The 72,089-nt window shown below is 44.8% G+C and overlaps 1 protein-coding gene across 3 annotated transcripts; it reads right to left on the reverse strand.

Moving 5' to 3' along the window:
* Positions 1 to 8,522: 8,522 nt before the first annotated feature.
* LOC147432938 (sulfhydryl oxidase 1-like) lies at positions 8,523 to 59,335 on the reverse strand. 3 transcript variants are annotated; one of them, XM_086492681.1, is made up of 13 exons: positions 59,228 to 59,335; positions 40,458 to 40,482; positions 40,277 to 40,369; positions 40,002 to 40,171; positions 39,850 to 39,922; positions 39,678 to 39,746; positions 11,947 to 12,020; positions 11,693 to 11,870; positions 10,933 to 10,973; positions 9,965 to 10,111; positions 9,815 to 9,878; positions 9,354 to 9,742; positions 8,523 to 9,271 (listed from the first exon to the last, which is right to left on the reverse strand). In XM_086492681.1, exons 3-13 carry the CDS (start codon positions 40,301 to 40,303, stop codon positions 9,244 to 9,246), a joined length of 1,260 nt encoding a protein of 419 aa, XP_086348807.1. In that variant the 5' UTR covers positions 40,304 to 40,369; positions 40,458 to 40,482; positions 59,228 to 59,335; the 3' UTR covers positions 8,523 to 9,243. The 3 variants fall into 3 exon arrangements, with proteins under 3 accessions (XP_086348807.1, XP_086348810.1, XP_086348808.1); XM_086492684.1 differs by having other exon boundaries at positions 8,523 to 9,275; XM_086492682.1 differs by having other exon boundaries at positions 40,442 to 40,482; positions 59,228 to 59,315.
* Between the last annotated feature and the right edge of the window lie 12,754 nt (positions 59,336 to 72,089).

Consider the following 72,089-nt stretch of genomic DNA (forward strand, 5'->3'; position numbering starts at 1 on the left):
AAACCATGCACGATGTGGCGTGACATGAAACATAGCATCTGCGTCTAGCAACCACTGCGAAGGGAGTGCACTATCCACATGTATAGCATCTCGTACCTAGCTCGAGGTAAAAGTGACATCCCCGTCACTAGTATACTCCGACACTACATGTGCCTCAACTGTCAAAGCAACTGAGTCCATGGCATCACTACATACATCTCTGAGACTGCCATGTCTCCTATGATGTCACATACGACAAAAACAACGCCGTCTAACGTGTCCAGAATGACCACAATACCAACATGTCACCTGTCGGCGTGCTCGTGAATGTACATGTCTCACACGAGTCCATGATGACTCAGATCTATCATACATTTCATGTAATCTGCGCCAAAGTGCTCTCGAAGTAGTCTCATACATAACAAGAGCATATACAGATTCCGCAAGGTGCAAAGAGAGTGTAGATAGTGCCATCTCCTCTAGCTCCTGCCACTAATCGTCAGACATGTTTGAAGGTCTACCTGCATCACCACTCAATGGTCGATGCAACCCTCGCTGTGTCAATGCATCAAGCATACACTCTCTCCATGCTGCAAAGTCTGACCCATCAAACATGCACATTTCGGAGAGATCATAATCTGAGCGATCACCTGTCTCTGCCATGAGCACAATGTAGCAAACTAGATAGCAAAACCACCTCACCAACAACACCTAGAAACTGTCTACAAATATGGCCAGAAACACAATGTAAAACCTGTGAGACACACTCCAAAATAGAGCTCCCGCAATGTCAACCAAATCAGCCCTAAACTGGCTCGAATCGCATCAACAAAAGTCTGCAAATATGGCTGTAAAATATGGCTACAAATCAGCCCCAAAACAGCCCCAAAATTCAGCTCTTAAACAGCTGCATAAACAAGTCACAAACGTGTCCCAGATCAACTTACAACTGAGCCATACATGGACACCTGCAAAGAGGAAACAATGGCTGAAAATTCAGCGCCCAAATAAGCCCTCAAACCTGCCTGTAAACTTGTAAACCTGTAGTTGAATCCTGCTGAAAAACCTCAAGCCATTAGTGCTCGAATCCGGCTACCTAGCTCGTAGCCACACAAGCATACATCACAATACTCACTCTTGTGAGTGTGACAAGATAACTGTATGCCTGTCAAACCCGTGAGCTAATCACCAAGCCCACATTGTGCGGTATCGATGCATACACACGCATAAATCTCCCACCTGTAGAGAACACCGCACGCAAATGCTGAGTGCAACCCACAATCTCTACCTAGATCGCATAAAACTCCTGGGAAAATTTCGCCAGAGTTTTGTCAGTAAAATGGCCACAAAACCAGTAACCAAACTGACTACATGCTCAAAACCATGAGCAACCAAAGCGCATCAAACCGCACTCCAAATGCATGCACCAATCTCCACACTTTGCATACATCATTGCAAACACCTGCAAATCTAGTACACAAATATCTTCTCTACCTATGACTGTCAAAAAACATGCTCGAGGCATACATTACCGAGCTCAAAATGCAATCACATTAGTCTCCCTGAGCATCAAACCACATAAGGCATACATTGTATCCTCCCACCTGTGAGGAAACTTGCAGCAAATATCACTCTCACATCTGAGAGCAAACCATGTGTGGAATCCTCGACACACAATAAACAACTGCTGCTGCAGAAAATTCAGCGTTCAAAATTTTAAAATTCTGATATGACGAGCGCGTCCGGAGCGTGCCAAAACCCCAAGGTAGACTCCTGGATCACATGTATCCGAGTCCGGGTGTGAAAGCTATGCCAAAAAACCTCCGTTTCGACCCAAAAACGCAGCATAAACTGCCAAAAGAGGGCTGAAAAATGCAGCTCCTCAACCGTAGCTCGAATGAAGTTTTTGATGGCTCGAATGGCTTCAAAAGGGGAGTAAAACGTCAGGACACCTTCTGGAAACACTCTCGGAAAGCTGAATTTGCCGATGCCGAAGTCGAAACCCTGTTTGCACTCTTGAAAGTGCGCGCGCGCGCGGACGCAATTTTGGGAATGAAATTGGCTCTCCGCTGTCGTCGTGACTGTGCACACACGCGCTCCCTCCGCACCTACGCTCTGATACCAATTGAAGGGGATCGGGGAGCGCCACAAACAGAGAGTGAGAGGGAGAAGGAGACACACGACACACAGATATGGGTGGGGAGACTCAAAGAATGAGCAGCCCCCTATACACTTATGCTATGTATAAGGTATACAAATCAGTGGGCGCCCAGACTCTGGGCGGCCGGGCAAGGCACAGACGCCTATACCCCAACACTTTCAAGTCTTCTTATACTTAGCAGCCTGAGTTTACCGATGGTGTGATTCTTTTTTAGTCTTGAGTTCCATGTGATTTGGGTTTTGTTATTCAATTACAGAGGAAACAACTTTACTCCAAGTTGTCTCAGATTTCTTTTTGGTGGTACTTATTCTCTTTTCCCGTTCTTAGCAGTCTGAGTTTACCGATGGTGTGATTCTTTTTTAGTCTTGAGTTCCATGTGATTTGGGTTTTGTTATTCAATTGCAGAGGAAACAATTTTACTCCAAGTTGTCTCAGATTTCTTTTAAGTGGTACTTATTCTCTTTTCCCATTCTTAGCAGTTTGAGTTTACCGATGGTGTGATTCTTTTTTAGTCTTGAGTTCCATGTGATTTGGGTTTTTTTTATTCAATTACAGAGGAAACAATTTTACTCCAAGTTGTCTCAGATTTCTTTTTGGTGGTACTTATTCTTTTTCCCATGATTGAGCAGGAGGGGGACTTCCTCTTTTTGGGAGAGTTCTCAACTTTAGCTCTGGAGCTTTCAGTGAGAGTTTTTGATCTATTCCAACGTGGGGTTGAGATAGTTGTTACCTCATAGCATACTTTTGAGGATACTTCTCTTTTAGAGAGGGCTTCCAAGTTATTAACTTCAGTTGACTATCGGTGCTCCATTGAGCGGAGTACCATGCACGATGTCTTTCAATCCTTGGTTTCCCTTGCCCATTTCTTGCGACTTTGGATGGACATTCCAGTTATTATCTTGGCGGATGTTCTTCCTTAGCGATTTCAATGGTTGCCTTGTCTTTCGGATTTATGTTGTGACGGTTGCTCTTCCCAGTGCATCCGAGCAGTAATTCCTATGCCTTGTCTTCTAGACTGATCTCTAGAGACTATACTATACAAGACACAGCTACTTTCCTTATCGTTAGACTGGCATGTTATCTTGTACAGGTGGACAGTTAGTCCTTTCGGACTAGAAACCAAGCCATGGCATTCTTCGAAGAGGGGAGACAGTTTTCTTTGTTCTCCTAGATTTGGTTCCAAGGTCCACAAGTATTATTTTCCTTTCGGATTCACTTACCACAGGTGATCCAGTTACATAGGCAGATACTGTTGCAGAGATATGATAGTTATCCATGCTTCACGTGTTCTCCCTTCATAGGGGAATGTGGAGCCAGCTTGGGAGTAAGTTTGTGCACACTACTTCCATACAATTCTTGTGGTTCCTTGTGCAACGGACAGGTTTGATAAGTCTATTTAGTGGCTTTCAATAGCACCTTGTTCTTCTCTTGCAAAGCTTGGGTGCAGGGCCTTTTGATTCTTCCGTGCAAGCTACAGTCTCAGTATTGACGTGTGTTTCCTTTATACTGGATGTTTATTCCCGATTCACATTGAGAGTGGGGTGATATTCTATCGGGTGGTGTTCCAGGAAGATGAAGATCATTTACAGTTTCACTCTCGGTTCTCTTGAAGTTTCTACAGATACGGTTTGCAGTTCATCATTGTATATGATGGTTGGTGCACTCCTTTGGTTCTTCTTCATCGGACATATAGTTCTTTAGTAGCCTTGGTTGTCCCTTTCCATGGACTTCCCATAGCAACTTGGAGTTTCTAGCATGCGGTATATGATCGAAGGTGTAGATTTTTTACTCTTTCCTTGAGGGTGGAGCACTTTAGAGTTGGGAAATGATTTGAATACCATTCTTTTTATGCCTTTACCCTCAGTTTTGATACATACTCTTGGAGTGGCCAGTAGCAGTACCTTGTGCAGATGTTGGTTGTGTGACTTGTGAGTCAGTTGGCTTGAGGAGATTCTTGATAGGGCTTGATTTACTTACAACAAACAGCATAGTACTTCCCAGATGTCTTTTGGGGGTAGTGGTCGGATGATACTATGGTGGAGTTCAGCATCCTCGTCCACAAAACCCTCTCTTTACAGTCGCAGATTGCTCCTCCCACTTCATGGTCCAAGTTCCTTTCCGAGAGTTGAGAGGGGGTGCTAGAGTTCAGGCAACTCTCCATATCCGTCCACTCATTCCCAGATTTTCCTAGGGATGTGTGCTAGGGAGTGGGGGTTGTTTTGTGGTTGTGCCCGACCAGTGTGAGGTAGGTTTCACATGTCGAGTTGTGCCATGTTTAGCCTTGGGTTTTGGCTCCGTTCCATGGACATTAGGCTCTTGCAGGGTGGGAGTATTTTTCCCATCCCTACTAGCATTTTTCCTAGAGTCCACAGGTCTCATCTGCTACTCTTTTCCACCTATTTCCCCACCACCTCTAGTCATGCGTGCTGGCTGCTAACTAGCCAACTGGGTCTCTGACATGTACATAGGCAGGGCAAGGGCGTTAGGAGGAGGAGTATGCAGGCTTTGGGAGCACAGGGTGCCCCTAGGGGGTAGCCCTAGGAGGTGCAGAGGGTAGATGGTGCATGCAGCCCTAGCGTTTTTGCCCATGGAGCCCAACAATTTCTCTCCCTTCGACATAGGGCAGGACTCAACCCGTCTTCTTCCTTGAGCAGCAAATGTCTTTTGGGGGTAGTGGTCGGATGATACAATGGTGCCTGGTATTGTTCGACCTTGGAGTTCAGCATCCTCGTCCACAAAACCCTCTCTTTACAGTCGCAGATTGCTCACTCCCACTTTATGGTCAAAGTTCCTTTCCAAGAGTTGAGAGGGGGTGCTAGAGTTCAGGCATCTCTCCGGATTCGTCCACTCAGTCCAAGTTTTTCCTAGGGATGCGTGCTAGGGAGTGGGAGTTGTTTTGTGGTTGTACCCGACCAGTGTGAGGTAGGTTTCACATGTCGGGTTGTGTCTAGTCATGTTTAGCCTTGGGTTTTGGCTCAGTTCCATGGCCATTAGGCTCTTGCAGGGTGGGAGTAGTTTTTTCATCCCTACCGGCATTTTTCCTTGGAGCCCACAGGTCATCTGCTGCACTTTTCCACCTATTTCCCTATTTCTTCTGGTCGCGTGTTGGTTGTTGACTGGCCGACTTGGTCTCTGACAAGTACATAGGCAGGGCAAGGGCGCTAGAAGGAGGAGTGTGTATGCAGACTTTGGGAGCACAAGGTGCCCCTAGGGGGTAGCCCTAGGAGGTGCAGAGGGCAGATGGTGCATGCAGCCCTAGCGTTTTTGCCCATGCAGCCCAGCAATTTCTCTCCCTTCGATAGAGGGCAGCACTCAACCCGTCTTCCTTGGGTAGTAGGTGTCTTTTTAGGCAACTGGTTGGATGATACTATGGTGCCTAGTATTGTTCAACCTCGGAGTTCAGCATCCTCGTCCACAAAACCCTCTCTTCACAATCGTAGATTGCTCACTCCCACTTCATGGTCCAAGTTCCTTTCCAAGAGTTGAGAGGAAGTGCTAGAGTTCAGGCAACTCTCCATATTCGTCCACTCATTCCCAGCTTTTCCTAGGGATGCGTGCTAGGGAGTGGGGGTTGTTTTGTGGTTGTGCCCAACCAGTGTGAGGTAGGTTTCACATGTCGAGTTGTGTCTAGCCATGTTTAGCCTTGGGTTTTGGCTCACTTCCATGGCCATTGGGCTCTTGCAGGGTGGGAGTATTTTCCCCATCCCTGCTGGCATTTTAACTTGAAGCCCACAAGTCATCTGCTGCCTTTTTCCACCTATTTTCCCATTTCTTCTGGTCATGAGTGTTGGTTGTTGACTGGCCGACCTGGTCTGTGAGACAGGTACATGGGCAGGGCAAGGGCGCTGAGAGGAGGAGGGTGTATGCAAGCTTTGGGAGCACAGGGTGCCCCTAGGGGGTAGCCCTCGGAGGTGCTAAGGGAAGATGGTGCATGCAGCCCTAGCGTTTTTGCCCATGCAACCCAACAATTTCTCTCCCTTCGACAGAGGGCAGCACTCAACCCGTCTTCCTTGGGCACCAGGAGCAATGCTCAATGATCATCTCTACGGTCCAGTACCACCTCAGGGTAGCCCTTCACAGGTCGTGTGCCCATGCAGTAGTCAGTTTCCTCGACCGAGACCTGGATCCACACCTAGATTTAGCCAAGAGGAGATCCACTAGATCTATGCTCTCAGAGCATGTTGGAGGTGATGTCCATGTGGAGACCGTGTCAATGGTCTCGTATGTAGAATTAGTTGGCATGTCAATAGCAGTCACAGTTGTGTGTGCCTCGGGTCTATCCATTGGGCATGTCAATTCTATGTCAGACCACCCTTGGTCACTTGTATGAGCAGATTGTTACCAGCATGGAGAGCCTTTCCAAATCTCTCTCTCTCTTTCTCGCTCTCATTCTCAGATGTCCTATCTCTCTCTACCTCAATAATCTCTCTTCTCCACAGCTGTGTCTTGTTCATGTGTTTGGCATTGCAGATGTTCTAGATCAGAGTCGAGGTACCCACCGGATCACGAGCCAATTCTTGTCTTCATTGCATCTTCCGCTGTCACCTCTAATCGAGCGCACGGGGTGGGGGGGGTTGTTCTATTTTCTTCTTGCCCTTCCCATAGTTGCATGTGGCAAGAGATGTCAAGAAGATTGATAAACACAAGGAAGCGCATGAAAAACTTTAGAAAATACCACTTGGAAGAAAAACAAACAAAAAAAGAACACGAGGGGTGATGGAGAAAGAGGAGAGAATATAATAAATACACCTTTCAAACCACTTGAGATAATACACTATACGTTTTGTCTTAGTTCTTTTTAAAAAATTAACCCTAGATATAATTATATCTTCACTATACCTATTTGATAATTATCTAAAAAAAGCACAAAGGTCCAACAATGCTAAAGGTAACAAGCTTAAGAAAATACATAGGCAATAAAAAATACTCAAAAATTTTTCAACAAAGTGCTTGTTACACTTCTGTTACCTACAAATGACTTTGCAACAGAAGCACTGAAATAGAGTGGAACTTCAAAAAGAGAAAAGAGATTAAAAAAAATAGAAGTCAATTTGAGATCTAGAAGGTGAGAAAACCGACAAGAATTACAATTCATTCAACACTTACAACATGGAGTTGGGATGGATAGATTTGATATTAAAGAAAAGGGAAAATTACCAAAATACCCCTCTAATTTGTGAAAATTCCCAATATACCACTCAAATTTCAAAAATTCCCAAAATACCCTTGTATCTATTTTCGTTGGATCTTCAAGATTTCCAATATACCACTCAAATTTCAAAAATTCCCAAAATACCCTTGTATCTATTTTCGTTGGATCTTTATTCTTGTTTGACAATTGAGATCGGTTTTTGAGTGCTTAGCATGTAATTTTTTGCAAATTACCTCCCAAAAAAAGGCTATTATGTCTAGAAATAATGAAGGAATTCATCTCCAAATCCTACATAACCAACTCAAATTTTAGTTTTAGCATCCTCTTCTTATGAAAAGCTACAAATTTTTTTGTTTTTGCAGAAATTTACTCTCACAAACCAAGGGTATTTTGGGAATTTTGGAAAATTTGAAGGGCATTTTGGGAATTTAAGGCAAATTATGGGGGTACTTCGGGAATTTTTGAAATTTGAGGGGTATTTTAGGAATTTCCACAAATTAGAGGGGTATTTTGGTAATTTTCCCTAAAAAAAACAAAGTCTTGACAAGCCAATCCAAACAATTGAAAAGTCCTCTTTTTTACATGACAAATTTCTTTATTAATACCACCAAAAACATCCTCAACTCCAAAATTGAACAAATCACTGCTGGGTGTAGCTTGTGCGCTAGGGCTGAGCTCTCAAAGACTCCCAACAATTCAACAGACATCTATGTATCACGAGATCGAAATGCCATAAGGATATCAAATGCTTGTGTACTAAAGTTGAACTCTCAACACTCCAACAAGTAAATAGACATCTACATCGCAGGAACGAAATGTCATAACGATGTCAAAGGCTTAACAATTCATGAGAACCAGGGATCACGCCCAAAATGATTAATACAGGGTGCAACAGACACAAAAGACTTGAACAATGCGAAAGTGGGTTTTCTGAAGCACCTTCACATACTAAAATTGATTGATTATAGGAAGGACATATTCTTGTACATTCCATCAGACCATTAACTGTTGGTGATGAAATACTAGTGAAATACCACACTATATACCTTTACATGGGCGGTGAAAAATGCAACATCTACATCACCAAAACACCCATTATTCTCTTTGCACGTGTTGTGGGGTAAACAACACCTTTACTCACAATGACTTCAATCATAGCATTGGATGGATGACCAAAGATCTCTATCACAGAAACACCTTCCCCATTGGCACTAAGTAGTGACACTCTGATGCAAACAATACAGATCATAAAAAATCGATGCTCTACAGGTATGAATAAGTATCACTTTCGTATGCAAAGCTTGAGCCAGAAGTGTGAAGTACTAGCACTCAAGCTTGACAAATCAAGTAACAAGAAACCGTTGAATGATGCAGCGGTAGCAGCGTTCTTGCAATTCTTTGAATTCATAGCATGAATAACTAATTACAACTCCAATGTAAACTGTCAAAAATGTTTCATACATCGTGAGCAATTTCTGTGGACTTCATTGCAAAACATTAGTTTTGACCTCAGCACAAACTGGCCCCCCACAAGCCTGTCCATAAATAAAGATGAGGAGGTAGAAATGACCCAAAATTTAGGTTTGCTTTATCTGCAATTGGAACCCTTTTTCCATATGAAATGAATAAGTACAATGCCTCATTCAAAACTGCAATTATGCCAACTGACTTGGCCCATTGTCATAAGTGGTAACTATTAATTACCTTGGTATTTACTCTCATCCTTCAGCCCAGTAAAAAATCTCGGTGGGGCCCTTAAACAAAGGCAGCACTCCTGTTGCGTCCCCGGACATCAGGATGGGCACCTGAGCTATGTCGGGCCAAGAGTGAATACAAGGAGTGAGGTTTGAGCCTCATCTGTAGGATGATCAACAGTAGTATTGGTAGCCAACACTTCAGCTAGCATATAAGAACCGTTGGTGAAAGAAATTCCCTCACCCTACTGGGATAATCAAGACTTGCTATACGCGCCTCCGTACCTGCCTGTCACGAAGGTAACAAGCATTATAATAAGACTCACACAGAAACCTATGCAAATTTATCATTGAAAAACAAGCTCACTTTTTTTTCTTTTGGCGAGTGCGCCAAAAGCAAGCTACTGCTCCAAAGCCACAGCTTGCAAATGCTATAGCTAGCGCTGCACCAATCGGAACAGTCACCGCACTTGTACTGGTAGAATCTTGTACCTTTACTAGCCCACTACCAACCCCTCTGTCTCTCAATCTACTAATGGTCCGATTTGAAGGAGAAAGAGCATGGCCATAAAACTTCAATAGAAAACTGTACACTTCTGAAAGAGAAAACAAGTCCTGGGAAGCGCTATCAGCTTGTTGTACGACACTGTCATTCCAACAAGATTTGCATAGAAGTGATGGAGGCCAAAGCTGCTTCACAAATTTCGGATCGCCAGTACCTGAAGATGCTTCTTCATTCCCAACTCTAACATTTACCTGCAACAAGAGACCTCATGATACCTATATCACCAGTCTATGCATGACATGTCCAAAATCTAAGAAGGCTACCTCATTATGCACATTCCATAGCCACACCACTAGTTGCCGGCGTGAAAAAACCTTTATCTTGGCACTGCACATGTAGCACGAAGACTTATACTAACTGATCCACAGAACAACGCGAAATTTAATGACACGGCTAATTCCATCATAGCTTACCTGGAGCAGAATTCAAGAAAATGTTCTCTACATTCCTTGCAAGTAAAGAAATTATCAATAAAGCTACAAATTGTCCGAAACGTAGAAGACGCTAATCTGTCTTCTACTCTTACAGAAACCGCATGTAAGAGAAGCCATAGGCCACAGCTGTACAAGAATCAGCAAGGCATGAGTCAGTATCAAAAAATAGACTAAGAAACATAAGCACAAGCGAAATAACTGGAGGGCAGCACAGTAGGTAATTGTAAGGTTAGAATCCATTCACTCATCTCCACATTAGAACTAACTCATTAAGACTAATTGAAAATTATAAATGTCATGCCAGGAAAAGTAGTTCACAAATTAAAGCATGCATAACATACATTCCTCCCCCTTGCTTTGAAGGAGCTACCCGAGTTGTTCTTAGGGTGAGGTATCCCACAGCAGGAAATTTGACTTGTTTTATGTGTTGTAAACAACCAAAAAAGACTGTTACTTACGAATTACTTCTTAATTCTTAAGGTCACAGCTCACAAACACATGCCCACGGCTGTATGCACAGTCTTGAAAATCTGTATGCCAAGCATCCTCCTTCATACACCACCATTCCCTGACTCGTAAGCAATCAATTAATTGAAACAAACACACTGAACAGTGTGCATACACCAACACACCATACCACTTTTGCAGAAAGCAGATATAAAATATATGGGCGACAAACCAGAGGATAGTATTATACATTCATAAATGGATATCAGCATCCCATACACCATTGCTCTGAGCTACTTGAACTTTCTTTTCCACTGGGAATAGAGCACGAATCTGTACACACCCATATGCACTTCACCTCTAGGCTACTACTCTGGACTTTCATGCAGATGCAACAAAAAGTAGCATGTTTGCCATTGCAAGCCCCAAGATCTGATTTCGAATGCCCAGACTGTCCAAATTGGTAAACCAACATTGAGTACCACAATCCCACCTCATACCTGTAACCACGCGTTTCGTTTCGACTGCCACGGCAAAACATCTGCAAAGCCAGATTGTAAGCAAGTCAGAAAATGGAAACTTCCATGTGATAGGACCAAGTACCAAGAAGCCTCAGTAAAAGGATCCACAGAAGAGACAGGAAAAAGTCCATCCTCCAACCACCTCAACTTCCATAAAAGGACTCAGATTAAATATTTCGCACCAATGTTACTGAATACAGACAAAGAACATATCTGCCAGCTAACACGTTGCATGATGGAAAAAATGCAACTCAGTTTTGAGCTATGGATGAAAAACTGTACCAGGACAATTCATGCTTTTGAAGGAAAAGCACTCAGATCTTTGTTAATCGGGATGCATGCGCAACCAATGCAAGTGAATGGAAATTTACATGCAGAATGGTAGTGCAAGGGATAGCCATTGAAGGAGCACATACACGCATGTAAATTATTTACATGCATTCTCTAGCCTTGAGTCTTGATACTGAGTTTTGTTGCTGTGAAAGATAAGAAACTGTAAATGCTTTTGAGTGCATTTTGAACATTCGAACATACAAGCTAATTACATTCAACATGCCATGCATACAAACAAAGCCTCTGTTTTGGAGGATTGGAAAAATATACTTTTTGCATGGTAAAAACCAATGCCAAACCATACACTCATTCATATAAGAACACAATTTTCGACACACCAAGTTCCATAGACACCATAATGAAGGGACTCTCCATGCACTCCAATCCCTCATCATGAAGAACATACCCAGTATCCTCGGGGTATGTGATCACCGCAAATATGGTAGTTCTCAAGGGCATTGAAGTCAGGTTGTTGTATAACAGCATCATCATCTGTGTCCTTTGACTTGTTCTGTCCTTGTACAGACAAAGACGGCCACAAATCCTCTAAGTTCATTAAGAAGTCTGCACTGCCCTTTCGACAGCTGATGCAATAAGTAACGCCATTAGCTCCATAAGTTCAAACATTGACTGTAGCAATCCCTTAATGAGACAACTTACTTCCTTGACGGATGATGAACCACAAGGAGCTGCAAAAATTGTATAAATGAAGACCGTGTTTTTTTATTCAGGAGCTGTGTAAAAAAGCATGAAATGAGACCTCTCTCTCTCTCTCTCTCTCTCTCTCTCTCTCTCTCTCTCTCCCCCCCCCCCCCCCCGATCCATGCCCACACACATGTTTTTTTCACCGCTGAGATGGTGAGGAAGGCCATTGACAAGATGAGGACTGGGAGAGCATATGATCATGATGGCTTAGTGGCTGAGCATTTCATGCATGCCACAGATTTACTAGCAGAGCTTCTAGCAGTTATGTTTAACCGTGCCATGTGTGAGGGCTTGCCTGATACTTGGAGCCTATCTACTATTGTACCTATCTTCAAGTCGGGAGACCCTATGGAGCCTAAGAACTATCGCACTATCATGATTGGACACACATTGGCACGGTTGTACGCATCTATTCTTGAGCAGCAGCTGAGTAGCTGGGCAGAGAGGGAGGGGATACGCACAACCGGGCAGGCAGGTTTCAGGAGTGGTTTTTCTACTCTTGACCATATCTTGACACTCAGAGCCACCATTGAGGAGGGCAGATCGCGTGGGAGACGGATCTATTGCAGCTTTGTGGATTTCTGCAAAGCATTTGACACAGTGCCCAGAGCTAGATTGATGCGCAGATTACAGCAGATGAAAGTACCCACAGAGCTCATTTGGGGGGTCACGGCATTATACAGGTCAGTAGTGGGGCATGTACGCACCCCAGAGGGTCTATCCACACCGGTTTACTCCACTATTGGGGTGAAGCAGGGCTGCCCGCTCTCTCCTACTCTATTTGGTATGTATGTAGATGAGGTTTCTGACTACATTGAGAGAGATGGTGATAGAGGTGCACAGCTGGCAGGGACATGGATTCCACTATTGTTATATGCTGATGATATTGTTTTGATCTCTGAACTCTCCGGAGTCCGGAGGGGATGCAACGTCACCTAGATGCTTTGCATAAGTTTGCCCAAGAAAGTGGTTTGTCCGTCAACCTTGGTAAAACCAAGGTCATGGTATTTAATACCACCCCACAGTGGATCAAGAGGTCAGCGCCCACCTTCACATACGGCCAGGAGAAGGTGGAGTATACAGATGCTTACACTTACCTTGGAGTGATTTTTAGCGGGCCAGCATTTTCATTGAGGAGGGCAGCAGAGACTAGATTGACCAGAGCCCATGCAGCATTGGGTAAATTGGAAAGGATGTGTTCACAGGTTCAGTTTCAGGAGCTTCGGACGAAGCTCTGGCTCTTTGACACTTTGGTGGCTTCTGTATTGCTTTATGGAGCGGAGATTTGGGGACCTTCACTGGACCATCACGGGAGGACAGGCTGCAGTGATGGATGGGGGGACATGGAGAAGCCTCTGGTCTCTATGATCTCGCAGCTCATTAGGGCCAAGGCTTCAGTACCACGTGCTATTATACGAGCAGAGCTAGCTGCCCCCCCACTGGTGGTTGAGGCGCTCACCAGATCTGTCTCCTTCATACACCGTATGTGGGAACTTCCCAGAGACAGATATGCACGACTTGCACTTGAGTCCTCTCAACAGTTAGCCATGCAGGGATGCTGGTATGGGGAGATGACGTCATGGTTTCAGGCGCATGGGTTCAGCATAGACAGATTGCCTCCTTTCCAGTACTCATTGGATGCACCCTCTCTGACTCTTACACAGTCCGAGATCACCAGGCTCATTCGCCAGGACTTGACTCAGCTAGACACGAAGAGGACATGGATACAGCCAGTACAGGAGCTAGGCACGAAGATGGCTTTCTACAGAGAGCATCTCCTCCAGCTTACAGAGGATGGTTTTGTGACGAGGCCCAGATACATGGACACTCACCTGTCTCATGGGATACGATGTGCTATTGGCCAGATACGCACATCTTCACACCAGCTGCGGATTGAGACTGGGAGATACAACGGAGTACCAGCAAAGGCCAGGACATGCCCCCTGTGTGACATCGAGCTTGAGACAGAGTTGCACTACACATGCCACTGCCCCATCTACTACGAGATACGAGGCCGCTTCCATTGCTTGTTCAGAGAGGGCTTTGGACCATTCTCTAGAGTCATGCGGTACGAGGATCAAAGATGCCTAGGTTTGTTTTTGCTCGAGCTGCGCAGACACAGAGAGAGCCAGATGAGAGAGGAGACTAGCCAGTCTCAGAGACAGATCACAGACTTCTTTAGAGCTGCCACTGGACACTCAGAGGAGTTACTACCACAGCAAAGCTCGTCGCTTTACACCAGAGGCATACTGATCAACCGAGCGACTGAGCTGGGGAGATCCAAACGCCCACGACTGCGGAGGACTACACAGCATCGACAGAGGCTGCATCAAAGGATCCGGGTCACTTTGGCTCGACATGCACGACGCCCAGTCAGACTACTGACCATGGAGGAGATTGATGAGATCCGCCAGCGACCAATGCTGGATCTCCTGTGATCTAGCTATCCCAGCTAGCTGTTTTAGCTGCTTAGTCCACACCCAGCAGTCTAGGATTCCATAGTATTTTATTTTGTCATTTTGTCATGTTGTTACTTGTTACTCTGACTTTGTATCAAATCCACCACATTGTAACTTTCTGGTCTCATAGGTCATTTTGGCCTTTTGAAGACGTTAATACAACATTTCATTCCTCTCTCTCTCTCTCTCTCTCTCTCTCTCTCTCTCTCTCTCTCTCTCTCTCTCTCTCTCTCTCTCTCTCTCTCTCTCTCTCTCTAGATTGTAGTAGTAGTAGTAGTATTTTGTTCCACTTCTAGTTCTTTTCTAGTTCTTTTGTACCCAGACATGGTATTAGATTCACTATTTTGTAACTGATTGGTCTCATAGGTCATTTTGGCCTTTTTGAAGACGTTAATATAACATTTCATTTCATTTCATTTCATTTCTCTCTCTCTCTCTCTCTCTCTCTCTCTCTCTCTCTCTCTCTCTCTCTCTCTCTCTCTCTCTCTCTCTCTCTCTCTCTCTCTCTCTCTCTCTCTCTCTCTCTCTCTCTCTCTCTCTCTCTCTCTCTCTCTCTCAGCTATTCTCGAGTCAGGACTCGGGTGAGGCACGGTGACTCTTTCATGAGCACTTGCCACTCCCCCCCTCATGCCATTACTTCTACAGAGGACTGGGGCCAGTATGGCATATGCATCATCTCTATACATAGTTCCTGGACAACCGCCTCTTCCCGACCCCCCCGAGCCATGCCCACACACGTGCTTTTTTCACCGCTGAGATGGTGAAGAAGGCCATTGATAGGATGAGGACTGGGAGAGCATATGATCATGATGGCTTAGTGGCTAAGCATTTTATACATGCCAGGGATCTTCCCGCAGAGCTTCTAGCAGTGATGTTCAACCGTGCCATGTGTGAGGGTTTGCCTGGTACTTGGAGTTTATCTACTATTGTACCAATCTTCAAGTCAGGAGACCCTATGGAGCTTGGGAATTATCACACCATCATGATTGGACACACATTGGCATGGTTGTACGCATCCATTCTTGAGCAACAGCTGAGTAGATTGGCAAAGAGGGAGGTATACGCGCAACCGAGCAGGCAGGGTTCAAGAGAGATTTTTCTACTCTTGACCACATTCTGACACTCAGAGCCATTATTGAGGAGGGCAGATCACATGGGAGACAGATCTATTTTATCTTTGTGGACTTCCGCAAAGCATTTGACACAGTGCCCAGAGCTAGATTGATGCGCAGACTACAGGAGATGGGAGTACCCACAGAGCTGATTTGGGGGATTATGGCATTATACAAGTCAGTAGTGGGGCCTGTACACACTCCAGAGGGGTTATCTACATTAGTTCACTATCAGGGTGAAGCAAGGCTGCCGCTCTCTCCTACTCTATTTGGTAAGTATGTGGATGAGGTTTCTGACTACATTGAGAGAGAGGTGATAGAGGTGCAAAGCTGGCAGGGACATGGATTCCACTAATGTTATGCTGATGATGTTGTGTTGATCTCCGACTCTCCAGAGGGGATGCAACATCACTTGGATGCTTTGCATAGATTTGCCCCCGATAGTAGTCAACCTTGGTAAAACCAAGGTTATGGTGTTTAACACCACCCCACAAAGGACCAGGAGATCAACACCCGCATTCACATACGTCCATGAGGCAGTGGAGTATACAGATGCTTACAACTACCTTGGGGTGGTCTTTAGTGGACCAGCATTTTCATTGAGGAGAGCAGTAGACACTAGACTGACCAGAGCACATGCAGCATCAAGGTGGAAAGGTACGTAGTGTACGGCATGTTTTAGGTACGTACGGAACGTACTACCGTACTGAACCACCTCTCAGGTACGTAATAGGTACGTAAAACACCCATGTTTTAGTGAAAACCCCATAGTCTCTGTGCTACTGTCTGTGAAGTTCTCTGCAAAAACTTGCTCTCTGGAATCTGGAAATCGTTACGTGCAATAAGTTTTTAGTTGTAACTCTTGACTATAAGGCTTCCAGACCACCCAAAAGCCCCAAACGGCTCAGGTTTCACATGGAGTCTAAGACAGAGTTACACTACACATGCCACTACCCAATTTACTATGAGATACCAGAGGTTTCACTACCTGTACAGAGAGGGCTTTGGACCACTCTCTAGAGTCATGGGGAATGAGGACCAGAGATGTCTAGGTCAGTTTTTTCTCGAGCTGCGCAGACACAGCGAGAGCCTGATGAGAGGAGAGGATAGACAGTCTCAGGGACGGATCACAGGCTTCTTTAGAGAGAACACGGGGCAGCCGGAGGAGCAGCTACCACAGTAGAGCTCACATTCTCTTCACACTAGAGGCAGGTTGATAGGTCAAGCAACCGAGCTAGGGAGACCTAGACACCCACGACTGCGGAGGACTACATAGCAACGACAAAGGCTGCATCAAAAGATTCGGATCACTTTGGCCCGACATGCATGACGCTCGGTTAGACTACTGACCATGGAGGAGATTAATGAGATCCACCAACGACCGACGATGGATCTCTTGTGATTTAGCTCTTTTGAGGATTGTACATCCTACTCATCTTGTATCAACCTTTGTATCAGCTCTCACCCATTATATTCCCACATGCACACCCACATTGTGTTGTATTAGCCCCCAGCCACTACTTTCACCCCCCTACTCATATCCTACACAATTCCTTAACTGCTTAGTTCACATCTAACAGTTAAGATTTCAGTTTTTTCACTTTACTTCATTTTGTTTTTGTACCCAGACACTTTTATTAGATCCACCAAGATTGTATCAGTTTGGTCTCATAGGTCATTTTGGCCTTTTGAAGACGTCTAATATAACATTTCATTTCATCTCTCTCTTTCATTTCATTTCATTTTGGCCCAGAGAGAGGGTTACCACGGATACATGGTTTCCAATGGGAGTCTCTACATCGGGGATGTATGCGCCAGCACACCACTCGCGGTTCAGGAGGAGTGGCTATACTTTTTAGACAGGGGCTTCATAGCAGACTACAGATTGTTGCCCGGGACCCACAGGCCCGATACATGTGGATTCGCCTCGAGCTCTCACGAGACAGGATCGTCTACATTGCCCTTTGCTACTTTGCTCCCACAGGCTCCAGATTCGCCCCTATTGAGCAGGAGTCACCGTACGCATGCCTCACGGAGGAGATTATGGAGTACTCCACACTGGGTGAAGTCTTCCTTATGGGAGACTTCAATGCTCGTACGCGCAGTGAGCAGTGTGAGACATATGACCACGAGGACCCAGAGGCACTACACACTCTAGATGAGGAGGCTACTATGAGAGATACAGCAGACAGAGCTCCAGTCACAGCCTACGGACGACACCTACTTCGACTTGGCTCCCAGCACCGTCTCGTTATTTATAACGGGATGGCCCAGTGGCCCACCTCAGGGGGCCTGACTTGTATGCCACATGGAGTTACAGAGGGAGGGGGGAGTACAGTCGACTATATTATGGGACCCAGGGAGGCTACACACCTTATCACATCCTTCACCATTCCACCCATACCCATCGGAGCCGACCACACATACCTCTCTTTCTCCATCACCGGAGATACCATCCCACATAGCTCCACAGCACACACTCCACACACCACCATCCATTTCACACATGAGCTAGCCTCTCTTTACTCAGCCGAGGTCGAGCATGGCCTATGCCTCCTCCACCCATCCACACCACTCTCAGTTCTCACATCACATATCTCTTCCGTTCTCCACACTTCAGCTATTAGCTCTTTTCCACACACCACTCACACAGGACGCACTCCCCCCCCCGGGACTATGCCTCAGAACCGCTGGTATGATGATGAGTGCAGAGAGTTATACCGACGCCTCCGTGCACGGCGAGCCTTAGGAGAGATCACAGAGAGAGAGGCCAGACGAGATATGAAGACGCTGACACGCCAAAAGCGGCGAGCATTCGAAGAGGCACAGGAGCTTGAGCTATACCGCCTATTCATGAGCATAGATAGCGCGACGGCATGGCGCACCCTGCGCGAGCCACGTCCGACCACAGCTATTGAGGATCCACAGATATGGCATGATTATGCAGAGCGCCTCTATGAGGTGCCAGGGCAGCCTCCTATCCCACAGCCACATGAGCCACGCCCCACGTGCTCCTCCTTCTTTACAGCAGAGATGGTAGAGAGGGCCATACGCCGCATGCAGCACAGACGATCAGCTGACCACACTGGATTACAGAGTGAGCACATCATTTATGCGGCCTCCACTATAGCCCCGTTGATTGCACATGTCTTCAACCGGGCTATAGGGGAGGGCTTCCCAGAGGAGTGGACACAGCACACCATAGTGCCTATCCACAAATCTGGCGACACCCTGGACCCAGGGAACTACAGGACTATCATGATTGGCCACACGATGGCCAAACTATATGGAGCAGTACTTGAGGCACAGCTTAGCTGCTACGCAGAGACCGAGGGTTTACGAGCTCCAGGCCAGGCAGGTTTCAGACGAGCTTTCTGTTAGGGAATAAAGGCCTAAGTGCCTTGTACTTATTAACTTATAAGTTAAAAGACTTATAAGTGAGGGGGCCCAAGTGTGAATGGCCCCCTAGTCACTTACTCATATACTCAAATGTGAAGCCCAAAAGAAAAATAGCGTGGCTTTTCCCAAAAAATCCAACGAGCTCTCTCTCTCTCACGTTCCTTCTCTGCGTGTGCTCCTTCTGCGCCAATCTCCTCTTCTCCTTCACTCTCATTGCATAGAGCAGCAAGTGGGCTCTCTCTCCTGCTCCCCCACACATGGTATCAGAGCTTTAGGGTTTCCAAGAGAGCCATCTTCGCAACACAGATCAGAATTCTGTTCTTGCTCGCTGCGGGAAGGATATTCAACCGTTTTCGATCAACTCTGTCGCGAAGGGATCCTCTCACCGTGTAGAATCGACCTCCGGTGACAGTTTCCCCAAAATTAGGGTTTCAAAAACTGGCGAACAGCAGCCTATTTCTGCTGAAATTGACCAATTTCGGGGTCAATTTGATGCAATTTCATTAGGGCAAGTCTCACAGGTCAATCTTATAGGTGTTTCCACCAACGAGGTTCTGAAAATTCAGCAAAACAGGTGTTTACAGGTCTGATTTTTGCCCTAAAACAGGGAATTTCAGCAAGCAAATGATGTATACACCTTGTGGAAACCTTTGGTAAGGGTTTGGCAGTGAATGTATGCCGTTTTGGGGTGATTTCGCGTGAAATTTGCTCGCTGTTTTTCTGTAACAGCAAGCTGTTTTTTGCCCGATTGCGCACATTTGGGCGTGTTTAGGTCGGCAAAACAGGGTTTCAGTGTTTGCAATCACTCAGAATGGCTTCTAGCAGTGAAAGTGGCAATTTGTTGCACATTCGCAAGCTTGAAGGTGCCCATAACTTTGCTATATGGAAGAAGCAATGTTATAATGTGATGTTGCAGAAGAAACAGGCGAAACCTATTAAGTTACAGGGTGTGAAACCGGTTGATATGGAGGTTGAAGAATGGGAAGAAGTGGACGAGTTGGCTCGCTCCACGATCATGCTTTCGGTGTCTGACAATTTACTCTTCAATGTAGAGAATGAGCAGACAGCATGGGGCATGTGGAAGCGTTTAGACGAGTTGTATGCACAGCAGAGTGCTGCCAGTAAAGTGTATTGGCTTAAGAAGCTTATGGATCTCCGCATGAAAGAGGGCACGCACATGTCAGTGCACCTCAATGAATTCAATTCTATTTTCAGCCAACTGACAGAGCTGAAATTCACAATTGATGAGGAGTTCAAGGCTACTTTTCTGCTATGCACATTGCCCGAGAGTTGGGATGTATTCCGGACAGCTCTTAGTAACTCAAGTGCGTCACTTAAGTATGCAGATGTAGAGAGTTCTCTCTTGATGGAAGAGATGAACAGGAAGAACACCACAGGTGGGTCTTCTAATGCATTGCACTTGAGAGGCAGGTCTCAACAGAGGGAGAAATCTGATAGTAAGGACAGGGCACGCAGCAAATCTCGTAGGAAAGATGTTGTGTGTCATCATTGTGGAAAGAAAGGACATTATAAACGGGAATGCTATGAGTGGAAGAAAGAGAAGAACAAGGGTGCTGAAACTGATGCAAAGGACAAGGGAAATGCCAAGAAGAGCACTGTGTTGATTGAGGAAATCAATGTTGCTAGTAGTTGTGACAGTGACAGCAGCACTGATGTACTCAATGCCTCTTCTGTGGATGCACATACCCTTGCTATGGATTCTGATGTGGACATGCATACTTGGATTCTTGATTCAGGTGCCTCCTTTCATGTAACACCTCATAGGGATTGGTTTACACAGTACTCAGGTGAGGTGCAGGGCACTGTTTATTTGGGAGATAACTATGCATGTGACATTGCAGGTATTGGCAGTGTCCAGTTTTCCTTTGCTGATGGTATGACTTTTGTTTTGCACAAAGTGCGCCATGTGCCACAACTCAAGAAGAGTTTGATTAGTACAGGGCAGCTAGATGATGCAGGCTATCACACCACTTTTGGTGATAGCAAGTGGAAAATTTGTAAAGGGGCCCGGATTGTAGCCAAGGGTTGTAAATCGGACACTTTGTATCCTTTGCATGTATCTAGTGTGCGTGACCATGTTGTCGCCGTAACCGAGCAGCCAAGTGTTTCTTTGTGGCATGGCCGGTTGGGACACATGAGTAAAAGAGGAATGGAAACTCTGTCTCGTTGTGGTTATTTGCCGTGTTTGAGGTATGCTGATTTTTCTCATTGTGAGCACTGTATTTATGGTAAGCACAGTCAAACACCGCACAAAAGGTCTCGTTCTTTGAAGTCTAACAGGTTAGACTTAGTGCATTCCGATGTATGTGAAATGCCACAGTTGTCCTTAGGGGGAAAGAAATATTTTGTCTCGTTTATCGATGATGCTACACGTAAGGTGTGGGTGTATCCAATACGTGCTAAAAGCGATGTTTTGGATACTTTCAAGAAGTTTCTTGCGTTTGTTGAGAATCAAACTGACAAGAAGCTTAGGTCTTTGCGCTCGGACAATGGGGGGGAGTATGTATCAAAAGCATTTATTGACTTTTGTGCTACTAAAGGTATTAAAAGAGAGCTCACGGCTCCTTTTAATCCCTCTCAGAATGGAGTTGCAGAGAGGTTGAACCGGACTATCCAAGAGAAAGTTCGGAGTATGCTGTCACATGCTGCATTACCTCATGGTTTTTGGGCAAAAGCTGTGCAAACAGCTATTCACTTGATTAATCGCTCACCTAGCAAGGCTTTGGGTGGAAAGGTGCCTGAGGAGGTGTGGTCTGGCAAGCCACCCTCATATGCACATTTAAGAGTGTTTGGTTGTGAGGCCTATGTTCACATCCGGAGTGAACTGCGCACCAAACTAGAACCAAAGTCTCATAAATGCATTTTCCTAGGATATGGTGAGGATGGTGAAATGGGGTATAGATTATGGGATCCCGCATTACGAAAAATCATACGCAGCAATGATGTCATCTTCAATGAGAATTGCATGCACAAACAGCCCACAAAGGTCGAGGAAGTGCGCCGGGTTGTTTTTCGTGAAGATGTTACATATGGACAGCCAAGAAGGCCCAATGTTCAGCAGCCTTTACATGCTGAAAATGGTGCTGAAAATCAGCCATTAGCTGCTGAAAATCAGCCCCAACAAGTTGCCATTGATGCACCACAGGTAGGGGAACAGGTTGATGCTCCTAGACCGCCCGTTGTTGCGATGCAACCGGCTGAACAGCCTACTGTTTTTGATGGTTTACAGGCTGAAAATCCACCTGTTATGGATCATTGGGTGCGTAGGTCTACTCGGGTGACAAGGCCCCCCGATAGATATGAACCGTCTTTGGACTATGTCATGCTTACTGATTGTGGTGAGCCGTCTTGCTATAAAGAGGCTATGCAACGGGAAGACAGTAAGAAATGGTTCAAAGCAATGGTTTCGGAAATGCAGTCTTTGGAGGAAAACCATACATGGGACTTGGTTGATTTGCCTAAAGGGCATAAGGCTCTGCCATGTAAATGGGTTTACAAGACCAAGGTCACATCTGATGCTTCTTCTAAGTACAAGGCACGTTTGGTTGCTAAAGGGTACAAGCAAAAGCATGGTGTGGACTTTGATGAGATTTTTTCTCCTGTTGTAAAGCTTGCCACATTACGTCTTGTTTTAGGCCTGGTTGCTTCTGAAGATATGGAGTTAAAGCAAATGGACGTCAAAACAGCGTTTTTGCATGGCGATTTGCTTGAGATGATCTATATGATGCAGCCAGAAGGTTTTGTGTCAAAGGGGCAAGAGAAGAAAGTATGTAGACTCTTGAAGAGCTTGTATGGTTTGAAACAGTCTCCCCGTGCATGGTATCACAAGTTTGATACATTCATGAGGTCTCAAGGATACAAAAGAAGTAATTCTGATCACTGTTTGTATATCAAAACGGCAAGTGATGGATCTCTTCTATTGCTGATTTTGTATGTTGATGACATGCTTATTGCGGGTAAAAATGTCACGGAGTTGGATGCATTACAGCAAAGCTTAAAGAATCGCTTTGACATGAAGGATCCTGGTGATGCTAATCATATTTTGGGCATGCGTATCTCTCGAGATAGACCCAACAGGCGTCTGTATCTATCTCAACGAGATTATGTTAATAAGGTGCTACATCGTTTTCATATGGATGGGGGAAAGGCACTTGGTACTCCGCTGCCTCCATATGTAAAACTGACTGCACATGACTGCCCCAACACAGATGATATGCGGGCTGAAATGGCCAAGATTCCTTATGCATCAGCCGTTGGCAGTTTGATGTATGCTATGGTTGCTACACGTCCGGACATTGCATTTGCGGTGGGAGTGGTAAGCAGGTACATGAGCAATCCTGGCAAAAAGCATTGGGAAGCAGTGAAGTGTATCTTGAGATACTTGAAAGGCACTAAAGACTTGTACATTTGTTTTGGGAAGAGTGAGACATCTGTGCATGGCTTTACAGATGCAGATTTTGCTGGACATCCAGATTGCAGGAAGTCTACCTCTGGATATGTGTTTACATTCACAGGAGGTGCAGTTTCTTGGATTTCTAGACTGCAAAAATGTGTTGCTTTGTCTACCACTGAGGCTGAGTATGTGGCTGCCACTGAGGCATGCAAAGAAGCTTTGTGGCTCATGCGTTTGGTAGAAGAGCTTGGCATTAAGTCACCGGTTCCTGTGCTACACTGTGATAGTCAGAGTGCTATTATGCTTGCAAGGAATCCTGTTTTTCATGCCAAGACAAAGCACATAGAGGTGAAGTATCATTTTATCAGGAGTGTGCTTGATGACAAGAGCATTACACTTGTCAAGGTGCACACAGATGACAATCCTGCAGATCTTTTGACCAAGAGTCTTCCAGCAGAGCGGTTTGCATATTGCCGACAGATGATGGGTGTTGGATGAGTAAGTGAATGATCAGCTGATGTATCATAGTTAGTTGATTCTTTGATCTCCCAAGGTACATTGCCTTTAGGTGGGAGGTTGTTAGGGAATAAAGGCCTAAGTGCCTTGTACTTATTAACTTATAAGTTAAAAGACTTATAAGTGAGGGGGCCCAAGTGTGAATGGCCCCCTAGTCACTTACTCATATACTCAAATGTGAAGCCCAAAAGAAAAATAGCGTGGCTTTTCCCAAAAAATCCAACGAGCTCTCTCTCTCTCACGTTCCTTCTCTGCGTGTGCTCCTTCTGCGCCAATCTCCTCTTCTCCTTCACTCTCATTGCATAGAGCAGCAAGTGGGCTCTCTCTCCTGCTCCCCCACACTTTCTCCACCACTGACCACATCTTCGTTCTGCGCTGCCTCATTGATGGGGCAAAGGCGCGGAAGAAGAGGCTTTACTGCTGCTTTGTGGATTTCCGCAAGGCCTTTGACACAGTCCCACGCGAGCGACTCTTCCAGCGCCTTCACAGCATTGGGGTACCGACAGAGATGATTTGGGCCATATATACTCTCTACGAGAGGGTGACGGGTCGTGTTCGTTGCCCAGGCGGCTTTTCAGAGACCATTGCTAGCACCATTGGTGTTAAGCAAGGATGCCCACTCTCCCCGACACTCTTTGGGCTCTACATCGACGAGATCTCCGACTACATACTACGAGCAGGGGGAGAGGGGAGCGACTTGGCAGGTACTCCGGTCCACATCATGTTATATGCTAATGATATTGTGTTGATTTCAGAGTCACCCGAGGGCTTGCAACGCCATCTTGAGGCCTTGGACGAATTCAGCACACACAAGGGGTTGACTGTGAACCTTGGCAAAACCAAGGTCATGATCTTTCACACATCCAGTGCAGTGAGGAGCGCTGCCACCTTCACAGCAGCAGGAGGACAGGTTGATGTAGTCACCTCCTATGTCTATCTTGGCATCACATTCACCAGCCTACCAGGACCCTTCACTATGAGGCAGGCTGCTGCTGACAGGCTCACCCGAGGATATGCAGCTCTGACCATGCTAGAGCGGAGATGCCACCAGGCACACTTTCAGGAGCCCCGCACGAAGGGCTGGCTTTTTGACACCTTAGTCACCCCGGCCCTGATGTACTCGGCGGCAGTATGGGCACCAGGATTGACGGATGACCAGTGGACACAGCTTGAGAGGCCACAGGTATGTATGATCTCACGCTTGCTCCGCAGCAAGAAGACAGTGCCACATGACATTATTAGAGCCGAGCTCGCCACACCACCTATGGTTGTAGAGGCATTATTCCAGACAGTCTGCTTCATCCAGAGGATGAGAGAGCTACCTCCTGACAGACTTACTCGTAGAGCATTTGAGGCAGCTATACAGCTATCAGAGAGTGGGCATGCGAGAGCTTGGTACTCACAGGTCAGAGCATGGTTTGAGGGACACGGTCTTGACATGGAGAGCCTACCACCATTCCAGTACGACCCCCACTCACCATCTGTTCACCTCTCTCGCAGTGAGAGAAACTTGGTATTGAGACAGGATCTGTGGCAGCTATACACTAGGAGAGTCTGGGAGTCACCTGGCTTGGGGACGAGGATGTCAGATTACAGAGACCAGTTTCTCACCATATTGTCTGGGGGGTTCATACAGAGACCACGCTATATGGACACATATATGCCACATAGCTCACGGGTGGCGATTGGTCAGCTGAGAGTGGCTTCACACAGGTTAGAGATTGAGATCGGGAGACATACTGGTGTTCCCAGGGAGGAGCGAGTCTGCAGAGCCTGCACAGAGGAGGTGGAGAGTGAGGAGCACTTTGTATGTAGATGCAGAGCATACACTGAGATCAGAGGCAGGTATGAGGCCTTATTCAGAGGACAGCCCACTCTCCGAGAGATCATGGACTCTCGAGATCAGAGACAGCTCGGACGTTTCTTACTAGAGATACAGAGCCATCGGGACACACTACTACAGCCACGCACAGCTACACAGACAGAGGGGAGACAGTCGCAGCTCACAGACTTCTTTCAGAGGATTGCCACCCCTACCTCACCAGATACTCAGAGAGGAGTGACACTCCCACAAGCGGAGGTGAACCGAGCTAGACGACGACCACGAGTCACAGGCTACAGGGGCGTGAGCTCCCACCACCAACAGATCGAGGAGATCCGAGCCCGGGAGCGCCGTGCCACTGAGGAGCGAGTAGCTCAGATGAGGGCCGACCCGACAGCTTTCATCCGGGTAGCCTTGGCACCAGCCCCGCCCATGTACCACATCTTACATCCCCCCATTTGTACAAGATGGAGCTAGAGAGCTTGATGCATTCTCATGATTGTACTACCTTGAGCATATAGACATGCATATACCCCTAGAGATAGAACCCCATCCCTCCTCAGATACTCCATTACCTACATTCAGTTCAGTTTTGTATCAGTTTTGTTTCATTTGTCTTTCCGATAGACGGATGACATACACGCCATGTACATTTGATTTGTCTCATAGGCCGATTTCGGCCTGACATAGACGTTAAAAATCTTTCTTTCTTTTCTTTCTTTCTCTCTCTCTCTCTCTCTCTCTCTCTCTCTCTCTCTCTCTCTCTCTCACATACACACACACACACACACACACAAAGGATGGAAGAACTCCAAGTGCCAAGTGAGTATATGCTTGCGGTTTCTCGAGTCTATGAGAAGGTGATAAGTCAATTGCGCATGGAAAGAGGAATTTCAGAAAAAATTGTAAGCACTATTGGGGTTAACAAGGATGTCCGTTGTGACCAATTCTCTTTGGTCTATGTATCTATCAATTGGAACAAATGGTACTTGACTTTATGCAAGAAGAAGGCATCGAAGAGGTCACTATTTGCAATGCGGTAATCATGCTTTTGTTGTATATGGATAATGTAGTGCTTCTAGCACACACTTTAGAAGATGCACAAAAGCTTATGGTTGTCCTTGAGAACTTTTGCTTGCACAATAGGCTGATTGTGAATGAATCCAAAACAAAGGTTATGCTTGTGAAAACCAACCATAAGGAGAAGCCATGCATTGTGTACAACCATGAGACACTTGAAGTTGTTGAGAGCTTTAAGTACCTTGGCCTTGAGGTTCCGTCCAATCACAAGTGGCATGAATGTGCTATGCGTCGTTTGGAAGTGGGAAAAAGAGTGTATTATGTATTTGAGAACATGTGTAATGCGGGAAACATCTAGTGTTGGATTCTCAAGAAGTACCTTTTTGATGCATTGGTGACACCGGTTCTTCTTTATGGAGTAAAGTGTGGGACAAAAGCATCTCAAAGTCTACTTGGAAAGAGTTTGAGAATAACCAAAAGCGTTCTTACAATCCAAGTTAAGACATAAACACCATATATGCTCCTACTTCTTGAGTCGGGATCTCTTCCAATTGAGGTTATGAGCATCGTCAAAACCCCTCACATCGACTTCCTACAATTGCATGGAAAGCAAGCAAAAAAGTTCAAAAAAAGATGCATAAAAGCAAGATCTTGAGCACGGGATGGATGCAAGACATAAAGAAGTGGTTTGGGAGATGGGATGCATCACACTTGCTACATGATGCTTCAATTGACTCCCAAGTGAATGAAGCTTTTCTACAACGCCAATGTATTATGGCTTGGGAGATATCCGGTGAGTCACGCTTCATACATTACACCACCCATACTGCCCCCAACTATTGTAAGGATTCTAGGTACTAATCCATAATTAAGTACTTAAACTCATGATTAAGACTTAAGAAACTTGAACTAAACTCAGAAACAAGACTTAGAATACTTTGTGTTGATTGAATGTGTGATACAAGGGCTCCTTATATAGAAGACGAAGAGACACAAATGAAAAGACACGTCTCCTGGTGAAGAGACATGACTTTAGACGTAAAGACACATCCTTTCGGCGAAGAGCTGCAACCATTGGGCGAAGAGGCACACCCGTAGAGCGAAGGGGTGTGACCAGTCGTCGAAGGCGTGTGGCTTTTGGCGAAGAGGCACGTCTCTTGGGCGAAGGGGTATGACCATCCAAGCGCAGGGGTCCTCCTTGGTATGGCACTTCGCGTATTTGCAACTAGGAGTAAATGTAATACTGCAACATAGTCACAATCGTGACATTCCCTCCCATTTAAAATGAGAGCCCGTGTCAAAGAAGTGACTTCCGATGTTGATAGAACTCTGGAAAAGCATTGAATCTCCGAAAATCTTCAGTCTTTGAGTTATTTGAAACTTTTGTCTTCAACCTTTGCTTCTTGCGAAACCTTTTTGCTTTGACTGCTAAATCCCATGTCATTGCATTATTCAAAGACTTTCTAGAGGAATCTGGCATAATTAGGTTGACTGCAACAAGAGATTAATCTTCAAAATCCTTCATGCGATATAAGTTTTTTGGTTCAAAATCTTCCAGTAACTGCAAAACACAGGAAAAGGAAATCTTCTCAATGTACTCTTCAGATGGGGTAACTTCAACTTTATACATCATTGGAGAGGATTTTGGCTTGAGACTATAATCATCTTCCAATAATGAATCCCAAAATTCTTCACAATCATCTTCAGAAACTGCCACTTCATGACTTGCAATTGGCATATCATCATCCAACAAAGAATCAAAGAAAGCATAGTCGTCTTCAGACTCGGAATCCGCAACTATGTCCTTATCTCTGTTTGGTAACAAGTGTCACTTGCAAAAACTTCTTACTTAAAATCATCTTTGTCTTCAGCAATTGATTCAAGAGAAGTTAATGAATTCAAAAATTCATCAATTAGAATTTCTGCATCTGCATCAGAGATCATATTTGCTTCATAATTCTCTGTATCATGTCGTTTGACTAGTACACGTGAGGCTTGAATCACTCACTCCGCATGATAAAGCCCGTGTAAAATCAGTTCACGTCCATCTTTGAACAAATTGATAGTATGTCCTCGAAAGCTAATTGCTAGATCATATTGGAATAACCAATGTTGACCAAGAATCATGTCGTAGTAAGATAAAGGCATGACTTCGAAATCCAATTGATCTACATAAGTTTGAACACCGAACTGCAACTGTCGAATTGTTTTATACTGGTCTGTGTGTATTCCATCTTTCTGCGACTTCCATACAACTCCGGGAGAGGGTAAAGTGTAGCGGCAAGGATGCGAGGCTCACAACCTTCGGGTCCCGGGAAAAAAATTTGCTCTGATACCACTGTAAGGATTCTAGGTACTAATCTTTGATTAAGTACTTAAACTCTCGATTAAGACTTAAGAAACTTGAATTGAACTCAAAAACAAGACTTAGAATACTCTGTGTTGATTGATTGAATGTGTGATACAAGGGCTCCTTATATACGAGACGAAGAGACACAAATGAAAAGACACGTCTCCTAGTGAAGAGACACGACTTTAGACGTAAAGACACGTCCTTTCGACGAAGAGCTACAACCATTGGGCGATGAGTCGCACTCGTAGAGCGAAGGGGTGTGACCAGTCGTCGAAGGAGTGTGGCTTTTGGCGAAGAGTCACGTCTCTTGGGCGAAAGGGTGTGACCATCCAAGCGCAAGGGTCCTCCTTGGTATGGCACTTCGCGTATATGCAACTAGGAGTAGATGTAATACTGCAACATAGTCACAATCGTGACAACTACAAAACCATGTTCTTTGTTGAAAGAGGAAACCGTACTCACACTTACATACTTGAGCCTATCCCCTTGTCGGCAATACGCACTATCGCAGCCATTAGGCTTAGCTCCCATTTCCTTCGATGCGAGACAAGACGTTGGGGCAATGGAGAAGAGTCAAATCGATTGTGCACATTATGCTCACTACAAGTTTGAGTGTCTGAGTACCACACTACTAGAGTGCTCAGCTTTTGGTCACATCCGAACTTGCTTCTCTCACATTTTCAGCCATGACTTAGACCTACACACTTCCCAGCCACAGTGTATACATAACACTATATATACACAAAATTGACATTTCGGTCAGACGTTTCAGTGAGGCCTTAGCCTAGGGTGAAACGCCACGTTTTGGGGTGAAACGTTTCGGGTCTGAAACGTTTCACGGTTACGCTGCACGGACCAAGATTACCCACCTCATCAGGCAAGATTTGATTCAGCTAGACACCAGGAGGACGTTTATAGAGCCAACAAGAGAGCTTGGCACGAAGATGGCCTTCTACAAAGAACATCTTCTCCAGCTCAAATTGAATGGATATGTGATGAGACCTACCTCTATGGAGAATCATTTATCCCATGGGCTACGATGTGTTATTGGTCAGATGCGCACATCATAGCATCATTTAGAGATTGAGACTGGCAAATTTAGGAGTGTACCAGAAGAGGCCGGGACCGTGGATTTGTCAGCTGTCATATAGAGCCAGAGACGGAGTTACATCACATATGTCATTGTCCAGTATACTATGAGATACGAGGCCGCTTTCACTGTTTATTCAAAGAGGGCTTTGGACCACTGGCTAGTCATGAGATATCAGGATCAGAGATGCCTTGGGTTGTTTTTGCTAGAGTTGCGCCAACACAAGGAGAGTATCTTGAGATAAGATAGTGGGAGACAATCACAGAGGGGGATCACTAACTTCTTTAGAGCAGAGACTTGGCAGTCAGATGAGCAAGCTTCACAGCAAACTTCAGAGACCACCTATACCAGAGGTATATTAATTGACAGAGCCATTGAGCTTGGGAGAGCTAGACGCCCACGTCTACGAGGGCCACCACGACATCGATGGAGGCTCCATCAAAGGATCGGGACTATTCTAGCACGACATGGGAGACGTCCAGTACGACTATTCACAGAGGCAATCATTGACGACGCTTTTCAGTGACCGGTGCAATACATTCTCGGACAACGTCTGATGCCGGGCATCCTCGAGCATCGATGATGATTAATATTAATATTATTTAAAGGTTTTACTTTACTTCATATAATTTTGTACCCAAACATTGTATTAGATCCACCAAGATTGTATCACTTTGGTCTCATAGGTCATTTTGGCCTTTTTAAGACGTTTAATATAACATTTCATTTCATTTTTGTGTGTGTGTGTGTGTGTGTGGCCAACGGAATCCAGAATCGGATCATAGGACTTTATGTATTGATCACATATGTACCACGAGACCCAAGCATTTAAACTCCAACCATAGTGCAAGACAGCCATCTTTGTGCATCGACTTAAAACGGAAACCTATGTATATTGATATGATTGAGCAAATGTTATGGAAGGTAAAGCTCCACAATGATCCGACAATAGAATGTAAATGAAAAGTTTTCAACAAGTCATTTGCTCTTGTGCAAAGGAATGCTTTGTCGTAAAGCAGGTCTTGCAAAAGCGTCAATAAAGGTGCCTCAAAGAAGAAATGGTTTAATATGGAATGTAAAGAAGCACAGAAGCACTTGATGATATTAAAGATAAGGAAGACCATCAAAACCATGTACATGCATACAAAGCACTTTCTCAAAAAAAGAGAAGATGGAAAGTCGACAAGTTCAAGAGAAGGCACAAGCATGTGGTAAATTTAGGAGAAATATAAAGAGCAAGGGTGTTTAGAGTTTATAAGCAACCAAGCGTGTTGTCATAGGTTTTCTTTCATGTATGTCTTCCTTCTTTACCATAGAGATGTATGTGGAGGTCTTAAGAAATTGGATACTTGCAAGGCAAGCAATCTTCAAGGTATTAAGCCCAAAATGCTAAAATGGAGAAGCGAGGAAACACATTGTTGGATACATAATATGTTTAACCTCGCACTTCAGCATGGCATGCCTCATGACTGGAGTACAAATTGGATCAAATCTTTAGATAAAGGGGGAGATGTGAGCGATGTAAACAACTACTGAATTATTATGGTTGGTTCTCTTTCTTAGAGTTTAGATTCATATCCGGTGGTGGCTCCAGTATCTACCAGGGGTAGATCAAGAAGTGAGGGCACTATCTACCACCCGATAAGCTCGCATGAGGCGGGACCCCTATTCCTAGGGTTTCCCGAGGTCAAAGTCTTGAGTGTTCTGCATTCGTGCTGTTAAATGTGTGTCACAGGTCACTTTGCGTGAGTTTACACAGTTTATCAACATTTTGGGCCATTTTCCAAGTCGTGGAGTTTTATAGCTGAGTAGGGAAAATCTAGCATTTGCCTATAAAGGCACCCCCCCCCCCCCCCCCCCTCCCCAAAAAAAAAAAAAAAAACTTTTTGCATGTTGTTCAATGCAGAGCTTCCAACTCTCTCTCTCTCTCTCTCTCTCTCTCTCTCTCTCTCTCTCTCTCATGTCATCCCCAACCTCACCTATGGCAACAAGCAAACTCAAATATATGCTTCACTCCAAACGAATTTCCATCATTGAATTGGAAATGAAAGCATGGAGAAAAGAGATGGAAGATTGGAGGAACGCGAAGACCGTTTTCCTCCGAGAAAATGAAGAAAAGGAGAAGAGGTGGAAGGACGAGAAGGATCATCTTCTCAACAAGATCGCCACGTTGGAGAATAGCATTTTGGACCTCCACAGAGAAGTGTTGGAAACACGGTCAAAAAATGGGCTTGAAGAGGGGGAATTTCAGCCCTCTTTGAGGGAAGAAATTGACAACATCAATGAGGAGAAGAAGTCATGGGCCGCGGTCATATCCGAAACGCAAAAGAAAGTAGAGGAGGCCGAAAAATGGATTGAGGTTGCCAAGAAAGGGAAAGGTAAGGAAGCTCCTTGTACACCCACTCTTATCAACATGACCCTCGAAGAGGAACAAAGAAGGAGGGTGCGGGCTCTACATGTGAGGGTAACCGGCCTCAAGGACATAAACAATGTGGAAAAAGAGGTCACAAGCCTCACATCAATGATGGGGGTGGAGAAGCCTTCACACACAAAGGCATGGAGAGTGGGCAAGAAGAGTGAGGGCCCCGGAGAATCTTCAAAGGAAAGAGCTCTCATACTACGCTTCCCTTCATTGGAAGAGAAGAAGGAATTCTTGAGGAAGAGACCTACTCTCAAGAAGACAGGTATTTTCTTAGGCGATGACCTCACTCTCTCACAACTTGCGCATATGAGAGAAGTAATGCCCGAGATTCAAGCGGCAAGGGAGAAGGGGAAGATGGCCTTTTACAGAGATGGTCGGGTGGTGATTGTAGAGCGGCGCTCTACATGACGGTGCGAGACCTATGGGACCACATTGAGGATGGCGACTTGGAATTGTAATGGGTCTATGAGGTTGGATGTTGGTGCCTTTGAGGACAGTTTCAGAGACAAGGACATTGTTTTCTTTTCAGAGACTCACCAGGCCCCTGGCCAACTGTTGCCACATGTGGTGGGATACAAATGGGAGACAGCCCACAGAACAGTCACGAGATCTGAGCATGGGAGTAGAGGTTCAGGAGGAGTAGCGGTGTTGTTTAGGGAGGAGCTACAGCCACTACTACATATTGTACGGAGAGATGATCAGGCTAGATACATGTGGGTGAGGCTGAGAGCTGACACAGGTCGATTTCTATATATTGCTATATGTTACTTCCCCCCCAGTACGTCAGTATATGCTGTATCCAGAGGGCAGTCGCCTTTCTCAATTCTAGATGATGATATATGGGAGTTTTCTAGGGATGGTGATATCATCCTCCTAGGAGACTTCAATGCTCGAACGGGCAACTGTCAGACAGTCTTCTACGACACCTCAGATGAGATGCTTAGAGAGTTGGATGTGGATGAGCTGGGGTTTGACAGATGCTCACATGACAGAGAGCAGACTGAGTATGGGAGATACCTCACGGAGATGACGACTACACATGGGCTAGCCATACTTAATGGCTTACAGCGGTTTCCTGGAGCAGCAGGCTTCACATGCTTTCCACACAGACATGGGGCCAGTACAGTGGACTATGTTATGACACAGCCGAGCTTTATTCCTTGTATTCAGGATTTCACGGTGGGAGCCAGACCAGTGGGCGTAGCAGTGGATCATGCTCTCTTGACACTGTCCGTATCTTTTCAGTTTAGTACAGCCCAGAAATCAGGAGGCAGGTCACACACCCGTTATACATTTACACCAGAGACTGACTCGGTTTATACAGAGGCGATCTGGGATCGTCTATGCACAGTTGCTCCAGGCCTCTCAGTAGAGGAGTGCACTACTTTATTGACTGAGACACTACATGATGCAGCATCAGAGGCATACCCACACACTCAACCGGATCGGAGGCGACATTCTGGGAGCATGCCCCAGAATAGTTGGTATGATGAGGAGTGCAGAGAGATGAGAGCCCAGCTTCAGAGGGATCTTCATTTAGGAGTCATCACCTACAGACAGTCGCGGATTGCTTTCCGGCGCCTTGTGCGAAAGAAGAAACGAGCTTACCTGGCCCAGATGGAGCGAGACTTGTATCAGTTGTTCTTGAGTAGAGACTCAGGCGAGGCATGGCGACTCTTCCATGAGCACTCCCCTCCCCCAGTGATTACTTCTCCTGATGTGTGGGGCCAGTATGCGACATCGTTATATACGGTTCCTGGGCAGGATCCCCTTCCAGATCCTACAGAGCCATGTCCACCTACGAGCACCTTCTTTACCACTGAGATGGTAAAGAGAGCCATTGACAGGATGAGGACCAGGAGGGCTTACGATCATGACGGTCTAGTAGCGGAGCACTTTATACATGCTAGGGATATGCTGATGGAGGTTCTTGCAGTGTTGTTCAATCGTGCCATGTGTGAGGGATTACCTGAGACTTGGAGGTTGTCTACTATTGTGCCTATATTCAAGGCAGGTGATCCTACAGAGCCTGGAAATTACCGCACTATTATGGTTGGACACACACTGGCACGATTGTATGCATCCATTATTGAGCAGCAGTTGAGTAACTGGGCAGAGGGTGAGGGTGTACGGGCAAAGGGACAGGCAGGTTTCAGGAGGGGTTTCTCCACTCTTGACCATATTCTGACACTCAGAGCTATCATTGAGGAGGGCAGGTCACATGGGAGACGGATTTATTGTAGCTTTGTGGATTTCCGCAAAGCATTTGACATGGTACCGAGAGCTCGACTGATGCGCAGACTGCAGGAGATGGGGGTGCCCACAGTGTTGATTTGGGGGATTATGGCTTTATACAGATCAGTGATGGGACATGTACGCACCCCAGAGGGGATATCTGACTTAGTTCACTCCACTATCGGGGTGAAACAGGGTTGCCCATTGTCTCCTACTCTATTTGGTATGTATGTTGATGAGGTGTCTGATTACATTGACAGAGAGGGTGATAGAGGTGCCCAGCTGGCAGGGACGTGGATCCCATTGTTGTTATATGCTGATGATATTGTCTTGATCTCTGACTCACCAGAGGGTATGCAGCGACAGTTGGATGCATTACACAGTTTTGCAGAGGATAGTGGATTGTCTGTAAACCTTGGTAAAACCAAGGTCATGGTGTTTAACACCACACCGCAGTGGATCAGGAGATCGGCACCGACCTTCACGTATGGTCAAGAGATTGTGGAGTATACAGATGCATACACTTACCTTGGGATAGTCTTCACTGGGCCGAGGTTTTCTTTGGGGAGAGCAGCAAAGACTAGACTGACCAGAGCTTATGCGGCCTTGGGAGGCTTGGAGAGGATGTGTTCGCAGGTTCAGTTCCAGGAACCTCGGACAAAGTTATGGCTCTTTGATACTTTAGTAGCCTCAGCTATGATGTATGGGGTACAGGTATGGGGACCTTCTGTAGGCCAGGATGGTTGGAGAGGTATGGAGAGGCCCTTGGTATCTATGATCTCCCGATTGATTAGAGCCAAGGCCTCCGTACCTCACGCGATCATTCGAGCAGAGCTAGCTGCCCCCCCCATGGAGATTGAGGCGCTTACCAGATCAGTGTCCTTTGTGCACAGCCTATGGGATACTACTAGAGACAGATATGCTAGATTGGCCCTTGAGTCTTCCAGACAGTTAGCTCTACAGGGGGACACTTCATGCTGGTATGCACAGATGACTTCATGGTTTCAGACGCATGGCTTCACCATGGACAGGTTGCCCCCTTTCCAGTATTCTCTTCAGGCACCCTCGCTGTCTCTTACACGGGTGGAGATCACTAGACTCATTCGTCAGGACCTGATCCAGCTCGACACTAGGAGGACATGGATAGAGCCGCCTCAGGAGTTGAGCACAAAGATGGCTTTCTATAGAGAGCATCTTCTCCACCTCACAGGAGATGGGTTTGTGATTCGACCCAGCTACATGGACACACATATGTCTCATGGTTTGCGTTGTGCCATTGGTCAGATACGCACATCCTCACATCAGCTCGAGATTGAGACCGGTAGATTCAGAGGGATACCAGCAGACAGCAGGATATGCCGATTATGCCAGAGAGAGCCAGAGACAGAGTTGCACTACATATGTCATTGCACAGTGTTCTATGAGATACGGGGGCGTTTCCACTGCTTATTCAGAGAGGGTTTTGGTCCTCTATCTAGGGTCATGAGTTATGAGGATCAGAGATGTCTTGGACTATATCTACTTGAGTTACACAGGTATAGAGACACTTTACTGGGGAGAGCTAGAGAGAGGCAGTCCCAGAGACACATTACAGATTTCTTTTCACTAGATATGGGACAGCCAGAGGAGCAGCCACCACTGCAGAGCTCGTCCCACACTCATTCGACCACTACTGGCACTCTCATCGACCGAGCATTGGAGCTACAGAGATACAGACGACCGCGACTGAGGAGAGGAGCTACACAGCATCGACGGAGACTACAACAGAAGATTCGAGCCATACTCTCTCGACATCCAGAGTGCAGATGAGGATGGATCCTCACCATTTCTTCCATCTTTGTTTCTCACACTGTTACATCCAGTTTACCGGGTACCTATTGTATCAGCTGCTACACCCACGTAGTTTTAGATTGTAGTAGTAGTAGTAGTATTTTGTTCCACTTCTAGTTCTTTTGTACCCAGACATGGTATTAGATTCACTATTTTGTAACTGATTGGTCTCATAGGTCATTTTGGCCTTTTGAAGACGTTAATATAACATTTCATTTCATTTCATTTCTCTCTCTCTCTCTCTCTCTCTCTCTCTCTCTCTCTCTCTCTCTCTCTCTCTCTAGCGTTTTCATGCATCATTCACTCTCTCTCTAGCGTTTTCGGCATCGATCTCACGTCCCTCTCTCTAGCACTTCCCTTCCCCATTACTTGGACACCATACACGACGGGGTTTGTTTGCGGTGTATGCACCTGTGCCCGTTCGGTTGGCGGTACGCCATAGGAGGTTGTCTACAAGGAGATCTATCATGATAAATCCAAGATCCATTGGCTGCCCGGTCCCAAGAGGAGGTTTGCTCGCGGTTCCAAGAGGAGGTTTGCAGACGAGGTCATCACCCAATTCACCCTTTTCCGTTGCACCTTTGACATGGTATCAGAGGCACAACGTGCTCTCGAGTCGGATTGGTGATTTGTGTGAGTTTATTGGTGCTGAATTTCATGACAAAAAGAAACATTCTGCTGTTTTTCCTTCATTTTTCACTCATTTGGGTCTGACTTCGGCTGTAGTGGGCAGATTTGAAGGTTTCCCCTCCTCTACCTCGACCTAGCCTCATCACATGCCCAAATTCTCTCACACATTGGAGAGGAGAGATGATTCCCATGGCAACTCAGTCCATGATGAGGAAGTACAACCTGATGTAGCACCTAGTGGTGGAGAACCATCCGTCAACCCGTGGGGAGATTGGTCCCACTTCTACTCCGCTATAGGTGATCAACCAATCAAAATCCCTACCCCCCCCTCCCACCTTTCCCTCGGATCGGCAATTGAATGGCGACAACTATGCCATTTGGAAAGCGTCCATGATTGCGGTCTTCAACTCTTACAAGCTTGAAGGCTTTGTTTCGAGCAACTTTCAAAAGTCAAAGGATCCTGCGGGAGCGAAGTTATGGGAGGGTGTCAATGCTCCCATAACTTCACTCCCATCCGAGACTGTTCCAATGGTGTTGGATCAAGAGAAGCGGTTCAATACAAGAAAGAAGCCAGGCTCTGAAGCCTTGGCTAATTCTTCCAACAAGAAGAAGAAGAAGAAGAAGAAGGGTAAGAAGAAAAGTAACAACAATCCAAAGAAGAATGATGTTGAAAAGGATGCCTTGAAGGAGGATCAGCATTGCAATCATTGAGGGACAAAGGGCCATTATTGGCGGAAGTGTCCAAAGCCAGTTGGAGATGCTTCAACCTCTATCGCGTTGGCAGTGCAGTCACCAGCCTTTGTTCATTTGGAGATTCTAACCTCAAAACACTCTCGAGGGACATCGGAGGTGGAGACGGCTCTTGCAGATCGAGATGGTCGTGATTGAATTCTTGATAGTGGTGCTTCACGGCACTTGACACCTTCGAAGGATCTTTTGTCCAACATGCGGTGACACTATGGTTCTATTTTCCTTAGCTACAAATCTCAAACTTCTATTCGCAACGAGGGTTCCATGGAGTTAATTCCAGAGGGCAGAGGGGGTATGCATACCTCCAAGGTCCTTTGTGCTCCAAAGTTGGGTTTCCATCTTATGTTTGTGCACAAGGTGTGCAAGCTAGACATGGAAGTGCTTTTCACTTAGGATGCAGTGTCCATTCAGGATCAAGACTCCGGCAAGGAGGTCAAAGGGGGCAAAGTGGAGAATGGTCTCTACGGACTCCATGCTCTTTCTTTAATGACAAGGATTCCCACAAGTGATCTATGGCATCATAGATTTGGTCATTTGAGCAATAAATGCTCTTCAGCTTGTTTTTCGTGACTAGGTGCTTAAAGGCTAACCAAATGTTGGGAGTGAGCATGGGAAATGAATTACTTGCATTGGTGGGAGGTAACATAGAGAGGCTATTCAGAAGCACTCTAACTACACGCCGAGCTACTGCGGTTTTGGAGCAAGTTCACACCGACTTTTCTGGACCTATGCAGAATCCTTCCCTAGGTAGAGCTCTTTACTTCATGTTGCTAGTGGATGCTTTCAACTGCCTTACTTGGGTATACTTTCTACAGCACAAGTCAGAGGCATTTGATCTTTTGAAGAATTGGTGTGCTCTTGGGAGAAGGAGAGCAATGAAGTGTTGAGGATAATTCGATCGGTCGAAAGTGGGGAGTTTACCTCCAAAGCATTCATTCAGTTTGGTGCCAACCATGATATCAAGCGGGAGCTGCGAATACCAGATTGCCCTCAAAGAATGGAGTTGTGGAGTGGAAGAATAGGACAGTGGTTGAGATGGCGCGGACTATGCTCATGGAAGCGAAGACAAGTGGATGGGCTAAAAAGAATGACAATATGGACAAGCGGGTTTTCGAAAATATAATTGCACCACTAATCACCTTGTCACTCTTCAAGTTCTCATGGAGGAAAGCCGGTTGAAAGGTAAAGGATTGTATTGCTGCTTTGTGGACTATGGAGGAGCCCCAAGTGCCAAGTGAATATATGCATGCAATTTCTCGTATTAAGAAGAAAGTGATATGTTGAATGCATACGAGAGAGGGATTTCAAAAAAAAATCACGAGCACTATTGGTGGCAAGCAAGAATGCCAACTTTCACCGACTCTCTTTGGGCTAAAGCTTCTTGAGGAAGGATAAAACGGCACTTGCAAGGGGCATGTGAGACTAACCTATGAGCATCCTTGGCATGTTAGGCTATTTTCAGCGAAAGCCATACACACACTGCCTATTTAATGCCTGTACAGATGTGAGAAAACTAACTTATCACACTACAACAAAAGCAATCTTGCAAAATAAAAGTTGACAATATAATTGAACAGGTACACAAAAAGCAGAATGCGTAAGTCCCTATCAATCTCGACAAAAGAGATGCTAACCTTCTCAGACAGTATAATGTCCATAGCTTGTGCAGTTGCTTCCTCCATGTCAAAATTTGAAATGGCCACCTTCACTACCACGACACAACTCATTAATTGAGGCATTCAGACACTGGCATACAAAAAAAGATTAATATTATTAAAGATTTAAAACAACTGTACACTTTCAAACCTGTCCATAGTCAAGTCCATCTCCACTTAATAGATGAGTATCATAAGATATTGTGTCATCTAGTGTGAAAGCCCTGAAGAGAACCAATCTGTTGAGTGTCCATTTCATTCAAGTGTCGAAACCAGTGCTACACAGAATCAGAAAAGCCATACTTGCCAATTTTATTGTTGATGAATTGAAGCAGCAATTCTGCCTTGCGCCCATTTTCTATTGCTTCCCAGCCAGTACTCTCCCCAGACACCCATGCAAAGTCTGAGGGCTGACCCCATAATAAGGTGGGGTAGTGTGAGACTTTGAACCGATCGCAAAGAGGAACATTCGACTGTGCTACAAATCAAAGTTAGAAAACTTCAAAATTGACGCAGTCCTGAAATATGGGAGCACTGAATCCAGCATAGATTACTTTCTCTGAAATACATGAAATTACCTTCAAAGCACAATCAACCTTTGCCATAAAGACAATGCCAGGATGCACAGCATCTGCGCCATTGAAAAGCTTTGCTACCCGTTCATATTGAGGCTGCAAAACCGTTACTATGAATAAGTGTAAACTTGTTCCTTCCATGCAGATACCAAAGCACAACATATTTACTTGGGAACCCGCTTACTTTATAGTTCCTGCATGCTGGGCACCTGGAACACAAAATGCCATTGATCAAAATTGCTAAGCCTAAAATTCTTTACCACACATTAAGATAGCATCCCTTCAAAAGGTATAAACGCTGAGATGCTGATGAAATCGTGCACTAGGATGCTGGGTACTGATGGTATGGAGAGGCTAAGGGCTGAAATCTGAAAACGCAAAGGGAACTGGCTCAAATCTGCAAACGCTGATCTGATCTGCTAATGCTGGAGGTTGAGGCTGATGCTGAAGTGTATGTGCTGAAAACACTAGTGCTGATCTGCTACTGAAAACATTGGAGAGGAAAAACGTTGGAGGGTGCTGAGGGTACTATGGGCTTTGACTGCCCATGCCAGTGCTCCTGATAGGTCCAGAAGGGGAGGTCGAGCAATGCAAGGAACCCCACGACTTCTCATTAAAAATGTCACTTATCAATAATTGGGGTTGTTTGGGGGGGGGGGGGGGGGGGGGGGGGGGGGGGTGTGTGAGAGAGCTGATTCAATGGGTGAGCTATCAACAAAGATAAGTGGATCAAAAATAGAGGAGATCCCTCATTGGTCACTGGCGAATCTCATCAATATCCTTGTCGAGCTAGAGTCATCCGGATCCTTTGTTGCAACCTCCGTCGATGCTGTGGAGCCCCCCGTGTGGGCGCTTGGATCTCCCTAGCTCAATTGCTCAATCAATCAACGTACCTCTGGTGTGGGTAAGATCTGAACTCTGATGTAGCAACTGCTCCTCTGGCTGCCTAATGGTTAATTTGAAGAAATTTGTGATCTTCCTCTGAGAGAGATGATGTCAGAGCAGTTGGTGGCCCTGAATTGCCACTGTTTGCACCCTCGTTCGGGTATTTCTTTATTAGTTGAACTCTTCTCGTACAAGAAGTCGGAGGGCTGAAACTTGTCATCAATCTGTGAGTATTGTGTGTGCAAGTGATGCCCCAAAGGGTTGCTTTTATAGGCCCACAGGACTTGCAACAATAGCAAGTCCCAAAAAGCAACGCTCTCCAAAAATACCCCCCCCCCTTTTTCGCTTTTCTCTAAAAAATAGAAAAGAAAGCGATTTTTTAAGGTTACTTTGAATTCAGTTTAGAGAGAGAAAACTCGTTTTTAGAAAGAGAATATAAACAAATTTGGCAGTCGGTGAGGAGGCACCTTAAGGGCCCATGGGCATGGGCTGCTACCAAGAGGCACAGCTCGATGAAGAGGTGCATCTAGAGGCTTCCAACAGGAAATTTCAGCATGCACATCGGGTATGCCATCCCTCCGTATATCTATATTATGTATGTAGAATTACAGATAGTTTAGGATAAGGGTTACCTCATGGGACTCCGAGAGAAGGACTCCATCTTTCTACTGTTGTCATACAAACTCTAGAAAGAGGGTAGGGTAGTGGAGAAGGTGAGAGGCTCACAACCTTCGGGTCCAAGAAAAATTTGCTACGATACCACTGTGAGGATCTGTCCCCTAATTCTAGTACTTCATACTTATTCACTATGTCTCTGAACAGAACTTGGAAAAATACTCTGGCAAGAGACTTAAGACACTTGTGTGTTTGATTGATTGAATTAAACTAAGTACAATAGGCTCCTTACATAGGAGACGAAGAGTCACAAATAAAAAGACATGTCTCATGGTGAAGAGACATGACTGTTGACATAAAGACACATCCTTTGGACACTTGCTGCCATTTGGTGAAGGGTTGTCACAAGAGTGTGACCACCACTATATTTGCTGGTTTATTTCCTGGTTTATTTCCCTTGATTTTAATTTAACTTTTGGGACCCTCTTGTTGAAATCACAAATTCCCGGACATTGCATAGCCAGTGTAAAACGACCCTTGGCAGAGAGTTTCACCCGCACTCAGGAAGGGCCAGACGCCGCGCGATGGTTGGGCCAGTCGGCACTGAAATCGGAGGTTGTATAGGCTTAAAGGAGGTGGATGTTGTGACGATGTGCGTCCATAGAGGAGACTCAGAGAAGATATCGCTTCTTGGATGCTATCAGCTTCAAACAAATTGTGGAAAGTTACAGTTCTAGGGGTTTTATACGCGTTTGCCAAGGCACGAGCCTTCTGTACAATAACCGAATTAGCTAATTGTTAATCCCCTACAGGTACACACAGTTTCATGGCAAAGGAATGCGAAAATGGAGAGTTTTCTCGTGTGAAAAATCGTCCAATTTACAGTGGATCTATCCCATTGCGTGCGGGAGCTTCAGACACACGTAGATGTGTTTGCTCTGCTCAAAATGATGCGAAACAGAAAATTACAGCCTGCTGTGTTTTTCTGCAAGTTTAGGATTTCGCACCTAAATTGCAAGTTATTGCAAGGGGAGCCTCGGGAAAGCCGTGGGTGCTTGTACATGACAAATTAGAGAGATTTCCCACAAGGAATCTCGTACAATTATAGGCCAAGTGACCCTACAGCATAGTCAGAAGGGACGCGTCTCGAGGACTGGGGACGGGGGACGGGCTCAAATGGATTTTTAGTGTAAAAAAGAGGGCGGGACGGCAAGTGGGGATGGGGAGCCCAAATATCGGTGTCCCTTGTGACTATGCGGGCCTACAAATGCGTGAGCTCGAGGGCTGTCCACAAAAGTGATCGGCACGCGAATCGGAGTGCAAAACAGAGAATTACAGCTTGCTGTAATTTTTTGCAGGTTTAGGGTTTTGGCCAATTCTGATGCCTACATGTGCTAGGAGCAACACATTTCAATGATTGAATCAATCAAACACAGAGTCTTCTTAGTCTTGTCTCTGAGTCAAGTTCAAGTTTCTTAAGTCTTAATCATGAGTTTAAGTACTTAATTAAGGATTAGTAACTAGAATCCTTATAGTGATATCAGAGCAAATTTTTTCCTAGGACCCGAAGGTTGTGAGCCTCTCACCCTCGCCGCTACACTCTATCCCCTCTCTCGGAGTTGTATGGAAGCAGAAGAAAGGTGGTACACACCCAAACGAGCATGAGGTAACTTAAATTTATTCTCCTTCAATTATAGAAATAAAGGCCAGCAATATGGCTATGTGTGGCGTACCCAATGAATTTTGGGATCATTGTGCTAGTGCCCCTTAGCGTGCCCTTTCATTGGGATGTACCCCTTCGTTGGTGCCCCTTCACGTAATAAGATATTGAACCAGCAGGTAGCATGCCCCTTGTTCTCCGTGTTCGCACACCTTCCCAGAGGATTGCACCTTTTCGCCCCTCTAAGCTCGCACCCCTTCATTCGAGAGGGTACTGAACCGGCAGGTTGTAAGGGACAGCGGAAGTGAATGTTGAAACTTTGCTCAAGATGAGTGCTCCGAACTGTGCTCAAGGTTCCTTTTACTTATGGAAGGGAGAGCCTTCCATTCTTAATGAGAGAGTGCAATGCACACAAACAAAGTGAATGGACACTGTGAATGGAAGTGCATGAGACTGAGAGATAGAGGGAGAAGAGAATACCACACCAGAGACATTGTAAAACCCTCCTCCGAAGGCCCCACTCTCTATGGCGAGAGCGGTCTACTGATGATTGCACAAATCTCTACAATGCTTGGACTTGTCGACGACGATGAGACGGGCTGAAATCTGAAAATGCTAATGGCTGAAATCTGCAAATCTTTACCTGCTGAATTCAAACTCTATGTCGATGAGATGTCGGTGGCGACGATGCGACGACAACGCGGGGAAAACGCAAACGTTGAAATCTGCGTTTTCCGGGCTGAAACTGTAAACTTCGATGGATCCCACCGTGCGGCGAGGAACGGGCTGCAGGAAGGTGAGATCTGCAAGGTTCGGGACTTGTTCTGCTGTCTCTAAAGGCTGAAAACTGAAAACGCTGGTGTTTCTTGATGTTCCGTCGCGGTGAATCTGCAAAACGCTGAAGTGTGATGCTTACGCAAACTGCTGTGTCTGCTAATGCCGAAGCTGCTCTGTAAAGCAAAAACGCCAAGGCTTTGTGCTGCTGTTCTGCTACATCCAAAAACGCTAGGTCTTGCAATGTGAAAAACGCTAGGTCTTCTAATGGGGTTCTGCTGAGAAGTTGCCTGTTGAGCAAGGTGCTCCTGCTGCCTCTTCTACCAAAAAGTGCTAGCGCTAGGTTTGCTTATATACAAACTTAGCAAAATTGCCCTACCTACTTTCCAACAAAAGTCGCTTAAAAATAATAAGTGAAAAATGTCAAAAATAGGGAAAATAGGTCTATGCACTGTAAAAATGCTCCTGATGGGATCTGACTGGAATCTGATGGTCATGCTGTGTGCAACCAGAGAATATGCATCTAATTTAAGTGTCTAGACATGCACCGTCTGCGAACAGACTCACAAAGTGCCAAATCACTCCCTATTCTAGACTGACTTGATTGAACTGAACCCTTGTCATGTTGTAGCTTGTCCACGGACACATAGGGTTAGATGTGTCACGTGACATCTTGTTATGTCCCGCTCACAGGAGAGGGGATCTAGCCCAAATGCCGTCGGGATGGGCGCCCAGTGTCCGGGCGGACGTAGTGTGAACACGGCCAGTGTGGCTGGCCATTATTATAAAAGGGAGGCCAAGGCCTCATTTACAGTTATCGACCCCCACTGGCAGAGTGCCAGTGGTTAGCCCGTGAGGCTAGGAGTACGCGAGGTCACCTCGAGGAGGTGAGGTCGGGTGGTATGGGACGCTCGGTCTTACAAGTGTACGCCTACATCCTCGGACGCTGGCCCCAGCACGGGGGAGCTGCCGGATGGTGGCTATGGTTGGGTGGTTCGTCCGACGCGCATCTGTAGGCGGTCCGTGTGGCCGGGAGATCCTATCTCCTCGTTCGTTTCATGGTATCAGAGCCGGCTTGGCTGCACGAAGGACCATGTGCACACCTACGGAACGGTTCGGGTCAGAAAACCTCATGTTCGTGTAATTTTTTAGTGATTAAATTGCTGAAAATTACGTACTTTTCTTGTCGAAAGCATGTTTGCAGGTAAATAATACAGTTCGACTGCTGATTTTTGATAAAAATCAGCAAATTAACAGATGGGAGTGCTAGAAATTGCGAGATTTCCCATGAATTTACTTGTTCTCGATGAAAATCGACGTATTTTATCATTAATTTGTTGTTTTCAATTAAAATTCAGCATATGATATATTTTTACATCTCTCTGTAAGTCTCTCTGTGCGATGCAAGGAGAGAGAGAGAGAGAGAGAGAGGGAGATACCTCTCTGTGTCTGTTTCCTTCAGTTTGCAGGGAACCTTGCAGGAGAGAGAGTGACAGTTTGCGCAAGGAGAGAGAGAGAGAGAGAGAGAGAGAGAGAGAGAGAGAGAGAGAGCCAGCGTGGCTTCTCTCGCGTGGATTGCACAAGCGGGCAGCCTCCTTTCGTGTGTTAGCCACAAGCGGGCACAAGTCCCAAGGCGCCCCCTTTTCTCCACGCGTCGTTTATCTGCAAGCGTTGCCTTCGAAGAAAACCCACGCTGATGGTTTTATTTTTTTTAACGCTGGCACTTAAGAGTTGACAATGCTATCACTTAAGAGTTTATTTAAGTGGCCTTTTATTTTAAATGGACAAGACTTTTTTAGGCCAAAGTTTGAAACCTATAAGTTATTAAAAAACTCCCTTACAGAGTTGCAGAAACTTATAGAGACCTTATTTCTTCATTCTCCTGCTTCTCTCTCGCGCTTCCTCTCTCACACCTGCTCGCGCTCCCACCATCACCTGCTCGCGTTCCAACGCTCACGCCGACGCGTGGAGCTCCTCGAACTTCACTTTTTCGCGACCAACAAGTGCAGAAAAGGCCCAGTTTCGCGTGAATTTTCCAGTTTTTCACGCACTTCGCCATGGATTCCTCCAGCTCAGATGTGCAACGTGACGACGCGCCAGGTAACATCCAAATTCCCTTTACCCATGCTCTCTACACATGAATTACAAGCACTTTCCAGAGTTTCGACCAACGTGTTACCGCTCTGGAAAACGCGAATGTTCAGACGAACCTTCGCTTAGGCCTCTCTCGAAGGGGTTGTACAGGGGGTCAATTCCCGACTTTCTACTCTCGAAAATATGGCTCAGTCGACGACTGCGCGTATTTCCGAGGACGAAACCCATCTCCAGCATTTGCGGACACAGATTGCTGCTTTTGGGCGTTCGCAGCGTGGTCCGACTACCACAATTCCGTATAAAACTACAAATTTCTCAGGTGAAGAGAAGGAGTGTACGGAATTAGCTGTAGATAACTGGCTACACCAATGGACCACATACTTTGATCTCCATGGGGAGCATGACGAACGGAGGATTCAGACGATTCCTCTATATCTGCGCAGTAAGGCGCTTACCTGGTGGCGTGATATGACAGAGAAGCCTACGACGTGGGCTGACTTTTGCGTGAAATTCAAGAGGGATTTCGCCAAAATGGACCCTTTGAAAGCGTATGCCAAACTGCAGAGTCTTTCGATGAAAACTCTGTCTTTTGATAAATATACGACAGCTTTCAAGGATTCGCTCACCTTCTGCAAGGTGGATTCCACACACGCCGTGCACATGTACTTGCTGGGGTTACATGAAGATTACCGTTGGGCCTTGATCAAGGACAAAGCCCCGACTGATGTCGAGGATGCAGTGGCAAAGGCCAGGACGTTCCATTTGATAAATGGAACGAATTATGAGAAGAAAAGAATTGCAGACCATCAATCCGGTGAGGGTGCTTCGAGGAAGCGACCCCGATTCCAGCATAAGTCCAAATCACCGCCGAGATCTTCTCAGGAAAAGAAGAAAGCCAGAAATGCTTCAGTTGCTGATGCAGTGAAGAAGGGGGCTTGCTTCAGATGTGGCCAGACGGGTCACCAAATAAACGATTGCCCTAAGAAGAAAAAGACGCAGAAACCGCAAGGCCGTCCTTCGGTTCAGATCCACGAGATCTCAGGTAACTCTGATGTTGTTCAAGTTGAAATCCATCATTTAGCGCACAGTTCATGTACTAATTGTACTTTTAGCACCAAAGTGTTTGGTAAGCACGATCTTCTCCGTTTCCCCGAGAAGATCAATGGTCACGACGTGACCATACTCCTTGATAATGGAAGCTCACACAATTTTGTGGATGCAAAATTGGTGCAGAAACTGAACCTGCGGACGCAGGACAGTGACCATGAGTATCGCGTGAAGATGGCTTGTGGCGTGGATACGGATGTATAGAATCGAATGGTTCCAGACTTGTCACTCGAGCTGGCTGATTACAAAGAGAACCTGGACTTCCACATCATGCGCCTGGACAGAGCAGATGTTATTTTAGGAATTCCATGGTTTTATGATAAACAAGACTCATTGTATATAGACTATATACATCACTCTCTTGTTTTTGTTAAGCAGAACATGCCTCATGTATCTGTGTCGCTTTGTAATCAAAAGTCTGTAAATAATGGTTTTGCAATACCAGTTGTTACTGCTTTGGAAATGTATAAAGAAATAAAGTCTTCTGATGTTGACTTTTATCAATGTGTACATCTGCTTAGTTTGATTCATTAGTGCTTGGTACTTCTGTCACTGAATTTCGTAAAAATATTTCATGTTCTTCTGTTGAACTTGGGGCTTCCGACGAATCCAACTTTATCCGAGAAATCATGACTGATTTCAAGGATGATTTCCTAATGATCTACCTCTTGGCCTGCCGCCTTCGAGAGGAGTAGATCATGACATTGAGTTGGTGGCTGGTAGTCAGCCCTTCTCAAAGCAACCCTATCCATTTAGTAAAACCGAGGAGGACGAGATTCGGCGACAGCTCAAGGATTATCTCGACAGGGGTTTTGTTCGGCCTAGCAAATCCCCGTGGGGAGCGCCAGTGCTACTTTCTCGAAAGAAGGATAACACTATGCGCTTCTGCGTGGATTACAAGGGGTTAAATAAACTCACTGTCAAGAACAAGTATCCGCTCCCGCGCATGGACGATCTGATAGATCGGTTCCATGGAGCATCGTATTTTACGAAGATAGACCTGCGGTCAGGCTATCATCAGATACGGATCAAACTGGAAGATATTCCTAAGACAGGCTTCCATACACGTTATGGTCACTACTAGTTTTTGGTCTTGCCTTTTGGTTTGACCAATGCTCCAGCTACGTTCCAGCAGATGATGAATGATCTACTGAGACCATTTTTAGGCAACTTCGTTGTTGTATTTCTCAATGATATCTTGATCTACAGCCGAAGTTTGTCTGAGCACCTAGTGTATATACGCACTGTTCTCGAAGTACTGAGAACTGAGAAACTTTATGCTAAGGCTTCGAAGTGTGAATTCTTTAAAAAAGAGCTTCGGTACTTGGGTCACATCATTACTCGCGATGGAATTCGCGTTGACCCTGAAAAGTTAGATAAAGTGCGACATTGGCCCATTCTGAAGAATGTGCACCAAGTAAAGTCCTTTTTAGGCTTTACTGGCTTCTTTCGTAAGTTTATCAAGGATTACTCTAAAGTTGTTGCTCCGCTTATGCAACTTTTAAAAGGAGGGGTGAAAGGGCCAAAGACTTCGGGTCCTCGTCGTAAAGGTAATCCCCCTGTTGTCTAGAATGAGCGTCTCGACGAGAGCTTTCGGACACTAAAGCACTTGGTGACTACTGCGCCAATATTGCACATTGTGGATCCTAACAAACCGTTTGTGGTTGAAACGGATGCTAGCGATTATGCTATTGGTGCGGCGTTATACCAGGATGGACGTCCTGTTGCGTTTGAAAGCAAGAAGCTTTCTGACGCTGAGATGCGTTATCCAACGTACGAGAAGGAGCTTTACGCAGTAGTCCACACCCTGAGGAAATGGCGGCACTACTTGTATGGCTCTACGTTTGTTGCATGGACAGATCATCATTCCTTGCGCTATATCTGTGATCAGGGTGATCTCAGAGGCCGGAAGGCTAGATGGGTTGAGCTTATGCAAGAGTTTGACTTTGAGATCCGTTATAGAAAAGGATCCAGCAATCGAGTTGCCGATCCGCTCAGCAAGATTCCTGAGGTCAATGCCTTGTCTATGGCTGAAATCTCGACGGATTTCTATCTCTCTCTCCGAGGGCTATGTCGTTCCGATGGCCATTTTGGCAAGATATGGAACGAGGTCGAAGCGGGGCATGACTCGCATACAGGCTTGGGTGGTCCGGAGACCCAAGTGAGTCGTGCTGGAGAGACGAAACAGCGACAATATTCCATTAGAGGTGGACTATTGTTTAGAAATGGTAAAGTCTGCGTGTCGGAAATCGATGAGATTCGACAAAAGATTTTGTGCGAATGCCACGATGTTCCTAGCGCTGGGCACCCAGGCATCCAGAGAACTTTGGCTTTGGTCAAGCGATATTTCTATTGGCCAAGAATGCGCTCTTATATAGAGAGCTATGTGAAGAGATGCGCTCAGTGTCAGGTCAATAAGGCAGAGTGCCTTAGGAAAGCTGGCCTGCTACATCCATTGGAAATCCCAGATGCCAAGTGGCAGAGTATTTCCATGGACTTTATTGTTGGTTTGCCAAATACTAGTCGAGGCAATGACGCTATTTGGGTTGTGGTCGATAGACTCACAAAAATGGCGAAGTTTATACCAACGAAGTCGACAGTAAAAAGCCATGAGTTGGCGGTTTATTTGTCGATCGGCTTTATAAGCTGTATGGTCTCCCAGAGGACATCGTCAATGATCGAGATACTAAGTTCACTGGCCGATTTTGGCGAGATGTGTTCGCTCATCTTCAGACGAAGTTGAGTATGTTATCTTCTGACCATCCTGAGTCCAACGGACAAACTGAGAGGATAAATCAGACATTAAGAGGAATGTTGAGAGCCTATGTCTCTCATAGGCAATCTGATTGGGAAAGGTATCTTCCACAGTTAGAATTTGCCTATAATAGTGGTAAGCATTCTGCTACTGGATTTAGCCCGTTCATGCTGATATATGGATTTGAGCCTAAATCCCCAATTGCTATTGGCTTAGAGAAAGCCAAGGAACGCCAAGCTCGTGATTTCCTGTATGACATGCAGGAAATGCTCGAATTGGCTAAGGATAGTATAAGAACCGCTCATGACCGAGTTACTACTTATGCTAATCAAAAGAGATCTCCAAGGACTCTAGATGTGGGACAATGGGTCTATCTGAAGATACCCAAGGATTCCAAGACTATGCGAACAGGAAAGCATTATAAGCTTTCAGGTCGATATTGTGGTCCGTTCCTGATCACAAAGAAAATTGGCCAAGTTGCTTACAAACTGGCTCTTCCTTCGGATGTTACTGTACATCCAGTGTTTCATGTCAGTCGCCTTAAAGTGAAATTGGGCAAAGCTGATGTTTTTTTTTTTTTTTTTTTTTTTTTTTTGGAGAGAGTAGGAACTTGAAATTACAACTCACACACCCAACTCCGTGAGGTGGAGCATCCCAGCCGGTTAAGGGTGGCCAACCCATCATATGGACCATGGGAACAGTCCCTAAGGGCTTCATGTCACACGAGCTGTCAAGGAGGTTTGAACCCAAGACCTTGGACACAAGAGGCTCTTGCTCTATCAACTGAGCTAGCACTCGTTGACACGGCGAAGCTGATGTTGTCGTGCCTATCGAGGAAAATGTATGGCAAGATATGCAAACTGAGTACATTCCTCGAGAACCAGAAGCAGTTTTAGATCATCGTACCCGTCATTCTCGCCAAAAGGCTTATGACGAGTACTTAATTAAATGGAAGGGTCAATCTGAAAGGTTTGCTACTTGGAAACCTGTTAGAGCTTTGAAGGCTCAGTATCCCCACTTCATTGATGAGGACATCAATGGTTCTTAAGGGGGGAAGTATGTTATGTCCCGCTCACAGGAGAGGGGATCTAGCCCAGATGCCGTCGGGATGGGCGCCCAGTGTCCGGGCGGACGTAATGTGAACACGGCCAGTGTGGCCGGCCATTATTATAAAAGGGAGGCCAAGGCCTCATTTACAGTTATCGACCCCCACTGGCAGAGTGCCAGTGGTTAGCCCGTGAGGCTAGGAGTGCGCGAGGTCACCTCAAGGAGGTGAGGCCGGGTGGTATGGGACGCTCGGTCTTACAGGTGTACGCCTACATCCTCGGAGGCTGGCCCCAGCACGGGGGAGCTGCCGGATGATGGTGGCTATGGTCGGGTGGTTCGTCCGACGCGCATCTGTAGGCGGACCGTGTGGCAGGGAGATCCTATCTCCTCGTTCGTTTCACATCCCCTCCTTTTCAAAGTGAGGTACTGGTACCGAACTGTATGGCGTCGGGGGAGATCGCCAACAACATCCGGAATCCTCGAAAGGACTCTTCGCAAGCCCACTATGAGGTGTGGGTCGTACGATACTTGAACTTCATAAAGGTCTACAATGCCTTCTTCTTTGGGCCGCGCCGAAAGCAAGACAGTCATTTGAGTCTCCTTCAATGCTTCAACTTCGTCTATGGATGTAGGTCCATCTTCTTCAAGAATCTCCGAGGCTAAAAATTCCTGAAACCACTTCCAACACAAAAACATGAACATATCTACTCCATGTAAAGTGACTGGAAAAAATCTTGCCTTCCGCAAAGACTGTGCATGCAATGTAGATGAACAAAGAAACGGAGTGCTAAACCGTTCACCACACACACGCAAACAATGAGAGCGAATCTTTTTCTTCTGGTCTAAAGCAATCAACTGTGGCAATTCACAACGGAAATGCCCATGCTTGGTGCTCATACTTTCATGTGCTCTTTCTACAATTGTGTCGTGCCAAGGAAGAGACATGGAATGTGACTTCCTTGAATGCATACTTTTCAGCTTTTCATGAGAAATCCGCATACATCCATGCTCATTCATGAGGGAAACGTGCTCAACATACAATATGTCATGCCTAGGAAAAGGGATCACATAAAGACGCTAACTAAAATACAGGAAACCATCACGAATGAAACACTCGTACAATGCGTGCTGACTAATAATGCGAACACCTGATACTTCCTGTAAGGGTTCTTTGGACCTATGCTCGAGAGCCAAGGCCTGTTCGTCGTGTTTGATCGAATCTACCTGGGGGGTTGCTATGGACCTCGACTAAAGTCAAGATCGATTCTTCGTGATTGATCGAATCTGAAACGAGGTTAGCTTCGCTAGAAAAAGCATCAACAAAACCATCATCCTTGTGAACAATCACATCTTGATCATACAAATCATCATGCTTATGAGAAATCACATCTTGATCATGCAAATCATCATGCTTGTCATTGGCATCCAAATCATCATGCTCATCATTATCATTCAAATCATCATGCTTATCATCCTGCAAATCCCGTGTATCATGCTTTGGAGAAGACGAGACCGAGAGAGTCTTCTTCTCCTGAATTCGTTCAATCTTCGCCTGCACATTAGAAATGAGAGAGGGAGAATGAACAACTTGCTCTCCAGGAATGACAATGGAAGAGTCACTTTTGGCATTGAAAGTGAACGTATTTTCCGCCCAATCAATGACAGGGTTATGCTCACGAAACCATCGAATGCCCAAAATCATATCACATCTTCAAAGAGGAGAAACAATAAATTTTCTACGGAAAGCAGCTTGTTGAACTGTAAACAACACATCAAGGCACTCTTTCCTAATGCGAAAGTCCATACCGGAAGCGAAGCCAGAGACCTCGAGAGGAGATTTCTGACTAACCTCTAGGCGGGCTCTCTCAACAAGAGAGGGACTGATCACATCATGCATACTGCCTGGGTCAAACAATATGACAAAACGCTGCCCCGTCATATGCCGATAACATTTAATGAGAGACTCATCAATGGGAGGGTCATGAGAAACTTGGGGCACACTCGGGTTGTCATTGATTGCATTGACAGAGAAAGTGGGTTTTGTGGATTCTTTAGATTCATTCGATTCAAGCTTAGGACATGTTCTTTTTATGTGACCCTTAATGTGACTATGAAAACAACGACCTTCCTTAGAATCAGTGCTTTGCTCTTCCGATGTGATGTATCCTCCTAAAATTCCTTGTGCTACCTTTTCATCTGGAGTGAGCTTAAGTTTAGCAATTGTGTTAGCCTTACCCTTAGGTTCATTTTGAGAGTTCTTTTTTGAGAGACTGTTGGAAGATTGGTCAGAAGAGTTACCGTTCTTACCATTCTGAGGGTTCTGAGAAGTCTGGGAAGTACTTATCGAAGTCTTGTTCTCCTTAGGCTTTCCCATGTTGTGCTTCGAAGATCTCCTGTGCGAGAGTAATCGCTACCGCCTTGTTGAGATCGATTGGATCGAGCACCTCGACATCATACTTGATATACTCGTCCAATCCGTAAAGGAATGCCTCTTTGCGCTCATCATCCGACTTGCGTAATTGGGTACCTAGCTGCAAAACACGATTAGAGAAAGACATAACTGGCATACCATTTTGCTTGAGAGCGCGCCAATCGTCCTTCAATCGTGCGAGGTACTGAGGTTGCATAAACCGCGCCTTGAGCTTGTCTTCGAAATCAGCCCAATTGAAGGAAAGGGACGTGAATTTGTCGACTTCCTCTAGGTGCGCGGCTAACTGTGCCTCTTGCCATGGGTAGTACCAATTGATGGCATCACCGGCAAGATACATAGCTGCCGTCAAAACCTTGCTATTTCCTGTCTTCTTAGTTGTCGCAAAATAAGCATTAAATTGATGCAACCAAGAATGAATAACCGTAGCATCCATCTTACCATCATACTTACTGAAAGGCAACTTCTCTGTGATTGGGTTGTTGGAGTCCGCATCTCGGCTTGCGCCACTTGAGGAACTACCAACATCTTTGGCTGGTTCAGACTTCGAGGGAAGAACCTGTCAAACCAACTCTTGAGTGCGAAGGTCTCGCTGAACCTCCCGATCGGCCTTTAAGGCCGCTGGTCTTGCTTCGGCTTCCTCCTTTTGTTGTGCTTTTCTTTCTTTTCGTTCATCGCGCTCGCGTTCCAAGGCAATGCGAGTCGCTTCTTGTCGTGCCATCATGTCCATCATTGATTTGACCAAGGCCTCCATAGGATTTGGTGCAATCCCGGGCGTAGATGACATAGGGGGGAGAGTCAGGAAAACCTCCATGGTGAGGAAATTCTTCTTCACTACTTTCATGCCCATCACCTCCATGCTAAGTATCCATTCCGCTTCGGGTGATGACCATGCACTGTGATCTTTGGTTCTTAAGTTCACGAGGAACTTGGGTTCTTGTGGGTCTTGGGTTCTTGGGTTCTTGAGGGTCTTGAGGTTCTTGGGTTCTTGAGGGTCTTCTTTCGCTTGCAATCTGTGTTAGACAAGGATCTTCTCTTCACCCGAGTTCTGCTCTTTTCTGCAGGCACACCCCTTGGCGGTCTTGCACGCTCACACCAAGGTTGCTTTTTCCCAACTCACGTCGATTGGCCGGCCGCTAAGTGCACGGTCCGCTCTTAATGAGTGAAAAGAGGTACAGGGGGAGGCTCGACAAGCCCTTCTTTCTTGGGTTTCCTGTCACTCTTCAAAAACACGATTAGGAATCGACACGCCCAAGAGGTCTTGGGTTACGTGCGACCTCTACAAGCAAAAATAAAATTATATGGTTCTTGTGGTTCTTTCCTTGAGTGATACAGAACACTGCCAAAGCTCTGATACCAATGTAAGGTGCAGCGGAAGTGAATGTTGAAACTTAGCTCAAGATGAGTGCTCCGAACTGTGCTCAAGGTTCCTTTTACTTATGGAAGGGAGAGCCTTCCGTTTTTAATGAGAGAGTGCAATGGACACAAAGAAAGTGAATGGAAGTGCATGAGACTGAGAGATAGAGGGAGAAGAGAATACGACACCAGAGACGTTGTAAAACCCTCCTCCGAAGGCCCCACTCTCTATGGCGAGAGAGGTCTACTTATGATTGCACAAATCTCTACAATGCTTGGACTTGCCGACAATGAGGACGACAACGAGACGGGCTGAAATCTGAAAATGCTAATGGCTGAAATCTGCAAATCTTTATCTACTGAATTCTGACTCTATGTCGATGAGATGTCGGTGGCGACGATGCGACGACAACGCGCTGAAAACGCAAATGCTGAAATCTGCGTTTTCCGGGCTGAAACTGTAAACTTCGATGGATCCCACCATGCGGCGAGGAACGGCTGCGGCGGGAAGGTGAGATCTACGAGGTTCGGGACTTGTTCTACTGTGTCTAAAGGCTGAAAACGGAAACGCTGGTGTTTCTTGATGTTCCATCACGGTGAATCTGCAAAACGCTGAAGTGTGATGCTTATGCAAAAACGCTAGGGCTGAAAATCTGCTGCTGGAGGAAATCCACTAACGCTAGAGCTGATCTGCTGTCGTCAAGTGGATCTGCTGTGTCTGCTAATGTCGAAGCTGCTCTGCAATGCAAAAACGCCAAGGCTTTGTGCTGCTATTCTGCTACATCCAAAAACGCTAGGTCTTGCAATCTGCAAAACACTAGGTCTTATGATGGGGTTCTGCTGAGAAGTTGCTTGTTGAGCAAGGTGCTCCTACTACCTCTTCTGCCAGAAAATGCTAGCGATAGATTTGCTTATATACAAACTTAGCAAAATTGCCCTACCTACTTTCCAACAAAAGTCGCTTAAAAATAGTAAGTGAAAAATGTCAAAAATAGGGAAAATAGGTCTATGCACTGTAAAAATGCTCCTGATGGGATCTGACTGGAAGCTGATGGTCATGCTGTGTGCAACCAGAGGATATGCATCTAATCTAAGTGTCTGGACATGCACGGTCTGCGAACAAACTCACAAAGTGCCAGATCACTTCCTATTCTAGACTGACTTGACTGAACTGAACCCTTGTCATGTTAGCTTGTCCACGGACACATAGGGTTGGATGTGTCACGTGGCACAGGTGGCTACCCCCTTCCCAAGGTTCGCACCCCTTCTCTCTCGCTAGAACCCCTTCCCCAAGAGCCATGCCCCTTTGTGCAAATCGATGGGCTGCAATTACTGGGCTGCTTTGCTGAAATTTTCACGCACCCCTTCGCCAATGCTCGCACCTCTTCACGGAGAGCCATGCCCTTGTGCAAAACGTTAGCTTGAAATCGCTGAATTGCTGAAATCATTGGGCTGAACTCAGCATTGGTTGAACCTTTTCGCTAGTCTTTTGTTTTACATAAGAGAATCAGCAACGCTTAACTTTTTTTTAAATAAGCCAAAGGTTTTAGTTAAGTGGCCGGCCAATCCCAAATTGGCCCGATCGTCCCAAATTTAATAAAGTGTGGATACAGCACTGATCTTATAATTATAAAAATCACAAAATGATCAGCGCCAACCAGATTTGCTCCCTCTCCCTCAGCGCTGGCACACTCTTCTCCACCACTCTGCACACGCGATGGCAAACGAATTCTTCGACGCGCCTGTGACGTACCTCTTGTATGTAGACGAGGTCCCCAAAGAAGACTTTCCGGCCAATCCTCTTCTTTCATAGAAGGTTATTGTCATTCTAGAACCACACCTACCCGAGCCGGAGGTCGTCGTAATTCCTGATTCCCTAACTCCAGAGCTGGAACCCGCTCCAGAAACAGTTTCTGCTTTCGAAGTATCAGTTCGTGAGCTTATTCTAAGTTATCAGTTACTTTTGTTGTGCAGCCAGCATGGCTGAATCAAAAGATGGTGATAGCAATACTAAACCCGAGGATCCGATAGCAGTTCTCAAAAAACAGATGGCAACAATTTCAACAAACCTCGGATCGATTCACACTCGCTTACATCAAATGTAGATGCAAACCTCTTCTCGGAGTCACCCAACTACTTTTCGAACTATACATGTTGCTTCTTTGCCATCTTCTTCCGACGCTTCAGTGGTCGACCAAGAAGAACCACTCAAACAAAAGCCTTCGGAACTCAAATTTTCTCACCCAAAGCATGGTTTCTCAGAGACAACTAGACACAAAGTACCTTCGTGCGAGCAGCAAAAGTCTCAGCATGAATATTCTTGAAAATGCTACAGTTCTAAGCAACCAACTTCTTATCGGAATCATCAGCAACAAAAGCAGCAACATGAAGCTGTTAAGTATGGAGCCTGATTTACCCTTGTAATTTTCTGTGGTAAAAGCGCACATTTGTAAGGCCCCCATTATGAGGAGAAGCCATCGTGCGTGAAGGAAAATCACTCGCCGGAAACCAAAATTTTCACGGCCAAAAAATCAGGGGCAACTTTAGGGACAAGCCCTAAGACTTTTTTTTTCCTCGCTGGAATATTCTTTTTCGCCGGAATATTATGGCCGGACGGCGGCCGGAAAGTGGTCGGAAATCGATTGGTTGGTTGGCCGGTGGCCGACCGATGACCGGTGGTCGGAAGTCAATGGCCGGTGGCCGGTGGCCGAATTCAAAAGCTAATTTGTCTACACAAGGACGGCCACACATGGACGGATTGGAGGGTCCGATTTGGACTTATTCACACAAGGACGGCTATACATGGCTGCCTCTCATGAGAGAGGGCAACCCCTTTTGTCCTATAAAAGGAGGCCATTTCTACACACATTTCATAGTGTGAAGTTGATGCAACAAGGTGAGTGTGAGGTGGTGAGAGTGAAGCAAGGCGGGAGCTCCATTAAGGGTATAATCCCTTTGTAAACTACTTCTTGTTTTGAAATACTAAAGCCATTGAGTGGCTGCTTTCCTGTGGATGTAGCCCACATTGGGTGAACCACGTATATCGTGTGCTCTCTCTCTCTCTCTACTCTATAATCTCGTGTATGTAAATCTGTCTCTCTCCATTAAGTAATCTACTCAATTATCTATTTAGCTACGTCTTATTTCCTAACAGAAGCTTCCAAAGGATCATCACCCATATCAAGATGGGCTTACTTAGTGGCACATATATCCGACCCTAGTCAAGTACTCGCTCGTGAACGTTGCGATGCTGGACAAGTTCCCCCTCGCGAGCCATGCCCTACATTTAAGTCTTTCTTGTCTGATGGTGGTAAAGTTAAAGATTTATTGATCATTTCCATGTGCAAGAGGATCCTTCAAAGGTCTAAGAGGCAGCAGCTCACTCGACCTCCCCCTTCTCGATTGGAAGCCTTAATACCTGTTGAGGAAGTTGAAGATTCAGAAGATTCCAGTTCTTAAGTGACAACCAACAGGCACATAACCCCTTGCAACAGTCTCAGATTCCTCAAGCAGGCAAGCAAGTTTTGCCTACAAAATCAGGAGGTCCCTTCATCAACAGACTACTTAACAGCAAGACCTACACTTGCTACAAAGTAATTATGCCGCTCTTAATAAGACACAATAATATAGCACTCTAGATTTCTCTAATCTCTTACAAAGCTCCAATACACTTGCTACAAAGTATCTATGCCACTCTTAATAAGAGACAGTAACATAGCACTCTAGATTTCTCTAAGCTCTTACAAAGCTCCTATAAAGACTTCCTTTTTATCTTCTTGTAATAACAGGTGATCCCAAATCATCAAAGACTAGTTTCGAACCGTTAGCCGATCTCTACGGTTTCAATGGCCGAACGGAATCCAAATACAACAAAATCTAACAACTGAAAAAAGCAAAAGAGTATCATTGTGTGCGGCCATTATGCGTACAGAGCAAGCAGCAATGCCATCAAACAAAATGTGGAGAAGGAAGAGAAAAACGCACTACTAACATGATTATACTTAACCTCCAGAAACCCAAAAAATGCTCAGTAAAACAAGCAATGCATAGGGACTTTTGCAGGTTAGTTATCACTGCTTGCAATCTCCTCATACAACAAGGGGGGAAATTGGGTGAGTACCAGATGGAAGAAGGTGATCAGGTGATCTATCAATTTTGTGTGTGTGTGTGTGTGTGTGTGTGTGTGTGTGTGTGTGTGTGTGTGTGTGAGAGAGAGAGAGAGAGAGTACTAACCAGTGGGCGTAAAACTCAACAATTGCCCAGCGCGCGGGAGCTGCCAACAATGAGGAGTTGAATGAGGCAGCGTCAAGCTCAGCCGCGAAGTCTTGGGCACCTGGGTCATGGTCCAAGCTCCGCGATACCACTCCATTGTGACAAAAGACTAGCAAAGACAGAAAAACCTGTAAAATGCGCAGGATTTGGACACAGCTCAATCGCTCCATGGGATCCAAACGCATGCAATACTGTGCTTATAATTCTGGAGTTTTTCGTGTTCAAGACATGACGACATGAGTGTTGATTGACAATTTGGGCCAGAAGATTAAAGTTAAAGTTAAGCGTCGATTGAGATGTTGACCTACCAATACAAAGTCACACACCAAGCATGCAAATCAAGGCAACATTGCTTCAAAAAAAAAAAAAAAAAAGCTTCCAAAACCTGATTTAAATTCAAGTCTACATTCATCCAATTTTTGTGAGCTCTTAATATACGTTTTAGAGGTAGATCTAAAGGTGGGTTACACTTAACCTAGGTTTTCTTTTAAATAGGATCATGGTACAATTGATCAAAGCAATTGATTGGGATTTTTGTTTTGGTCACAATAGAATGGGTCAACATCCTAATTTTTTGGCTTCTAAAAGAAGCCTCAGAGGAGAGGAGAGTTGGGTTACACAAACTTTCAATGTTTTCATGATGATTGAGACTTACCTTAAATGTTATTTCAATTTTAAAATAGTAAATGGATCTTTTTATCTGACCTTTCATTTCACATCTTAACATGTCTTGACTTTTCTTCCATTCTATTGTTTTAAAATGTTATGGTGAAGCTTTACCTTTCATAATTCTAATAAATTCTATAGATACACAAACACATTTCACGTTTTATTTCATAGTTTCACATGGCTTAACTATTCTTGCATTCTGTAAATTAATTCTAGTCAATATTCGAGAACGTCTCTTTTCTTAAGCGATCATCGGCCGAGTTTCCTACTCACAAAGAAGTGAACCGGAAATACTAGCATAAATATAAAAATTTGCAAGATTTTGAACTATTTTCTCACATATTTCCTTGCTTTTCTTGCTTTTATCATGGTTTACAACCGGCTAGTCTCGATTTTCAACCAGCTCAAGGCTAAGCTGAGGCAATCCTTTCCTGAACACTGATTCCAGTTTAACTCAACCTAATGACTTGATCGCCCCCTTTTATCTTTTAGAAAGGCAGCGTGACCCTTTCACTTGTTTTTTTTTTTAACAGAAAACATTTTTAAACCTAGAGTTTTTTGTCGTGTTGAACACCCTTTTTGCCCTTAACTAAAAAGAGAGATTTTATTTTTTTGAGGTAAAGAATCTTGGAATGGTGGGACCTAAGTTTCTTGTCTCTTGTCTTGGGAAACAATATGGGTCTATGACCCCTTTCTGCAGTAGGGTTTGAGTGGGGCTAATGTGTAGTATTCTTTTCCTAAAGCTTTTAGGTACATTGCAGGTGAGACCTTGCAAGCAGTTGTAAACACGGCACATATTTCGAAGGAAGCACAACCCTTGTGCTATACCACTACTTTGCCATAGCTCTCCGCTTGCTGCTATTGCTCATGAGCATTGTTCATTAAAGCTTTGCCAATAGGACACGCATTCATGCTCACATCCATATGTGTTCTAGTGAAGGTCTTACTCTGTTAAAACACAAGGGTCGCTTGCAAATGGATTGTCGACATATATGGGGGGTTGTGTCTCTCCTTATATGCCTAGGTTCAAACAAAGGTATCACCAAAAATCTCTCTCTCTCTCTCTCTCTCTCTCTCTCTCTCTCTCTCTCTCTCTCTCTCTCTCTCTCTCTCTCTCGTGCCTCCTCCTTTTCCAATTTACAAGAAGGTTTATGTAGTGTTTTTGCTAGTATTGAAGACCACACCATCCACCAATGAGAGATAGCCAAGTGGCGATGGCCCTCTGCAAACTAGCAATACCACTGAAAGGTAGGGCAACATAAGGTGGGCTTACCAAATTCCTAGTGGGTACAAAGAAAGTTTTCCATTGTTTGCAAAATTGATGCAAGCCATCATGTATCATGCCCCATATACCATCCTTTTGCGCCACCCCATCTAAGCATGAAACTTGATAGCCTCATAAGTCGTAGGTATTTCTTTGATTACAATAGGGATTTTTATTACGTACTAGAGCAAGTGGAGATAGCTTCATGCTTGAGCCTTTATGAAGAGCTTCTCTCACTTAAATTATTTTATAAATAACTCACTAAAAATCACATATATGCGTACACGGGGACAGGATAGCCGAGAGAGAGAGAGAGAGAGAGAAGACGAGGAGGAAGAGAAAATAAAAATGAAAATCGAGATAAGGGTTACATCATTAAGGCTTAACCAACTGAGCTATGCTCTTTGGGTCAATGCATGTCTTTCCCTTTGATGCATTAGAAGAAGAAGAAGAGGATTTTAACGTCGTAGGAAACTATCCCAAGAGACCTTAAAGATCTATCCGACGAGGAAAGTTGAACTCAAGACCTGTTATTCAAGAGGGAAATGGCATAACCAATCTACCACACTTGGGTGATAGAAAGGTTATACCATTTTCCTCTTTTTATTAGCGCGCACACACACCCACACACCCCCAAGAAGAAGAGTATTTTAACGTCGTAGGAAACTATCCCAAGAGACCTTAAAGATCTATCCGATGAGGAAAGTTGAACTCAAGACCTGTTATTCAAGAGAAAAATGGCATAACCAATCTACCACACTTGGGTGATAGAAAGGTTATACCATTTTCCTCTTTTTATTAGCGCGCACACACACACACACACACACACACACCTAAGAAGAAGAGTATTTTAACGTCGTAGGAAACTATAAAGATTTATCCGAGGAGGAAAGTTGAACTCAAGACCTGTTATTCAAGAGGGAAATGGCATAACCAATCTACCACACTTGGATGATAGAAAGGTTATACCATTTTCCTCTTTTTATTAGCACACACACACACACACCCTTGAGAAGAAGAGTATTTTAACATCGTAGGAAACTATCCCAAGAGACCTTAAAGATCTATCCGACGAGGAAAGTTGAACTCAAGACCTGTTATTCAAGAGGGAAATGGCATAACCAATCTACCACACTTGGGTGATAGAGAGGTTAGAGAAAATCCCTTATTAGGAATCAATGCTTGTGAGTGTGCGAATGCGGTGCATCTGCGGAGAGAGAGAGAGAGAGAGAGAGAGATCCCAATCCTCACTCCATCACTACCGGAACTAGTCATATGGATGCGTCAATCCTGAATCTAGGGTAGTTGTCACTCCCCCATCATCCATAGGGACTATATCCACATGTCTTGGCATCACCCTATCAGTCTCTAGCATGAGCATGTCAAAGAATTCCATATCTCTCATCTCCATGGTAGGAGACATCCTTGTCCTAAGACAATTGTCCTAAGACGATCAATCTATTGTGTCTCACTAGAGCATGGCCACTCTAACTCTACATCTACAAGCATGTCATACACAACACTCTGGAGCTCATCCGCAAAAGTACATGTCAACAAAGTCACTAAGACTGCGTTGTCTCGCACATGTGACTCAGTGCTCTGCTCCCTGACTGGCAATGCATCGAAATCCGTCACCACCACTGTGACTGCTCTAGTCGTGCACTCAAAGAGCTGTCCTAATCTACATGTATGTCCTCAAACCCTGCATGCAGAACGAGCGAAGTGTCACACTGCTCATCAGCAAAGTGTACTCGCCTAGACTACGAACGTTTGCATGGCAATGGACTCACAGACTATGGTGTCTCTGACACCAAGAATGTAGAGAAGAGTCAAACGAGCACCACGATAGCCTAGCGCTATCAAAAGCGAACCTCTCCTCATCAAGTAAGACTCATCGGTCAACTGAACATGACACCCATGATCTCTAAGCAATGAGATGGAGGGAACCTCTAGAAGTAGGAGGGTCTACCATACTTGTATTCTCGGAAACATCCAATGGAATCCTAGGCTATCTTCAATGCCTGAAACAATGCCTCCTCATGTGCCCTGGTCTGCCACAATGCCAACAAATCACATGTCTACGTCTCAGAGATCTGCCTAATACACCAAATTGTGTATCCAATGATGAATTGTCACTGCAAGATGCCATAACTAAGTGCAAAACGAGTATATAGATCAGTCCAAACAAAGTGTAAATGCACTGTCCCACAAGAGCATAACCACTCAACACAATGCAAAAGAAAACAATTTGATCAAACACCTGCCACCAAAACTATGGCAGATATCTCATAAAGCACATAAACCTCTACCAAAACCAAGAGCCAATCATGCATAAATCATGACCATGTGCAATGAGAGCACAAGCAAAATGACAATCCACATAGGCACAAGCCAAAAAATTAGCTAAAAATCGCATAAAACCTAGCAAAAATCTGGCAAAGTCTCCTCTATAACTAGAGAAAAATGTCACAAAGGATTTCAGGAGATAAACATTGCCAAAACACTATGGCACAATGCCAAACACAATGGCAAACAATCCAAGAATCCCTCGATTGGAATGAATGAGCATAAAGCTCCCGCAATTTCAATACATGAGCTACACCGCAAAACTGTGAGCTGATCGCCAAGCTCACCCAATGCGGTATTGAGGTATACATCCACTAATCTCCCACTTGCAAATAATATTGCACAAGCCCTGAGTGCATCTTGCAATCACTACCTGGATTACATCAAACCATGCATATAAAACTGTTGAAAAAAATTGCCAAAGTTTCAGCAATATTTTGGCTATTTGACCATAATAACCATACATGCCATAAACATGCTCAAAACCATGAGCAAATCATGCGCAATCCACACTTAAGCACACAGTGAATTCTCCTACTTGAGAGCAAGCCTGCAACCAATACCACTCTCACAACCGAGAGCAAACCATGTGTAGAATCCTCGATGCACAACAAACAGCTACTATTGCAAAAATTTCAAAGGTCAACGTCCAAATGGATATCACCATCGTGTCCAAAACATGCAAAAACCCCATGTTACACCCTAACCTTGCATAACTCGCATTCATTATCCAAAAGTTATGCAAAAATAGTGTTTTGGATCACGAAAAATGACCTGCGAAAATGAAAACCTGCATTCTTCCTGCAAAAATGGCTGCAAAAAAGCATACACACTTGCAATATACTCTCCTCTCAAGCTTGGGAATGTCCCATCAAAGGCGAGCTCACAATAGTCGAAAGCTCACTTCTCCGTAGCACTCCATCCGTCGCAAAGCCAAATCTTTGATACCTATTGTGAGTGCGCTAATGGGGTGCATGTGCGGAGAGAGAGAGAGAGAGAGAGAGAGAGAGAGAGAGAGAGAGAGAGAGAGAGAGAGAGAGAGAGAGAGAGAGGATGTGGCTGGAGCAGCTCAACACAACGTGTGTGTGAGAGCCCCTTATTCTTCTAACTGGTAAAGTAATAAGGTGTGTACAAGTAGTGGGAAATCAAAAATCTCTTGTGTGTTTGATTGGGGTAAGAGGCACGCTGCCTTTACCCCAACAATGCTCTCTCTCTCTCTTTCTCTCTCTCTCTCTCTTAAATAATACTCGAGCGTGGTAAATTGACTATCACATTTTCCTATTGAGTAAGAGGTTGTGAGTTTTTAAGACATTGGTCAGATCTACGAGTTCCCTTGGGATTGTTTCTACAATGCTAAAAATTTGATTCTCATGGGTGTGCGTAGGCTCATTTATTAGACAATTAACATCATCTAGTAATATATACAAAAGATTAATGTCTTAGGAAACAACAATGGGATAAATAAGTGCCCTTGATAAATAAGTTACAATCTAGAAGCTCTTGGCCCCAATCCAATCAAGATAGCTCTCATTTATAGCCCATACAAATAATGAATTACAATAATGGTCAAGGCAAAAATGTGGGAACAAGCTTTTCATATGATGAATAAATTACAAAATGGAAATAATAAATTGGCATTCAATGGCCCTTGCTAGTTTGGCAGCTAGGCAAAAATGTGGGAACAAGCTTTTCATATGATGAATAAATTACAGAATGGAAATAATGAATTGGCATTCGATGGCCCTTGCTAGCTTGGCAGCTAACAGTCTCCCCATTTCCCCACTAGTCTCAATTGTGCATGCCATGTTCACCATGGATACACCTCTTAAGTTCTTCATTAAGGTGATGGTTGTACACCAAGAGACTTGGCAGAGCTAGAGGACTCTCTCATTAGATCATATTTCTCAAAATCCAACCCCATGGACGTAGCATCTCAAATAAGGTATTTGGTGATGAACTTTTTACACAAAGCATGTGCATAAAAAAAGTGCCTAGGGAGGATGACACCTATAGTCCATCTTTCAATTACTAATTGTCTTTGTGGCATGATGGATGCATCTACCATTTTTGAGACTTTGATAGTCACTAGCAATTGACATTTGAGAGGAGTAAGTTGTGGCTACAACCTCTCGTAGCCCCTATGCACTAGTTGAATCAGCTACAAAAATGGAGTGACAATTATGTCTAGGGCTCTCGCGATACTACAATAAGATATAGGCATATTGGAGAAACCCATTAACATTTTGTGGTGTTGCCACAAATGAGGCAACTTAGAAACCATGTAGTTAGTTTTATTTTCCTTTAAAGTAGTCAACTTTATTTCCATTGTCTGAAACTTCCTTTCAATCCTTTAAAGTAGTCAACTTTATTTTCATTTAGCACATAGTTAGGCAGTGGCGTTTGTCGACTGTGTTGGGGTATAGCTACATTAGATTTGGATTGTTGTTATATACTTGAGGGTTGTGGATAAGTCAAAGATATGTACAAATATGTACACTAAGATGATGATTGATTTGTTGATGTTTTTGTTAATCTCCACATATTGTATCATTTTCAGTTTTCATACAATTAATTTGAGTAAATCTCATCATTAGAGATGTGAATAGCGCCCTAAAGCCATCTCAATTGTGCACTAAGTGCATATCAAAGTGTTGACAATTTTTGTAGCTCTAGGGATCAAACAAAGAATTTCCTTGGTACTTCACACTTGACAGAGGTGCAAAACCACTTGGACACCTTAGCACAGCTAGAAAATCAAAACTCCAAAATTCCATCAATTGTCAAGAATCAAGATTCTTAATGGTTGAGATTAGCAATACATTTTGGCTCTAAAATGTTGTCTAATGCTTGAGAGTTGACCAAAGTTGAAACTAAATTCAAAATTGAGGTTACCATTAGGTTCACAAGTAGTGAGGAGCAATGTGCACACAAAATAGAGGAAAAGTCAAAAAGTGTGATTCTTAACTTTAGAGAAAGCTGGACTTTTTCACATGAACTTTGGTAGGTTGTGTATATAGATGCTATTTAGAGTGTGCTTGTGAAGTTAAGACACGTGATTATTAACGGCAATATTGAATTTTTTACACAAACTTTGGCAAGTTGTCTACACACACGCTATTTAGAGTGTGCTCTTGAAGTTTGGATCAAGAAATCAAGTTTAAACTCTGAAACCAAAACCAAAGTGTTTGATACATATGAAATTGGCATACCAAAAGTTTTCCAAATTGAACCCAAACTTGCAAGAGCGTATAACTAAGCATATGGAACAAGTGTACATAGTTAGAAGCTTCATAAATGAGAGATCACGATTCTTAATAATCCTTCACAATGGAAAGCATTTAGGCCTAGTTTTGTACAACTTGTATTTCCAATTTGGGCCAAAATTACCTACCAAAACAAGCTTCAAAGACTTAGCAAACATTTTGTGCAAATTTTAGATAGAGATTTTCCAACGAACACTTTGAGTTTCTCGTTCTTTTTTGGCACAATAACTATTGGAGACACCCATTTTGAGTGCTTAATAGGGTGTATGAATCCACATTTGATAATCTTTTCCAGTTCTTCCTAAACAATCTTCGCATTCTTAGGATTCATTCGGTAGGATCTTTGTTGGACTGGTTTAGCAATGCTAATCATTGGGATTGTATGCTGCACTACAGAAGGTGGAACGCCCTTCATGTTATGATATGTCTAAGCAAATATGTCCTTGAATTCCTTGAGGAGCTCCTTAAGTACAAATTCCTTGTTCTCCGTCAAGTCTTGGGCAATGAAAACAGGTTTGGACTCCTCACCTAGGTCCGCTAACTCTATTTCCTTAACTATCATCGAACCATCATAGACTTCATTACTTCCATCAATAGGTGTTCTTTGGGCCTTTGTGTACACAACCTTATGCTCCTCTCTGGTGTAGGATTTGAAATGCTCAGGTGCACGGTGTGATTCTGTGGGATCTTGTTGTGTTGTGGATTATGATTTCACTTCCGCTTCCCTTTGTTGTTGAGCTAACTCTCGATTTTGGAGTCTCCTCATAGTACGACTTAACTTTGGCTTCTCTACAATCTTTAGTTGTGCAATCTCAAAGGGTTGTGGACTGCACCACATGACACTGAAGGTATTTTCCCCAATTATCTACCAACTTTTGATGAGCATCACATGCCCCCACATAACTGAACCAATCCGCAATGGATTTCTTTTCATTGATCCGAGCACGCACGTTCGCTCGATATCGTCTCCTCTTAAATCTTTTACTCCTCTTGTCTATTTTTTTATTACGAGCTGTCTCTAATGCAGATTCACTAGATGAGTAGCTACTCGTTCTTCTTCTCTCCAAGATAGATTGTCAATTAGGGTACTACCGGGCTCCAAATGGCTTGTGTCCATATTTGTGACAGTATTCAATTTAGATTCTTCATCATGCTCAGAGTAAATTTCAATTGATGATTCAAACTTCAAATCATGTGAGCTACAGTCTTCTGAGACGCTACTAGTTTCAATGTTAGTCGAGCCTTCATCTTGTATGTCATTTGGAGCTATATGCATTGCTTTTATCATATTAAAGGTAGGAGTTGTGGCACTTTGTTCCCCTCAAGTGTTACCCAGGTTGTCCCTCTATTTCCCCAAGTGTCTATGGTTGCCGCTAGGTGGACCCAGTCCACGTTGTCAGACTCAGCCATTCCAAGTAGAACATCCATATAAGGGGAATCTTCCCCAACATCAGTCATTTTTACACGTGTAACAAGACTGCAATGGGACTGAGTGAATTATGGTGTCAAATCGATGGTGAATTATGAATCTATTTCTTGGAGGATGTGTGGAGAAATTTTTTTAAAAAGGGTATTTTTTTAGTAGTTTTTGTAAATTTTTGGCATTTTTTTGCATAAATATTTGATTAATTTTGTAAAATTTTGATATCTTCCGATCTTGATGAGTTGTTTTGTGTGCATATTTATGGCATGATTTTGAGCGCTTTGGTGTCCTTGTTTGTCAAGTTTTGAGCGTGTTTTTTACTTTGAGGATGGGGTTGTTGATTTTGTCGTAATTGGTGATTTTGGTAGAAACTGCTGATTTTGGTTTGTTTGTGCATGCCAAAAGTATTTGCATGCAATTGCCGATTATTTTCTCATATTTATGGATTTTTTTTTGGATTTCTAGCATTTCTGGCTAGTTTTTGGCATAAGTTTGGTATTTTTGAGATTTTAAAAAATAAAAATTAAAATATTGGGTTTGACAGGCGTCGATGATTGATCACGAGCCTTCGCAAATACTCCGAAAAGTTTTCAACGTTTGTGCGGACTCAATGGGGGCTTTTCGGTTCAAAAAATGGACTCCTACGGCTAATTTAGGTAAGAATCTTCCCTTGCGGTGATTAAAAAAAGACTCTCCCTAGCCATCTTAAGCGCGCTGAAGATACTCTCTCTCTTCCCTTTCACTTTCTCTCTCAACCGCACCTCTCTCTCTCTCTCTCTCTCTCTCTCCCCCCCGTTGGTCAAGGCGTTGAAAATACACTCTCTCTTTAGTTAGAGAAGTCCATCTGTGTGTGTGTCTCTCCATTGTCAAAGGACAAGCGCGGACAACCTTTTATCTCTCTCTCTCTCTCTCGGTGTGCAACGCAGTGAGTGCACCTTTTGACTCTCGAGATCTCACGGGCATTGCCAGACGCCCATTCTTTCTTTTTTTTTTTTTGCATACGACGTGCTGGCAGCTGCCGTCGCCTTCTCCCTCTGCTTTCCACGGGCCCACCATTCCCGCATGCTTGCACACACCTGTCACCGACACAGTCACACTCTCTCATGAGCGCACCATCCTTCCCACCCCACACACACACACCCGCATTCTCTTCTTGAGCATCTCAAGAGACTCTCTCTCTCTCTCTCTCTCACTCAGCCAGCAGGTGCCAGCTCGTCTCTTTCTCTCTCTGTCTCTAGCGAGAGCGCTGAAGCTGCCCGCCTTGCATGCCCTCACCGTGAACGGAGGCTCTCTTCCTCGCTTTCTCTCCTACTCTCTGTTCGTGTGCCATCCCCGCCCGTTGTCATCTTGGTCGCCTGCAGGTTGACGTCATTGCCGGCTCCAGCTCAACAGTCTAAGGTAATAAGTTTTTTTTTGAGTGTTTTTTTGTTGTGTCTTTAGTTATTTTTATTCTTTTATTTTAAAAGGAGGGGACTCCTTCAAAAATTCCAAAGAAAAAAGAGAAAAAGGGGAAAAGCATTTAAAATTTTTAAAAAATAGAAGAGAAAATTCAATAAAAAAAGAGAGGACAAACCATTGAAAATACCCAAAAATAAAAAATAGATTTAATTTTTAAAAAAGAAGAAAAACACAAAAGCTCAAATATATATATATTGTGGTGTAGGTGTCCGACCACCTAGTGTGGGAGGACACTCAATTCTTGGCATGTAGTCTCTATTGGTAATGTAAGGAGGTGCCTGACAAGAGGAAGGTACGCTCAATTTAGTCCTATCTTGTCTCCCACTTGTGTACACAACATTGGTGGAGTTGATGGGCACTTTCTTGATTGGGTGGGTTAGTTTTTCTAAGGTTCTTGGGTTTGCTTCTATGGGCATGGCGACCTTCCTCCTTGACACAGGCTAACTGCCATGCAGCTCCCCATGGAACTCGCAAACCCCATAGCTGCCCCCTTTCTAATGGCTCACTGGCCTTGGCTTGGGCTTTCTATTTGTTTCTCGGCGCTGTGGCACTAGAAGGTCACGTGTGTGTTTGGAAGCCCTGCACATCAGTGCCTCTCAGAGCGCCATCAAGTTGACCCAACCTAACTATTCTAGGCACCATCACTTGTCCATCGCACACCTGTGTTGGCAATGCTTTGGATTTCTAGCAAAGTTAGTGAGCTCGGCTACTCCACCTGCATAGAAGAAGACGAAGCGGTAAAGAAGTCTGCTACAGTAAAGAGAAATTGGAATATGCTCACCCCAGTTACCGTCAGATGAGCTCGGAGGCGACTGCTGCATGGAAGGAGAGGTCTGGGTCTAGTCAGTACACCATGGCCAAATACATAGACGTTAAGTATAAGGGTGTCCTTCTTGCTAATTTCAAGAAATTGTCATTAGCGAAGCTCAGAAATTGGGTAGAATCTTCGTTAAGCTCTGAGTTTTCGCCATCAATGCTAGAGTCCTTCCAAGCAGCCAATCTACCTGTTGCCTTCTCTCGTTTGCTCACGTTTTGCTTTGTGTCCCACAAGCTAACCTAGCCAGCCTCTTTCTGCAGACAAGTCCGATTCTTGAATCTCAGTACAGTGCTCTTGCTCTTGCCACAGAAAAGCTCATTCGTCATCACTTATCGCCCTCTTTCTCTTTATAATGTATCGCAATCTGTTTGCTGCTATGCAGGGATTGTACAAGAAGTTCACAATGAAGTCGCGGAGCGGAGCGTGGGTCGACTCTCTCACACACACACACAGTGAGCTTACACAGTACAGTACGCAGAGAACTGTTAGAAGGGTTATCTCCCAATTAAACTTAGTATTCACAAAATATAAGTTAGTATATACAAAGAGTTAGAGGTAAGTGAGTTAGGCGGGCGGTCGGCCATATCCGCATAAGAGGCCACTTGGGCTTTAATCCCAACAACCTCCCACTTAAAGTCCAATGTGGCACTTTAAGTAACTGTAAATCTATGAACATAAATGTACAACGATTTACATGGCTGCCATCTATCCAATGCCCAATAACTCACGACAATGCACAAAGCCCTCTCTTGGAAGTCCCTTTGTGAGTAGATCAGCAGGATTGTCCTTGGTGTGGATCTTTAGCAGTTGTATCTGCTTGTCTTCAAGTACTTCCCTAATGAAGTGATATTTGACATCAATATGCTTAGTCTTCGAATGGAACACTGGATTCTTTGCCAATTGTATAGCACTTTGACTATCACAATATAACTCTGGCATATCTACTTTGATTCCCAAGTCTGCAACCAATCTACCAAGCCAAATAGCTTCTTTGCATGCCTCATTTGCTACAACATACTCAGCTTCTGTAGTAGACTGCGTAACAAAATCTTGTAATCGAGATCGCCATGATATGGCACCTCCAGCCAATGTAAAGACATAGCCTGATGTAGATCTCCTCTTATCCAAGTCTCCTGCATAATCTGAGTCAGTGTATCCTCTGACACTCAAATCCTGACTACCATAGCATATGCGCATACTCTTTGTATGTTTTAAGTATCTCATGATACCTTTCACTGCCTCCCAATGTTTCTTGCCGGGATTTGACATATATCTGCTAACCACTCCCACTGCAAATGCAATATCCGGACGTGTAGCAATCATTGCATACATCAAACTACCCACTGCAGACGCATATGGAATCTTATCCATTTCAGCCTTTTCTTCCTCAGACACAGGACAATCTTGTTTGCTAAGTTTCACATATGGTGGCAATGGAACACTCAATGCCTTTCCCTTCTCCATATTGAAACGTTGCAAAACCTTGTCAATATACTCTGTTTGAGATAACCAAATCAACTTCTTTGATCTGTCTCTCTCAATGCGCATACCAAGTATATGACTTGCCTCACCCATGTCTTTCA

Source organism: Adiantum capillus-veneris, chromosome 20 (genome assembly GCF_014529385.1).
Source record: "Adiantum capillus-veneris isolate H3 chromosome 20, ASM1452938v2, whole genome shotgun sequence".
Classification (NCBI taxonomy): Eukaryota; Viridiplantae; Streptophyta; class Polypodiopsida; order Polypodiales; family Pteridaceae; genus Adiantum; species Adiantum capillus-veneris.

Excerpts from the sequence above, each read along its gene's own strand:
- LOC147432938 (XM_086492681.1), bottom strand. The coding sequence starts at position 40,303 with ATGGCAAAGGTTGATTGTGCTTTGAAG. Across the intron at positions 39,747-39,849 it reads ATGGACTTGACTATGGACAG|GTGGCCATTTCAAATTTTGA; the intron begins GTTTGAAAGTGT and ends GTGGTAGTGAAG. Across the intron at positions 9,272-9,353 it reads ACTCGCCAAAAGAAAAAAAA|GTACGGAGGCGCGTATAGCA; the intron begins GTGAGCTTGTTT and ends CGTGACAGGCAG.